Source organism: Ovis aries, chromosome 18 (assembly GCF_016772045.2).
Source record: "Ovis aries strain OAR_USU_Benz2616 breed Rambouillet chromosome 18, ARS-UI_Ramb_v3.0, whole genome shotgun sequence".
Taxonomy (NCBI): Eukaryota; Metazoa; Chordata; class Mammalia; order Artiodactyla; family Bovidae; genus Ovis; species Ovis aries.
The window spans coordinates 25,440,188-25,510,519 of NC_056071.1; the positions used below are offsets into that span (position 1 = coordinate 25,440,188).

The 70,332-nt window shown below is 53.0% G+C and overlaps 2 protein-coding genes across 2 annotated transcripts; both read left to right on the forward strand.

The window, feature by feature from the left end:
- The first annotated feature begins 3,223 nt into the window (after window positions 1-3,223).
- KLF13 (KLF transcription factor 13) lies at window positions 3,224-46,254 on the forward strand. Its single transcript, XM_004018077.4, has 2 exons — window positions 3,224-4,204; window positions 40,538-46,254. Exons 1-2 carry the CDS (start codon window positions 3,616-3,618, stop codon window positions 40,825-40,827), a joined length of 879 nt encoding a protein of 292 aa, XP_004018126.2. The 5' UTR covers window positions 3,224-3,615; the 3' UTR covers window positions 40,828-46,254.
- On the forward strand, window positions 33,354-35,145 carry LOC105603125 (ATP synthase subunit ATP5MJ, mitochondrial). The gene is given in 2 exon segments (XM_027957137.3): window positions 33,354-33,543; window positions 33,545-35,145. Coding segments are annotated over 2 exon segments (183 nt in total). The 5' UTR covers window positions 33,354-33,390; the 3' UTR covers window positions 33,575-35,145.
- Window positions 46,255-70,332: the final 24,078 nt, after the last annotated feature.

Genomic DNA, 70,332 nt, shown 5'->3' on the forward strand with positions numbered 1-70,332 from the left:
CCTTCTTTAGATGACAGACATCCCATCTTTGGTCAGGATGGAGAAGGCAGCACAGATCTGCTGAGACAGTCTGGGTGCTTCTTAAGCAATTCAGTTCAGTCACTCAGTCGTGTCCGACTCATTGCGACCCCATGAACCGCATCACAGCAGGCCTTCCTGTCCATAACCAACTCCCGCAGACTTTCAGCCAGTTATTATCTTAGCCCCCATTCAAACCCCCATCCAGAGGTGCCTAGTGCCATCCATTGGTGGACCTTTTGGGGACTCCAGAGTTTTTTTCTTGGCTCCCCACACCCTATCCCACTCCGCTACCATTTCAAGACTTCATTGTCTCAGATCTGTATAGTATTTCAGCTTCAACAACTGTGTTGCAGTTACTTGTTCCCTTGCTTGCCCTATTCTTGCCAGTTTTTTTCTGACAACAGGCAAACACTGCTGTGAAAGGAGGTTCCACAAGTCAGAGTCAACACACACCATCCATCTGCCATCTCCAGTGGAAACCTCAGCCCCCTTTCCAGTCCAGCCTCTCCACTCTCCAGACACATCCCCATTCACTTGCTCTGGGCTGATCTTTCCCACCCTGAATTGTGTGCTCAGTAGTGTCTGACTCTTTGCGACCCCACGGACCATATGCCCCACCAGGCTCCTCTGTCCATGAGATTTTCCAGGCAAGAATACTGGAGTGGGTTGCCATTTCCTCCTCCAGGGGATCTTCCCACCCAGAGACTGAACCTGGGTCTCCTGCAGCTTCTGTTTTTGTTTCCATTCCTTCCACCTGACACTTGATCCCCACCCACCCTCAGACATAGAGAAGCCACATCTGTCAAAATCTGATGAAGCAAGAATAACACAGGCCAGCGGTTATGGTGAGATTTTCCCCTGAGGAAGAGAATGTATGTATCTGAAAGACACTCCCATGTGGGGCTGGGATGAGGGTTACTGGGCCCCAGGACCTCCTATGAACAACCATTAAAGGCCGGAGAAGCAGGCCTAGGGTGTGAGTTTTGCCCCCCAGGATGCTCTGAGAGTGCAGCCAAAACACTCAGGGAGGCTGCATCCATGCAGAGACCTGGGACTGTTCTGGGCTGTGGATGGGGGTGGGGGTGTGTGTGCCTGCGGAGGACCCTTGACCCAGGCCTATGTCTCTCACCCAGAACAGAGGATGGTCACTTGTAGCCCAACGCCTAGAAGGGCGCCTACTCCTAAGAGGCCTGCCAGGGTGTGCCCAGGCTGGAGTGTGTCAAGGGCTGGGGAGGGGTGGGTCATGGAGCTAGTGGTACCTTGGAGATTGAGCAGAATCCTGCTTGCTGGAGAGAGTGGGGGGGGGGGGGGGGGGGTGGATGGCTGGTAAGTCAGCACAGGGCCAGCTCCATCCTTAATGAAGTGACTGATTGTGACATGTGGTGAGACTGCAGGAACAGTCTGAATCATTATTTGGTCAGAACACAAATCTCTTAAATGTCATCAATACAAGTTGCCTGGGAAAAGAGAGATTACTTCCTGCCAGTAGGAGACCCTCTTAGAGGAGGAGTCTGACCCAGTGGCCCAGTACAGAGCCCCACCGCTGCAGAGCACACTGTGTGGTCTTCGCAGGGGGCGCCCACCAGTGAGCTGGAACTTTAGGGTTTTAGTCACAGATTCCCAGGGAGCCCAGACGTCCACACCAGTTTACAGGTCACCACAACATGCAACCCAAAACGCGTTTGTCCTTGGTGACCTGGAAAGTTTTTTCTACCCAAGCCCCAAGATAATTTGGTGTGAAATGGCTGCTCTTAATTTTGTGCGCCGAACGACTCTGTCCCACCCACCCCTCTTCTCTGGTCCGAGGGATCCAGTGCCTGGGCTGCCCTCCTTCCACTCTCCCCGCGCGGGCAGCTAACACGTTTGAATGTCCATTAAGGGCTGCAGACCCCGGCCGGTCTCTCCAGCCAGGGGCTTGCTGCGCTCGGCTTCAAGCCTCTAGCCTCTAAGCTGATGGCCTAGGCCTGGAGAAGGGCGGTGGGGTGATCTCGGAGACAGCGAGGGTGAGGGCGCCGGCGAGAGCCAAGGGCAAGTGGGCGGGGCAGGGCAGGGAGCATTTCCTCTGCGGGGCCAGGCAGCGGGCGGGCGGGGCGCTGTGGGCGGGGCCCGCGCAGTCGGTGGTGTCGGAAGCCTCCCCGGCGGCGAAAGAGAGGGGCAGCCGGGAGAAGTTGGCAGCGGGCCTGGGGAGGGGAGGCAGCGGAAGGGGCCCCGCGTTCCATGAGCAGCGGCGCCAGCGCCCCGGCACGTAGTTCACTCCTGCGAGCATGGGACGCGATGGGCACGTCACCCACGCCGCCAGGCTAACCACCAGCCTGGTGCCAGTCCGCCTCCGGTTGACCCAGGCTCAAGGGCGGTGCGGCCGTTCCCAGTTCCCGGCTGCCCGGGACGATCGGGAGCTCCAGGTCCCTCCCGTCAGTGCATCCCCTGCCCCACCCGAGACCCCGCTCCCTGCTGGGCCGCGCCGAACACCGGGCTCGGCAGGGGAGGAGCTTGCAGCGGGCGAGCGGCCCGAATCTTGGGGCGCGGCCGCCCAGGAACCCAGCTTCGGCGGGGTGCGGCGGGGTTGTTCCGAGCTGGCCAGAGCGGACACGCCTCCGAGCTGGGCACCTCGCTCGGGAGGGGAAAGGGAGAAGCGGAGGCGAGCCCCGCAGGGCGCGCCCACCCGGCGCACGGCAGAGGCGGGGCGGGAGGGACAAAGGGGCGCCCTCCTGAGCGCTCGCCTCCGCGCCGGGGTTCAAGGCTGTCACCGTACAAAAGCTCCAGCAGGAAAATACCCCGCGGGGTCCCAGCCGCTGAGGGGTGGGGGAGCGACCCGCGCGGCCACGCCCCAGCCTGCCGCCCTCGGACGTGGTGCGTCAGCGTGCCCGGCTCACGGCTCTAATTTCCGCCCCTCCTCCCGCCGCCAAGGGGGCACGCCCATTGGCACGCGCAGGCCCCTAGGCCGAGTGGGAGTCTCTCACTGTGAGGATTGGCCGGGCCGCGTACCCGCGAACCAATGGCGCCAGTCCTTGTCCTCGACCACGCCCCTTCCCCAGAGGCGGGCGCGCGACCGCTCCATCCCGCCGGTGCGCGCTCCAGGATCCCCGCCCCCTCCGCGTGCGCGGCTCCCCGCGGCCGCCGCCGCCGCCTGTAACCTGCGCCGCCAGGATGTGGCTGGGGGCTGACGTCGGGTCCAGATGTGGCCCCGGCCCCGCCCACCCCCGGAGCCGGGCCGCCCACACCGAGCCGCGGCGCGCACGGCTGCTGTCCCGCCTGCCACAATGCGCGGCGAGGCTGCGGCCGCGACTTGGCGCGGTCGTCCCTAACGTCGCCGCTCGGCATCCTTAGGACAGGCCGCCCCTGACGTCGCGTGGGGATCCCACTCGCCCGCGCCCCCCATGCGTTCACTCTTCGGAGCCCAGCCGGGCGGGCGCCTAGTAGACGCGGAGCCGCGCGGGTGACGGCAGAGGCGGCTGCGCGCCCAGCCCAGCCCGCGGAGAGGGCGCGCCTCGCCCCCGCCCCCCGCCCGCTCTCCGGAGGCCGTGGGTGCGGATGCGCCGCTGACGACTCGCAGCAACCAGCAGTGCCGCCCGTCCGCCGGCTGGATCCCGCAGCATGGCAGCAGCCGCCTATGTGGACCACTTCGCCGCCGAGTGCCTCGTGTCCATGTCGAACCGCGCGGTCGTGCACGGGCCGCGGGAGGGGCCGGAGCCCGGACCCGAGGGCGCGGCCACTGTCGCCGCCACGCTGCCCCGCGTCGAAGAACGCCGCGACGGCAAGGACAGTGCCTCGCTCTTCGTAGTGGCGCGGATCCTAGCGGACCTTAACCAGCAAGCGCCGGCGCCCGCCCCGGCGGAGCGCAGAGAAGGCGCCGCGGCCCGGAAGGCGAGGACCCCCTGCCGCCTACCACCGGCGCCGCCACCCGCCCCCGAGCCCGCCTTCCCCGGCGCCAGTGGCGCGGCGGCCGCGCCCCTCAGCCCGGCGTGGAGCGAGCCCGAGCCCGAACCCGAGGCGGGGCTGGAGCCCGAGCGAGAGCCGGGGCCCGCGGGGAGCGGCGAGCCCGGCCTCAGACAAAGGGGCCGGCGGGGCCGAAGTCGCACCGACCTCGAGTCCCCGCAGAGAAAGCACAAGTGCCACTACGCGGGCTGCGAGAAAGTTTACGGGAAATCCTCGCACCTCAAGGCGCACCTGAGAACTCACACAGGTCAGTGGGGCGGCCCGGGAGCCCCGAGCAAGCGATCCGGGGCCAGTGCTAGTCGCCCAGCCACGCCCCCGGAGCCACCAGCTGGGTGCGAGGGCGATCGGGCCGGGAACGGTCGGGGCCTCGCCCCTTTCCCCGTGGCTCTGGGCTGCGGGCGACACTGCGCGCCGCGCGAAGCGGGTCTGTGCGCTGGGAGCCGGCACCCGCCCGGCGACCGCGCCCCCGCCGGGCACGCCCCCTCCTCCGGCGCGCTCGGGCGGGGCCGCGGGGGCGAGTGTCGTCATCGGGCCCCGGGGCGGGGACCCCGCCCAGGCCCGGGGGCGCGCGGGCAGGTGCGGGCGAGCTGGATGGGGGTCGCAAGTGGCACCCGGGGAGATTGGCGGCCCGGACGCCCGGGAGCCGCGGGGAGCGGGTGTCCTCTCCTGGCCCCTCCCCCGTCGGTCGGGCGCGCGCTCAGCAGGGGCGGGCCCGGCCCGGGCGCGCGGCGGGCGAAGTTCACGCGGGGACAGGGCTTTCTCCAGCCACTCGGCACATTCTTCGCTCTCCTCTTCCTGTAATTTTTCCAGCGTTCTAAGGTTTAATTTGTCGAAACCGGAGCCAGAGGCTGCCGACGCGGGGGGCGGTCCCGGGTCCTCGTCCGGGGCTCTTTGTGGGAGCCCCGCCCATCCGGCCGGCGGGGGCGCGCCAGACCCAAGGGGCTCCTTGGGGCCGGGGCGCTGTCTCCCGAAAGGAGCGCACTGCCTTCTGGCCGCGGATCTGCGTCGCCTTCCTCCCGGCCTCGCTCTCACCTGCCGGGGCCGGATGCGGGCGGGCAGCACCTGCACGGGGGCGGGTGGCGGGAGCTGACATTCTAGGAGCCCCAGACCGCCGCCCGCCCCCCACCCCAGGGCAACATTTTCCTCTCGCGGGCCCAGGACTTTGTCGTAGATTGCTCTGTGGTTGTTTTTTGTCTTTTAACACAAAAGTGGAAACAACCTTTCAATGGATGGCATGCTTTCTCTCCCAGTTTGGTTTAAAGAATTGTGTATTTCCTCTGAGCCCACGCGAACTCTTCTGGACACAAGTCTTCCACTTTGGGGACCGGTTCAAAACTCTCATACCGTTAACCTTGTTTCAAAAGTTGAGGCGTCTCATTTGTCAAACAGTTCACAAGCTGATTAAATGACTGATTTAAAAGCCGCAGTTTTCAAGAATCTAGAGCTGAAAAGCTTTTTCTCCGGATAAATTTGCAAATGAACTGCCCCACGGGCTGCAGGTGTCAGGAACCGCGTATCTCACGAACTGCACCTCCCACGCCGGCCCCGCATTTCTGGTCCCGCGCTATGACCGCTCAAACAGCTTGGTGGGGTCGCGGGTGAAGGCGGGGCCATTTCTAGGCTGAGTCAGAATTCGGGCTGTGTGGACTCGGAGGTGGGGACGTTGTTGCAAGAGTGGGTGTGGTCGTGGGGGAGGGGCCACGCTGTATTCTGAGCGAGGTGGACCCCGTCACCTGGTAGCCGGGCCGCGTTTGATTTGTGGCTGGAGTTGAGCACTCGGTTGAGAGCCAGGCCAGTACCGAACAGAGGAGTGTATTGGAAAAGCTTTCTGAATCCTGTGTTACTGTGGCTTCCCAACCCGGTAAAGAGTCTGCCTGCAGTGCGGGAGACCCGGGTTCGATCCCTGGATCGGGAAGATCCCCTGGAGAAGGAAATACTCCAGTATTCTTGTCTGGAAAATCCCATGGACAGAGGAGCCTGGTCAGTTACAGTCCATGGGTTCGCAAACAGTCGGATACGACTGAGCGACTTCTCTTTCTTTCCCAACCCGGCAGCACCCGGTAGCCAGATTCGCGAATTGCGGAGGGATCGGCCCCGGGGCGGGGCTCGCCCGGGCCTCCGGCTGGGGCTGCCTTCCGGATTGCCTCAGCCCCCTGGTCCAGGCTGCCTGTGCCCTGCGCGGCACGGGGCAAGATGGCTAGATGTTTAGGGCAGGGGCGCTAGGAACCCGCGCCTTCGCAGTGGGGCGGAAGCCGGCCTCTCCGGGGTGCCTGGAAGCCAGAACAGGATGAATCCATTCTTTGGCCTGCAGTGTGCTAGTCTGTTCATTTTTAGAGCAGGGAGCCGGCTCCGCCTTCCAGGTGTGCAGAAACTCGAATCTCTGCCTCCAGAGCAGATCTCCAAGTCAGGAGTGCACAGGGTCCCTTGGGGCCTTTGGAAATGTAGGTTCCTAGGTCCCAGATGCTGACTGAAGTTTAAGGGGTCCCTCCAGGTGCATCTGCTTATGAACTAAGGACCTACCTATGGCTCAGGGCACCTTCAGGAAGCCTGAGCCCAGGTGTGCAGAGCATAAGTAACTGGTGATCATAGAGGGCATAGGGGCAGCCCACAGAAGGGAGAGGCTAGGCAAGCTAGCTGCAGGGGCTGACCCAGAGGCGATTTGGGAAGACCCAGGAGGCAGACCCTGGTTTGTGGGCTCCCAGAGTGTTCTGGTAGGGAGTGTCTCTGCAGGCAGTGACTCAGGTCACGCTAGGCCTTTCAAACTGTTAGGGACCCCCTAACAATAGTGATTGTATGGTGGGGGGGGGAGCATGAATACTAATATGACTTTAGCCAAGGAGGCAGTTGGAAGCTTGCTTTGCCTAGCTCTGTAACCAGGGACTGATTCCCATTACTCCCTTGACCACCTGGAAGGTCTGCAGGAAACGGGTGTGCATATGTGAAAATCCTCTGGGAGGTCCTAAGGTCAGCTTTGACTTCGATCTCCCACCACCACCCAGACCAACTACATGCAAAGAGCCACCTGTCCTGGTTAGCTGTGTGGCAGTGTGGTCCCCTGTTACATCCCCCACTGGTCATCCTCAGGACTGATGACCCTCTGTCACCTTTAGGTAACTGGTGTTAGAGCATGCGCATGCTAGAACAAAACACACGATCATCTTTGCAACTGAATCCCCTTACTGTTTGGTTGATCATAACTTCCCAGCTCAGACCTGGGAAGTTTGCTTAACCTCACTCTGGGGACTCCCTAAACCAGGAGCAGATTTTCTTGGAGTCTGAAGGGCTTTGATTTGAAAATTTAAGGACTTGGAGAAGGAAAGCACTGGATCCCTCTGAGGACACCCCCAAGCCCTCCTACCTGGCAACGTCACACATGTGAGGGTTCCTGCCTGCTGGGCTTAGTGGAGCTCAGGCAGAGTGGGCCCGGGTTTTCTTGCCAGACACATCCTGGATCCATTCTTCCCTGTGGGTTCTCACAAACGATTGTTTTCAGATAACCTTTGTACCCTATTTGCCCTCCAGCTCCAGCAGCCAGAACCTCTCCTTGCACCCTGGACTGGGCCGTCTCAGCAGATCTGGGGGCCTGGCTAGAAAGGTGGATCTAGCCCCGCCTCCTATGGTCCCAGAGTTAGTTGCTCCTGCTCACCTGGCCTGTGTGGGATGGAAAGTAGAGAAGGTTGCATTGTCTCAGCCATTTCCTGTGATCACTTGGGGCAGGGTTTGTTTAAAATTTATCTTGACCCCCTGAACAGGGGATTTGATTCCCAGGGCCATGACGGGGGCCAGGATTTATTCCTAACTCTCCCCTGACTTGAGCTCTGGCGTTAGAACGTGGTATTCCAAGCACACTGCCAGCCTAGACCCCTGGCAGGTGCTCCCCAGGCAGCTGTGTTGGGAAGGCAGCCCATCAGCGTGGAGGGTGGCTGCCAGGATCTCCTTCACCCAGAGCAAGCCACGCTGGCAGAGGGCCAGCACTTTGTCTGGGCCACAGCCAGGCCAGTATCTCCCGCCCCTGCTCCCCCACAGTCCTAGCCTGCCAGTCGGCCTGGTTGTGAAACTCTTCAAACAATGCAGAAGTGTGCAGGCAGAATTCACGAGCTCTCCCCTCCCCCAGCTAGCCACTGTTTCTCTATGTTATAGATACATCTCTTTCCAGACTCTTTTAATGCATTTTTGTGTATATACACATGCATGTTTATCCATGGAGTAGGTGATTTAAAAACACACATGTAGGATCCACAGAACACATCCAGTCAAGGCTTTTGTCCTGTGTGTTTGCTTAGGGAGGCAGCTTCATTCTTTTTCCTGGCTGCCTCATACTCCAGGGTGCAGCTCTGTGGCGGTACTGTCAGTCACCCAGCCTCTTACCTGCTGCAGGCACAGCTGTGCTGCTTTTCTCATTTGTTTGCTGTTGGAAACGATTTAGCAGGGCACTCTTGTGTGTGTCTTGGTGTCCACTTGGCATTTGTGGGGGATCGAGACCTAGCGGTATTAGTGACAGCATAGGTGGCGCGTGCGTGGTGCAGCTAGTCTGTTGACTTAAAGGACAGGTTATGTTTTGGAAGGAAACAGACCAAAAGATATTGGTCTCCCCAGGGCTAAGGGTCCTGCTATATTGCTGGCTGCCCTTTCTTTTTTTCCAAAAAAAAAAAAAAAAAATTCTTCCATTTCTCCTTTTGTACATGTGAAAGCACCACATCGAGAACATTTTTTGAAGCAACCTCAACAAAGCCATGTTAGCCATGCCTCACGACCAGCCATCCTGCTATCCTGACATGGCTTACCCGCTGGAGCTCAGCCACCGCTGCAGTGAGGTATGCCCCGTGGGCCACCCGGCACAGCCTGCACTAGTGGAGGAGTGTCATGTGAGCTATTTGCTCCCCATTCCCCTGCCTGAAAGCAGACTGGAACCCCCCCCACCACACACACACACACATACACACATACCTGCTTCCATGTGAGCGGCTGGTAGGACCAGGTTTCGCTTAATCAGAGGCCCTGTCTGTGTGTGGCCTCTGGAACCAACAGGGTTGGGGGAGTCCCCTCTTCAGAGCCGGTGCTGCTGCCAAGTCCACTCATTGAAGGGGGCTCGTGGGGACTCCTGGCTCTCAGGGCCTGTCTGCCCCAACATGACTTTGAATGTCGGTGGTTGTCTAACTCCTGGATGTAGTGCATCAGAAGGGCAAGGGTGAGATGCACTGCTGGTGGCTAAAAGCCTGGGAGAAAGGAAACCAAAGGCTTATTCACATGTGGTAGTAATGTGTTTAAATGCATAACTTGAGAAACCCCACAAACCCCACAGCACTAGAGCAGACAGACCTGGGGTGTCTGCAGAAGCCATACCATCCTCCCCACCATCCCCAGGGCCTGTGCCCCGTGACACCTGATCTTCCCAACAGAGGTCTGGAGCTTTCAGGGCATAGTTAAGGTGTGTCTGGTTTGGGCTGAAAGAAGGCAGTGAAAAGAGTTTTCAAAATAAAAAACCTGTAGAATGACACACTCAGCTCTTAGGTTGTGTCCAGCATATCCACACTGCTCGCCAGGGGCCAGGGCTTCCATTTGCAATAGGACCCTATGGAACAGGCATTGCTATTGCTACTCCTTTTTAAAGGACAGCCAGACTCAGACTGGTTAAGAAATATGCCGGAGGTTGCAGAGCAGGTGAGGGTGGGGCTGGGACCTATACCAGGCAGCCCCGCTCCAGAGTATGTCTGTGTGTGTGACAGCTGTGCCCATGTGAACCTGGGGTGACGGGTGAGCAGGGCCTCAGGGTGTCAGAAGCCCATGTGCCCCTCACACACTGCTTCCCCCGCAAGTCCTTATTACTTCTGAAACATTAAGAGATGGTACAGTGTACTTGCATATATTCTCCTAGTCGGTAGTTAATATTCTCTCCCAGTTTAAAAAAAAGTCTTTCTTCCCTCCTTCCTGCCTCCTCTCTCTAAATATTATATTTTCTGCCTTCTTTACCTCTCAAAATACTATTTACTATGTAACATACAGTCCATATTCAGTTTCCCTGATAACCGTCCCCCACCCCCAGGTGGCCCACACAAGAGCCAGGATGTGGTTAATCACACATTGCATTTGGTTGTCCTCATTCTTTAGCATCCCTGGGTCTGAAAGCACCCCGCCTCTCTGCATCACTGGGTCTTTGGTTCATTGGCATTTTAGGACCCAGGCCAGTTGCCTTGCAGAAAAATCCCTCCATCTGCACTTGTCTCATCGTTTTTCTCATGATCAGATACCATGTAAACCATCTTTGGTCAAAACTACAGCGCAGGTAGTGCTGGTGCCCCAGAGGGGGACATGTGGTGCTGTATTGCAAATGAAGGGGTGTTTGCCAGGCTGCCCCACTCTACAGGAGTGTCCTGCTCTCAACAATAAATACCACTCTGAGACCGTGGCTTGCCAGAGGGTCCCGCTGCTCCTGTGTGGAGCCAGGTGCCATGCTGGGGTGCCGTCTGCTCACCTGCACTCAGCCCCTGCTGCCCAGTCCACCTGCCTGGCTTCTGTGCATCCCCCAGCCTCCTTGCCTGGACCAGTGCTGGTTTTTCAGGTTTGTTGTTGGAAGTCTTTTTTAAAGTCAGAGGACAACTCGGGAGTCCCCTAATGTTAGGTTGAATCAGATGTTTCTAGATAGTCTTCGTCACGGTTTAGGAGGTGGTCGTGGGTGTGTTCTTCACAGTTAGCGCACCCACACCCGGCTCTGTGCCCAAAGTGACCCGTCTCCCAGACCTGGGTGGGCAGGTCTTGCAGCCCATGGCACCCTTAATGTCCTAGTGGATCTCAACATACTATCCAGAAAAAAACCAAATCTGAATCTAAGTCCACACTCCTGAGCCTGCTTTCCGTTCCTTTCACAGCCCCAAGTTGGAAGTCAGTGTCCTGTCAAGATGGGAATAAACTTGTTAATTAAGTCAGGAGCACTTGCTCCTGTGTGACTGGAAGCGGTTGGAGAGGACAGAGTCCCTTGGAGCCAAGCCCTGGGCTCAGAGGCCTCGGTCCCTGCCCTGGGCCAAGACAATGGAGGCTGAACCTCTGAGTTTTTACTCTGAGGGCAGTGATCTAACATGAGGTACTTAGTGTAGGACAGGAGAACCCCTCACCTAACCCCGAGTTCTGCCATTTATAAGGTATTCTGTCCCTTGTAGCTGGCCTGAGTATCTCAGCCTGCAGTGTGTTTCCATGGAACCTGTTTCTATGGAACCCATGACTTCTGGTCCCGGTTGTCTGTTTCACACGTCGGGGCCCACACCCACCCCCAGCCCTTTTCCAGCAAGGAGGCTCTGCAGTGGGCGAGTGGGCCCTGGAGGGGAGACAACACTCCTTGGTCCTCCAGTGGCCTGGCTGTCCCGTGTCCTCCACCTGCTCCCTGTCCCCACTGAGTCAGGTGGGGCAGGGCATCCTCCCCATTCACCATGGGCCTTTTGTGTGCAGTGTCGGGGAGGCCTGGCCCAGTGCGGCAGATGGGGTGGGTGTCCTCCCTGTTCACCATGGGCCTTGTGTGTACAGTGAGGGCAGCCTGGCCCAGTGTGGCATCTGCATGACATCATTCTGAACCTGCAGCATGGAGCCACACTCCAGGTTTTTACTGTATGCAGAGGGGGTGGGGGTGGGAGTGATCTGTTGATTGTTCTCCTTTTCTCAAGTTCATCATGCAAAAACACTTGCTAACCAGGAACTTGGCCGCCCTCCGTGGCCATCAGCCAGTCTGTCCCAAGGTGACCTGTTTGGAAAAGTGCTGAGACTTGAGGCCTTGGATTAAGCGTCCCTGTGCCGTGGCCTGTCCTGCACAGGTGGGTGGCCCATGGTCCCTGAGCACAGGCCTGCCTCCTGGAGCCGGAGAAAGAGCTTTGCAAGAAATAGTTTGGGGCCCAAATTGGTGGTCACTCACCGGGGGGTATGAGGCTTGGCCTGTGCCAGGTCCTGTCTCGGAAGGAGCTTCTGGCAAGGCCCGTGTCCTGCAGACACGGCCAGCTGGAAGGAAGCACAGCTGTGGGAGAGGGAGGGGGCTTAGGAGTTGGAGGGGCTTCCTGGCCCCCACCTGGGGCCCCAGCAGGGTGACAGCTAGGCAGCCTGGCAGGGGGTCTAGGGCCCAGGACGGGGCTCCTTATACCCTTGGGTTAAGTTGGATGTCATCCTCCTCCGATGGGAGCAGGACAGGAACTTCTTTCTCTTATATTCCTTCTCTGAGCTCATTTGTTTTTAACTCTGTTAGTATATTAACACTCACTTTAAAAAATGGAGAAGGAAATGGCATCCTACTGTAGTATTCTCGCCTGGGAAATATCATGGACAGACGAGCCTGGTGGGCTACAGTCCATGGGGTCGCAGGGTCGGACACAACTGAGCAACTAACACACTTCCACTAAATAAAAAAGATAAAGTGTTTGGGGGCTAGAGGAAGAAGCTAAAGTTAATGACAGATCAAGAGTGGAGGTTTTTGCAAGAAAGTGTTGGGAAACAGAGAGGAACCATAAAAGGCACACACAAACCTCAGCACTCAGCCGCCAGGAGGGACTGACCAGGGCCTGGGAGGCACAGGCATGTCCTTGGCGGACAGTGGTGTTTTGCCTGGGCCTTTGGCCGGCTGAGCTGTTCGTCTGAGATGGGGGAGGGTCTGGAAGCTAGGGGGTTAGCATCTTATAGTAACAAACCTTACAGGTTTTCACTAGAGGGAGAGATAGTAAGTGTGGATTCATTACACAGTTGCCACTGATACTAATCTAAGCTGTATGGTGAGTGATAGGTAGTCTGGCCACTTAGGGGCCCTGCCTGCTTCCCTGACTTCTGCCCTTTGTCCTCCTTCCTACTTCAGGCCACTCTGGTTTGCCCACTGGTCGTGGGTGATCCTCTCCCACTGGGGGTGAGCACGGTGGGGCAGGTAGGTGGGCCTCAGGCAGATCTCCATCCATCACTGAGGTCTCGCCCAGTTCCCATTCTGGAAGGACTTCCCCATGTTTGTTCATCAGTTGTCATTTTTGTCCCCGAGGACAGGGAGTGTAGGGTCAGGAGGACCACTCAAGACTCCCGCTTCTGCAGCCCTGGGTGCTCAGGGCTGTTACTCAGGTTTCCTTGTCTTTTCTAGAGAACCCCTTTGGGCCGCTTGCCTGAAAATCCTGTGGCCTTTGAGATTCCCTGGCAGCCCAGTGGTTATGGCTGTGCACTTCCACTAGAGGGGTTGCAGGTTCAATCCCAGATCAGGGAACTAAGATCCTACAAGCTTCACGGAGCAGCTAAAAAATAAAAAGTAATAACGTTGCCTCGTTGTTTGGCCTAAGGCACCAGGGTATTCCCTGGGATAGTCTGAGGGACTTTGCAGGATGCCATCTTTTATGATCATGAAATGTCGTTCAGTGTTTCCTCTGAGCCCTCTTCTGGGTGGGGCCTGAGCATTCACTGCACAGGCATCATGCTGTTGTGTTGGTGATAGCTGTTGTGTTGGTGATAGCTGTTGTGTTGGTGATCGAGGTGGTTGCCCTGAGTTACCATCAGGCCTCTGGGGTTTGCAGGAAATTCAGCCTTGTCTTCTTTGTTGTTGTTCAGTTGCTAAGTCATGTTTTACTCTCTGCGACCCCATGGACTGCAGCACACCAGGCTTCCCTGTCCTACACCATCTCCCAGAGTTTGCTTAAACTCATGTTCATTGAATTGATGATTCCATCCAGCCGTCTCATCCTCTCATCCCCTTCTCCTTCTGCCTTCAGTCTTTCCCAGCATCAGGGTCGCTCTTCGCATCAGGTGGCCGAAGTATTGGAGCTTCAGCTTTCAGCATCAGTCCTTCCAGTGAATATTCAGGGTTGATTTCTTTGATAGGCTTTCCTTCCTGAACACTGGACTGGGTGTTACCTGCTCTCATCCTGCTTTGGACAGGTGGCATCAGCCTTCAGTTCACTCAATTGAGCCTTTGAGAACCATCAGTATTGATCTCCCTTCCCCTGATCATCTCCCTAACTTGTGAGCCAGTTGTTTTAACTTCTTCCATGTTCAGCTTCTCCCATCATGTGTTCAGCTCTGCGCAGGGCCTTGGGAGATAGACACTGACACGCATGTGTGCACGTGCTGTGCATGCTTATGTGTGTGAATGTGGCCAGCCTCCTGCCAAAGCTCAGGGCAGTTGTTTCTCTGGAAGGAGGCCTGTCAGGAGGCCTCTGGCCAGGTGGCTCCAGCTGCAGCAGGTGTGTCACCACGCCCAGCATCACCCTGCAGGAGCCTGGGGAAGGCACAGTGTGTCCAGAGTGGCTGCAGGGGCAGCAGGGATCCTGGAGCCGTGCTGGAGGGTATGACTCCCTGGGTGCCAGTAGGTCACTTGTTCTGGGCTGTTCTGCCCTGATCTGGGCTGGCAGCCTGGTATGGGGTCTGGTTGTGGCTGACCTGAGCTAAGCAGCAAGTCCAACCTGGTCCTCACATTTCCTCCTTTTTCTCCTCCCTTTCCTTCACCTCCTCCTTCCTTTCCTCTCCCCCAACCTGGGATCTACGCATACTGCCAAGCTGTCCTGAAGGGTTTCCAGTCCTGGGCAGAGGCGGTGGGTGCCCTGGGGAGCAGGCCCAGGATGCTGGAGAAGCCCTTCCTTTGTGCTGTGGCCTGGCTCAGCCTGGGAGAGTGGTAGAGGGCTGGGGTGGGGCTGTAGCTTCCTCTTCAGTCTTCTGGGCCCCTGGGGACACCCAGGCGGCCTTTCCTATGAGGTGTTGGAGGTGGCAGCCTAGCTGTTCCCAGTCAATGGTCAGCATCCTCCTACACAGTGGAGGGAGAGGTAAACACTGGGTTGCCTTGGCAACTGGCTGAGCCAGGGCTCAGAGTGCTTGTGGTGAGAGAAGCTCTCATTGTCTCAAGTTTCTGGGATGAGCTTCTGTTTTGATTTTTTTTTTTCCTTTAATTAGCTGGAGTGACTAAGATACCAAGATGCCTGACCTGGTTCCTAGAATTTCTTAATAAACATTTATATTCCTTTTATAGGAGGCATGTTTCTTTCCATGATTCATAGGCTTTTTGTTTTAAACTGTGGAGAGGCCCTGGCATGGCTGGGGAAGGGGCAGAGGGTGCGATGGCAGGGTCCTGGCCCGCGAGTGCTTACTTCAGCACCGCCCAAGGACTGTGTTGACTTTGAGGTTGATGAAGCTCTCTGGAGAGATTTGGGGAGATACCTCTCTCATCTCAGGGTGTTCAGAGCCCCAAAACATGCATCCAGAAGTCTGTCTAAGCCCAAACAGTGCCTTTCCCCCCACCCCCCAGATGCCAGACTCTCCTGGGAGGCCAAGATAGGAGCTTGTGTACATCTTGATACAAGGTGTACTTTGGTGTTTGCTCTTAAACCTTGCTGCTCTCAGAGGTGGCTGGGCTGGGTATCCCTGGATTCGACAGGGTCTAGCCAGGAGGGGGCACCTCGCTGGGTGACACCCAGTGACAGGCTATCCTACAGGCCTCTCCCTTTACCTGGCACTGCCCTGCTCCATCCGCCCCCACTGAGGAGGTGCCAGGTGAGTCTGCAAGGAAGCTGACCTTGTTGGTTTTATCATGCATAGAGCAGACCCACATGGCCATCTACAGAGTTGGGCCAGGCCTGTGTCTTTGTAGTGGGTATGTAGGCCTCTTGGCTCCCTTCCCTCAGCACAAGACAGGGCTGCCTTGTGGGCCCCCCACCCCTGGTTTTCCTGAATGAGAAGCAGCTCCCTGAGGAGGCGGCTGTTGGGGTTGCAGGGACAGTGTGTTGGGGGTCCTGCCATCTGTAAGTCCTGACCATCTGGGCTGTGGACTTGGAGCCATGTTGTTGCTGTATCTCTGGTCCCAGCCCCACATAAGCTTGACTGCACATGCCCTGTGTCTTAGTAACCTCAGTCAAGAGCCTCTCAATGCTTTGTTTTCATCAGAGGAAGGGCTTTTTGTCTGATTATGTGCTGTTATTTTAACGGACGCAAAGTGCGGTATGGTGTTGGCCTGGGAGGGAGAACAGATGGAGCCTGGCTCCACGTTCTCAACTGGGCAGCAGGTTGGGCCGTGAGAGCAGCCCTGAGAGCATGCACAAGGCATGTGGTGTTGGGAGTATGTGTGTGTCTGTGAGTTTGTGTGTGTCTGCAAGTGTGTGTACTAGTGCGTGTGTGTCTATGAGTGTCTACTAGTGTGTGTGTGTCTACAAGTGCATTTGTGTCCACGAGTGCATGTGTCTGTACATGTGTGTGTGTGTGTCTACCCCATGAGAGCAGGATTCCCCCCACTGTTGCTTTGCTCTTGGGCACCTGAATTAACAGACATTTTTGCTGACTTCTCTTTTGGGGAGAAACAGATGACTTAGAATGACTTTTTGAAGTAGGTTCCAGCTCGTGCATCAGGGCCTCCCAGAACCACCCCGGGGCTCATTATGTGGGTGAGCTGTGTCCCAACCTCAGCTCAGGTCTGTCAAGGGCCCCTCCATCCATTTTCTCTACCGCAGAAAGGCGGTAGAGATCCTATTGCTATGGAGATGCGCTGCCCAGAGTCTGTGCTCAGGCTGGGGAGTGGCACCCTCAGAGGTGAGCCTCACTGGTTACTGGTTACCAGGCACTCAGCCCTGACCACACACTGTAAGACAGGAGCTGCCGAACTGGAGACTTGAGGTAGAAGCCCAGGCCCCTGTCCCCAGAGCAGCTCTGAACATGCCCAGGCCAGGGGTAGGAGCAGGGGTGGCATCCTCCACCTCCTCACCACTGGGTATCACTGGTCTTGACCATCTCATGGTGATGAGCAGCAGTGCCAGTCCTGCCAGGGCACTCCACCTGGATGGATGGGCCCTCTGGGTGGGGCTTCCAGAAGCAGGCCATGTTGGGAGAGAGGCTCACCTCGGGGAGGCCCCTTTGTAAACTGCAGCCTCTTCAGTCGGAAGGACAGAGGTCTCGTTGGCAGTGTCTGTGGCCCCTTCAGGTGAGGGGCTCTGTCCCCATGGCCAGGGGAGCGCCCTTAGGACCATGGGCTTCCTGAGCCCTGGGTCTGAGCAGCACCCGGGGTGTTTTCCAGGGTGACTGTTCTCATGGACTCCGGGCCATCTAGGGATTTTCTCCACTTTCTTCTCTCTCTTTTGGGGCTGCAGTTCTCTGTTTGCAGATTCGAGAGTTGTGTCCTAGAGGGAAGTGTGGGAGCCTTGTTGAGGCCAGCTCATCAGCTGCGGAACCACAGTTCTGTCCTTCTCCTCGAGGCTCTCACCCTTGCATCAGTGCATTTGGCATCGAGGTGCTTCCTGTGCAGTCTGAGGGGCCACGTGGAAGGAGCACCTCTGTGCTGAGTGACACCTGGGCAGCTGTGTGGCCTTCCTTCCTCTGTCCTGCATCTGGTTGTTTCAGGGGACATTTGTGGGCATCCAGGTGGGGCAGGGGCTGTTCCATGGGGTCGCTGGACAGAGGAGGACGCTGAGTGACCAGGGCGTCGGTGTGTGAGGTCTCCGAGCCAGATGCCTCCAGCAGCCCTGTACCTGCTCAGCCCTGCCCCTGTCTCCACCCTCGGGATGCTCACCTGCTTGGAGATGGTGAGGAGGCCAAGTGGGGTCCAGCCTTCTGCGGGGCGCACAATGGGACGCTCCTTGCGTCAGCAGCACCCTGGGCCACAGTGATGCCAACTAGGTTTCTTGTGTTAGGGTACAATTTCTCAGCACAGGAAATGACTGAGAACTGTTTACTGCTCACACAGTCCAGAGCTTTTGGGAGCTGGTCAGCTGGGTCCTGGGACACACTCTGGTTTGCAGGCTCAGATGGTGGCCCTGTGAACCCCATGGAGGATGGAGTCTTGCAAACCCTGGGTCAGGTGGCCAGAGGGCACCTTGTCTCCCAGGCCGGGCCTGCTGTCTCCTGGTCCCAGTTCCTGAATCACTTGGGGACGGGGGAGGTGTCTGCTTCCCCGTCTCACTGGAGGCTGGAGTCATTCATCCCTGGGGGGGGCGGGGCGGGGGGGGCCAGCCCACTGTGGCCTGGATGAAGTGATGCCTGGAGCCTATCACTTCTGTCCGGAGGCTGGTCTCACTCCCTCCCTCCTCTGCATACGGGACCAGACTGTGCTGACCTCTGGTCCCCACTCTCACACCTGCGGCAGGGCTGGGGGGTCAGCAAAATGGTCTCCTGAGCATCTTCATCACCACCCTCACCCCTGTTATCAGGCCAGGGTCAAAACGTGTCCCTGAGTCGAGCCAGGGGTGCCGGGGCGCTGGGAACTGACAACAGCCGGGTGCTCGGCTGTTGGGGTAGCCTACCCCTGCCCCGCCGATATGGGCCTAGCTTGTGGGGAGTCACCCCGCACTCGGGGGCCTAGGCTGAGAGACTTGTTTCCAGAGGTCGGCAGGGAGAGCTCAGGGAGGCCTGGAATGTCCTTCCAACCCTCCCTGGGGCCAAACCCGGTCATCACAGGATCTGTCCTAAGACTGTGGAGAATGAATTCTGGTTCAGAGGTTTATGGATTTTTTTTCCCCTAAAAGCAGTAGAACCTTTCTGTCAACAATATTTCAGTGGATTACAGGACAGAAAAGAGCCTGAAGGACGGCTGGCAGGGCAGGGGTTGGGGTGGTGAGGGCGCTGTGGCCAGGAGCGCTCCGCACCCCTGGAGGACAGTGCCAGCCTCCCCAAGGCTGGGCAGGCTCCTGCCCCCACACGGCGGCGGGCACCAAATGACAGGCTCCAACACCCGAGGCCATGATTGGGGTGCACTGATCCTTGGGGCCAGCCCGGGGACTGGGGCCTGTGGTCTTGGGAAGATGCTTCTGTGCTGGGGATCTGCGTCCTCCCAGGCCTTCACAGACTTGGCTAGGGTGATGGGTCTGGAGGAGGCAGCACTGAGAACCTAACCACACTGAGGAGCAGAGTGGGCCGGCCAGGAGTCATGTGAGGTGCCACGTCCTCGGGCAGTGGGGTCCTAGCCACACTGTAGCCAAGATCAAGGCACCAGGGCTGAAGCTAGGGGCTGGACCCGAGTGTAAAGCCACATGTGTGGGGTTGCCCCACAGGACGGTGCCAGGGCCGGGGGGTCTTTGCTGTCCTGAGTGCCTTGAAGGCCCCGGCTCTCACTGGTGAGGGAGGCCTGCACCTCCCCCAACTTTCTCTCTCCTGGACTGTGGGGCCCTGTGCAGATGTGTGGTGACGGGACCCTTGGGAGTGAAAGGAGGCACTGGGGAGGGAGAGGAGCGGATGGAGTCTGGAAAGTGGGGAAGCTGAGTGGGGCTGATGTCCCTGCTGGGCAGCACCTGCCTGCCTGAGGGTGTCACCGCCACGAGGCCACACTGAGACCCCGGGCGGGGGTGGGTTGGTGCCTCCCGTCACGAACACCGCTGACCTGGGGCATCTGTGACAGGCACCGTGCTCAGTAGGTATGATAACTTGGAGGCTGAGAAACCTGCCAGGGAGGCATAGAGCTGGGGTTTGGTGTCTCCCTTCCCCAGTATCCCAGGCACCCCCCTGGGGCTCCACTATTGGCACCAAGGCTCCTGGGGAGAAGGCTCCTGTGGCCCACCCTGGGAACCACCTGGGAGACCAAGGTCATGGGCACTGGCCCCTGTGCCTAGACCTTGCTGGGCTGACAGCGGTTTGGGAAGTGCACTTCCTGACGCTTGTGGGTGGAGAGAGGGGAAAGGCAGGTCTTTCCAAAGCTGTGAACCAGTTTCCAGTAAGGCGTGGGTAGGGGGATTGAGTTTGGACTGTGGGGGTGTGGGAGCAGAGAGGCACTGCCCCGTCTCTGGGGGGTAGTCCAGAGGCAAGTCTGGGCCAGAGGGCTGTTACCTTGGTGATGAGAGCCAGGCTCAGGGTGTGGGCATCCAGGAGCCAAGAAGAGGTGGTGGGAAGGGGGAGTCTTGTGGGGGTATTCATCAGCAGAGTGGATGGGGGCCCTGAGGGAAGGGGTTGGTGACTCTGGAGGCCAGGGAAGGAAAAAGGAAAAGTGCGTGTCACCGATGCCCTTCGTGTCCGCCAGGGCTGCATGCATACCCCTCCCCTCCAAGGGTATCTTTGAAAGAATGCACAGGAGGAGGGAAGGCTCTGGCAGCTTCTTCCTGCTCTTTCTGGGTGCCCCTCATCTATTTCTGAACACAGGACCCGAACCCTAGGTTTCCTGCTGATGGAGGAAAGTGGAAAATGCACAGGACGTGGCGGGATGTCAGGCTACCCACGGAAGAGTCCGGTCTAGAGAAGAGACAAGGACACGATGAACATATACGGGAGCAGCCGGCAGCCCCTTCTGTCACTTCTGGCTTGGCTTTGTGCTCAAGTGCCAGCAGAGCCCAAGGTCTGGCTGTGTCAGCCCAGCCTGGTGCTCTCCGAGAAGAGGAGGGCCACGTGTGGCATGCGCACATGCATGTGCAGACACACGTTTTTATTGAAAATGATATTAACTGCAACCAATTTTGGAAAATTTAGAAAAACTCAAAAAAGAGATTATGTGACACCCAGTTTTACCTCTTCAGAGCAGTTGTCTGGCTCTGTCCTCACCTTTAGGTCTCTTCTCCAAAACTGGGGATGCTGGACAGCCAAGTGGAGAACTCCACAGCATCTCCCGGAAAGACGTGTCTTTTCAGATGACCCAGATCCACCATCCATGGACCTGAGGGCAGTTTCTGAGTCGGGTCCCATCGACAGTTGGAGAATGTGTGCTCCACCCATTTATGACTTGCTGGTAGTGCTCTGGGACCGGGTCAGATGTGTTCCTGTTTCTTGTAAGAAGTAGGTTTACTGGAAACTGTGATTTTAGCGCATTGCACTTGTTTTTATTTCTGATTATAAAAGCCAAGTGTGTTCATGAAAGAGAATTTAGGAAATGGAAAAGCATTAAAAGAAAAAGAGGAAAAGCAGTAACTTTAATCCCACCTCCCACGAGACACTGTGTTAACACGTCTGCCTGTATCTATTTTAACATGAAATGTGGGATCATCCCACACAGTCATTTTACGTTTGGCCCTTTCCCACTGTGACATTCTGTGGTGGTCACATCTCCAAAGTGCCAGCAGGCCCCTGGACCTGGCTTCTCATGGTTGCCCTGCGCATCCTCGTCTGTTCGTCCCTGGTGTCCTTAATAGGCTCTGGGTTGGGGCCTGTGATACCTCCAGTGACTTGCTTTCCTGGAAACCTGTGACTGACTGTCACCCATGGTGGGCTTGTCCTGGTTATCACCCTGGGAGCAAGCACAGGAATGCTCACTTAGGGGCAGATTGCCTTCTAGAAAGAAGGAATTAGTGATACTACCAGTGATGCATGGGAGTACCAGCCCAGCACCCTGGCAGGAAGAAGGGTGCTCTTAAATGTCCAAGGTCTTCACAGTGAGCTGAGCTGGCTGGTAGGGAAGGCCTCAGACTTGCTCTTTACCCCAGGCCCCTCAGACTGCTCTGCTGTACCTCTGGGCCCTCAGGGCTAGAGGGCGTGAGGCCTCGGATGCCGAGATCTCCTGGCCCTGGGAAGCGGCCACGGAAGCTGTGTTCATCATTGGCTCAGGCCACACCCACAGCTCTCCATCTCTTCTCAACATTGGTCTCCACAGGAGACCCTCCACCTGGACTCCAGTTCCAGTCCTCAAATTGCCCGGGCTCCCTGCTCTGTACACATGGACCTGGTGGCCCGGGTGGCGGCCAGCCGAGCCCTGGTCAGAGTTTCTGGAGATGTAAATGGCACTGAGGTCAGTGCTGGGCGACTGTGGGTCTAGGCCAGCCTGGCTAGGTGTGGGCCAGCGCTCGCCCTGTGGCGGCTTCGAGGACTGAAATGTGCACACGTGTGGTGGTGGAGTCACTTGCGGTGCCTCAAGCTCATGGCCCTGGGCTGGCCCTGGGGAAGGGCCTCCAGCAGCTGCTCTGACTTGGGAATGGGCACCCCATCCTTGGGGCCACAGCCACCCCATGGCCTCTGTGTTCCAGGCCAAGCCGAGCACCCTTAGGAGCAAACGGGGGCTTTGTTTCCCCCTTCCCAGGAGCACTGAGTGTGACCTCTAGGGGAGCAGAGCTCCCTGACCGCCAGGCAGCAACAAGACCTGGCCCCCTCCCTTCTCTGTCTGCAGCCACTGTGCAGCCAGCCCCTCTCAGGGCAGTCAGGAGTCACAGCGCCCACCTCCCAGCCATGCCTGTGTGCTCAGGGCCTCTGCCCGCCCAACCGTGTGACCCAGCATGTCACAGACCCTTGGGCCTGGTTTCCTGGTGTGTCACCGCCACTCCCCATGGAACCAGGGCAGGGGCTCGTAGGCCTGGCTTCAGGGCACAGTCACGGGGGTTTATACCAGCCCTCCCTGGAGCAGAAGTCAGCGAGGCTAGTGCCAGGGAGGCCGTCCCTGCAGCCGTGGGAGAGAAGGCCAGCTCGCAGGGCAGCAGCAGCAGGAAGTCCCCGTGGGCGGGAGGAGGGGAGCCCCAGGAGGGGCCAGGCTGGTCCCTGCCATCTGGCCGCCCACCCCCGGGTGCCCCCTGTCTGGCTGGTCCCAGCAGGGCTTGGGTGGCGTCCAGATTTATTTTCATTTTCAATTCCCTTTATTGCTCAAACCACCTCAGGGCCACAGAAAACAAACTGTTATCCTCAGCCGACCTCAGTTCCCTGGCCTCAATTGTTTGCCATTTGCTAATTTTAGCTTCTGATCATTTCCACCCTCATCCTCCCCCCAAAGGGAGACACACACCAAGAATAGCGCCTAGAAGGGGGGCGGTGTCTGCGGCCAGAGTTCCCACAGCCATCTGGCCACAAGCGGGGGTGGCTGGGGTCTGCAGCAGGACCCCCAGGTCCTCTTGGTGGGGATCCTGCACCCACAGGGCTTGGATGTGAGGAAGAGGAGGACTCTTCTGAGTCTGTTTCTCCTTTTAAACAGAAACCAGGCTCTTTCTGGGAAGTCCCCCTCCCCCATGGCCCGACCTGGCTCTTGGACCCTTGGAGACAGCAACTCCATAGCACTCCCCAAAGCACTCCCCATTTCCGGGCTGAGGGGACTCGCACAGTCCAGGGGCCTATGTGGCGCTTGGCAGGGAAGGCTCAGCCCCCGCCCCAGCGCCAGGGCTCCTGCCCAGCCTACAGGCCGCCACCCTGGCCTCCATAGGGCGGACCTGGAGCCGCTAACCAAAGCCCAAGCCTAGGGTGCGGCAAGTGGGCTGCAGGCATTGGAGGAGGGACGAGGTCCAGTGAGCAGGTTGGCCTCTGAGCCGGGCCTGCTGGAGGAGAGAGCAGAGCCTTCAGCCCTTGATTCTCTGCAGGGTCTCCAGGTGCCCCTAACATATCAGGGTCCCGATTTGGAGACCAGAGTCTGGCGTGTCTTGGCCTAGAGTAGTGTTCAGTAAGATGGAATAAAGACACAGAAGCCGAAAGCCCCCATCCTCCGGTGGCCGCAGAGCTGGGGAGTGGGGAACCCCCCACACCGCACCCATTGACAGAGCTGCGTGAGGGGAGCAAGCAGCTCCCAAGACAAGCACACTGTCAGAGCTGCTCTGGACACAGAGTTTTACAGAAATCAGGAGCAATGACTGAAACAGCCTAGAGCTCGTGGGGTGATGCAGGCTGGTGGGGATATTCTATGGTGGGGTGGGGCAGGCACCGCGTCCACCCACCTGGTGCCCTCCATGGCTTTTGCAGACGGGTGATGAGGCTAGTACAGCAACTCTCCGAGGAAAAGGCTGGGCTGCCAAGAATGCTGGACCTGTCCCTCCAGTATTATCAGAGTCACTCGGGAGGGGTGGTGGCAGCGGGCAGGACCCAAGGCCCACATCCACGTTCTGGCTATGACCCATCCAAAGGCAGCCATGTGGCCTCTTTGGTGGTGACCACTTTGCCCCCTGCCCAGTCGCAGTTTGGGGTGTTATCCCACTCACCTTCAGAGGTGCTCAGGAGTAAGAGATGCTGCAGGCATCCCAGGTGTTGCTCACATTTCTTTCTTTTCCTGAGAACTAAAAGTTGCCCTTCTGCCTGGTTTTCTCAGCGCTGATATTACTGCTTCGAACCCTTGCCCCCAGCCACATGGCCCCCCACACAGGGTGGGACATGCAGCCTGTCCTCTAGGGGACTCCTCTCCAGCTCCTTGAGGCCCTGGACTGGTGGTGCTGCTGTCCTGGGACCTGCCGCCATCTAGGCCCTGTTTCTTGGAGCCTCTGCTCCTCAGTGGAGCCTAGAAAGGCACAGGAAGCTGTTTCTGGAGACTCGTGTATCTGCAGTGTTTTGCTCCTGGCCTCGCACCTGAGTCCTCTGGGCTGGATGTCTGGTCCTGGGTCTCCTAGTCAGCTTGGAGTTCGGGGGGCCTTGCTTTGCAGTCTTGAGCCTTTGCTGTGGTTGCTGGCAAGGCTGCGGCCACTCAACTCCTGGCACCTGACACGCTCCCCTGTCCTTGGAACTGTGGGTGTGGTTTCTGTCAGGGGTCTCTATGGGGGTGGTGCACCTGGTTCACCCTCCTCCCCACCGCCCCCCCAGTAGGCTCTGTTCCTGAACTTGGCCTCACTCTTGCCCACCCTGGGTGACAACCCACCCATTTGTCCTCCTGCTCTCTGGGCTCCGTACCTGGATCCTTTCATTTTCTTACCTTTGCCCTCTCGTCATCCATTTTCTCATTTTTTGCTGTTTCTCTGTGGTGCTGTCTCCATGTTTTCTGACAACTCTGAGACTGGATTTTAATCTCTGCCATATCCCCGTATTGTGTGTCTTTGCTTTCAGACTCAGTTTCTGGGTCCCTTCTCTTTAAGGAGCATCCTGTTTTTGCTTCATAGATGTCGTATCTTACCTCTGAGCACCAGTGACAGCTCTGGGAGTTGCTTCTTCTCACCTCTGCATCCCCCAGGCTGCCTTTTTCCTCTGGCCTGCCACGCACATCAGAGGCTCTTCTCATGTGTCTGGTGGCCAGTGGTGATTCTGCCCAGAGGCTGGGAGCTGCCTGGGGGTGTACCTGCCACACCACTGGGCAGGACAACCCCTTCATCTCACAGGTGCCACTGCTGCCTTGGGCCATAATGTCCAGCTGGTCAGCTAGGGCCCTCCTTTTACTCTTGTCCAGAGATGTTATCCAGGAGGGACAGCTAGAGCCCCAGCCAGAAGTCTTCTCAGGGTGCACAAGGAGGCAGTCATTCAGGAAGAGGAGAGTGCTGTCCCTGAGGCCAGTGATGGTATAACCCTGGTGGTCCTCCAGCACTGGAACCCACATTGTGGGTGGGGAGGACTCGGTCCATGTAGGGAGGACATGGTCCAGGCAAGTATGAAAGGCAGAGTGCATATACCCCCCTCTATCATGAAAATGCACCCAGTGGTTTATCTAGAACTCAGTCACCAGAAATCAGCCCTGAATATTCATTGGAAGGACTGATGCTGAAGCTGAAGCTCCAATACTTTGGCCACATGATGCAAGCAGCCAACTCACTGGAAAAGACCCTGATGCTAGGAAAGATTGAGGGCAGGAGGAGAAGGAGGTGACAGAAAATGAGATGGTTGGATGGCATAACTAACTCAATGGACATGAGTTTGAGCAAACTCAGGGAGATAGTGAAGGACAGGGAAGCCTGGCCTGCTGCAGTCGATGGGGTCGCAAAGAGTTGGACATGACTTAGTGACTGAACAACTACAACAAACTGGGCAGAATCAGTTCCCAAAGCCCATTGTAGCTGCAAGGGAGTCAGGCTGGAAGCATTTTCCCCTGGTGCATTGTTGCTGCAGAAGCGAAAGTTATGTCATCTAGAGAAAAGAAGACCCAGATAGCAGGTGCTGGGATATTGGGCACTTGGCTGTTTCTGCCACAGTCACCACTGGGCAGTTCCTGCACATTCATCCTTGGAATGGGCAAGCATTCAGCAGGGAAGTATCTGGCTGGCAAAGGTAGCCACTGTGTGAGCCAGTCCTCCTGACACATCTGAGGAACCTTGGAAATCTCTCACTTTCACCAGCATTTACTTTATTCCTCAACAAGTGGGGCTGTATTAACCCTTCGCACTATCTAAGAAGTACTGACTGACTTCTCAGAAATAAGCCAGGTAGCCTGGATGAGAGGGGAATTTGGGGGTGAGAATGGATACATGTATATGTATGGCTGAGTCCCTTTGCTGTCCACCTGAAACTATCATAACGTTGTTAATCGCCATAGTCTAACCCAGAATAAAAAGTTAGAAGTCACTGCTGTCATGATCCCACAATGTGACTGTAGTTTTCTGTAATTCACTGTCTAACTACTATAGTAGTCAGCTCTCCTGGGCTTCTCTCAACTGGGACAGGTTCCCAGACTTCCCTTGTTTTCCTTGACCTTGACCATTGTGAGGGGTGGTGGCCAGGGATTGTGTCGAATGTCTCTCAGTTTGCATTTGTCTGATATTTTCCTTGGAGTGAGACTGGGTTTATGGCTTTGGGGGAAAAACACCATAGAGGAGGAGTGCTCTTCTGTGCTCAGTCACTCATGTCTGACTGTTTGCAACCCCATGTACTATAGCCCACCAAGCTCAGACTCTGTCCAAGGGATTTCCCAGGCAAGAATACCGGAGTGGGCTGTCGTTTCCTAGAAGGGTTCTTCTAATCACTTTATATTGGTAGGAGAGCGACAGCTGGTATGTACTTTGTTACTCAAACATTCCAGCCTTGGCCAGGGCCAGGTCAGGTTGGCTTCTGGGTCCCTTGCCCCTGTCATGCTGACTTCCGTGCACTTCTTCACTGTCTGGCATTACAAGCTGCTTCTGGCTCATCTTGTATGTTTATCACTCCAGTCCCAGAGTGAGCCATGTCTCCAAGGATCCCCATTTATGTTTGTTGTAAAGTGGTATTTAGAGACCAAGATCTAGGTGCCATGGGTGTTCCTTGTTCCTGGGGGTGTCACTGCTTCTTGCTCTTCCTGGTGGACAGAGCCAGGATGTGTCCTCGCCCACAGTCTTCACTCACTTAGCTCTCTGTGTGAACACAGGACTGAGCATGAGTTCACACCATCTCAGATTTGGGGGTATCCCTCCCCCATCTCCCAGGAAGGACTCACTGCCTCCCCTGGTCTGGAGGCGGTTGCCTCTCTGACAGCAAGACCCAGGCTCCCTCCCCCTGCCTTGCATCCACCTGTTTGTTCAGCCCTGGAGCACATGTGAAGCACTTTGGGATGGTCTGCCCTGGATTCTCCTCTAAGAGACTGGAGCTCTGTTGAAGTGCGGCCTCCTTCCTCGTCCCTGTCTCCCCACCCACCCAGACACCATGTGTTTGTTAATATGGCTGGTGTCTATTGTCCCAGCCAGCCCCCATCCTGGGATCTCCAGCCTTCTCTCCAGGCTAAACATTTACAAACATTCCAGTACATTCTTGTTGAAGTCCAGTCTATAGGTTTTGGCAAAGCAGAGAGTCTATAGCCACCCTCCCAGTACCAGGCAGAAAAGTCCCATCGCCCTAAAAATTCCGCTCTGTGGTCGGCCACAGCCCTCCAACCCCTGGTACATTTTCTGTCCTTACAGTTTTGCCTTTGGTGGAATGTCATATGAGTAATCATACAATGTATAGACTTAGGGGTCTAGCTTCTTCTTCGTAGCAAGCTGCATTTCAGCTGCATCCACTTAACCAGTAGTTCCTTCTGTTTTGTGACTGAATTGTGCTCCACTGTGTGGATGCAGCTTATGTTAACCCCCTCACCCACTGAAAGTGCTGACTGCCAGTGTTGGCTGATGGTGAATTCCCTTGATGAATGCCTAGGAGTGGGACTGCTGCCTTGTCTAGTGAGTCTATGTTTAACTTCTTAAGAAACTTCCCAGCCATCTTGTAAAATGACCATCCCACGTTGCATTGTCACCAGTAGCAAACAAGTTTCAGCTGCTCCACCAGCAGGGTCAGCTTTTTTGGATTTTAGCTGCTCTCATTTGTGTATGGGCTTCCCAGGTGGGGCTAGTGGTAAAGAACCTACCTACCAATGCAGGAGACATAAGAGATGCGGGAAGATCCCCTGGAGAAGGGTATGGCAACCCACTCCAGTATTCTTGCGTGGAGAATCACCATGGACAGAGGAGCCTGGAGGGCTACAGACCATAGGGGTTGCAAAGAGTAGGACACGACTGAACACACACACTTGTGTAGGGAGCCATCCTCTTGTTTTCCTTTGGTTTCCTTGATGACAGATGATATGGAGTACTTTTCACATAGCATTTGCCATTTGTGCATCTTTGATAGTTGAGTTTGGGTCTCTCATCAGTATTATTATACAATCAAGTGTTCACTTATTGTTGAGATTTTAACATTCTTTATATATTTTGGATATGAGTTCCCTTTACTTACTTTTTATTTACTTTCAGGGGGTGCACTGGGTCTTCATTGCTGCGAGTGGGTTTTCTCTAGTTGCAGCAAGCGGAAGCTTCTTTTGTTGTGGAGCACAGGCTATAGGCACACGGGCTCAGCAGTAGTGACTCACCAGCTTAGTTGCACCACAGCATGTGGGATCTTCCTGGACCCAGGATTGAGCACGTGTCCCCTGTATCGGCAGGCAGACTCTTAACCACTGGACTACCAGGGAAGCCTCAGTCCCACTTTACTTTTGATTAGCCTTACATGAAGAATATTTTTATCAAGTGAGTAAAGCTGGGTCTTTACTTGTGGATCCTAAACACATGTCCTCACCTTTCTGGGATGTTTGAGAAGATCTCCAATGAAACTGACTGAAATGTGATTCCTGGGCTCGGGCTGGGGTGCCACCAATCACAGACTCCCAGACAGGCTGTTGACGGCACACTGCTCCTAAGGCGGGAGGATTCTCCTTCTGAGACGGCAGGGAGAGGGCTGGGCCTTGACGGAGCTGCTCCCCTCAGCTCAGGGAAGACACTGGTGGGTTCCCTTTGGAGGCAGTTAGTGACATGACCACCAGAACGGAGAGGAAAGAGATGGAATCATCTGTTCTTGGGGTTCAGCTCACATGAGTTGTTCATGGCATTACGTCCCCTGGAGGAGATCCCCTGTGTGGAGCAGGCTGGGCTCTGGAAGCATTTGGGGGAGCGGGGGAGGTGACACACCTCACCCAGCCTGCCCCTTCAGGAAAAGTACAGGGATGTGAGTCGAGTATGTGTGTGACACACAGAGATGGACTCAAGCCCTTGTCTGGAGTGGCTGCTGGCTGCCTGCTGGTAGGAACCATTGGTATTTTATTCTCGCTGTTAGAAAGGGGACCTTGGGTACAGAAATTTTCAAATGTGTTTTGTAACCCTTAGCAAAAGCAGGAAAAAGACTTTTCTGAAATGCCTGGTGTGTAGTCCTTCTGACCTTCACAGGCATGTGCACCCACGTGTGTCGGTGAGTACTACTCCCTCGGCAGAGGCCTGGGTGCTGGCTTCCACAGAGACAGGCCCAAGTCTGAAATATCTGTTAAGTTTGTTGACCCCCCATGGTTCAGTGGGTTAAGAATCTGCCTGCAATACAGGAAATGCAGAAGACCTGGGTTGGATCCCTGGGTCAGGAAGATCCCCTGGAGGAGGAAATGGCAACCCACTCCAGTATTCTAGCCTGGAGAATTTCATGGACAGAGGAGCCTGGCTGGCTACAGTCCATAGAGTGGCAAAGAGTCAGACACGACTGAGCGGCTGAGCATACACACACGTAGATAAGTGTAAATGTGTGTGTACATCACCATTGTGTTGCATTCTGACTGTAGAAAGCAGTGTAGCTGAAAACCGTAGTGATGGCAGGATGAGGTCACCCCAGATAGCAGTGGGTCCTCCATGCAGTGACAGCTCTGGGGCATGTACGTCTTCCCCCTGCACAGGACAGTGGGGCTTGACTGCTCGGGTCTGTGTTCCTGGTTAGCCAGTGGGGACAGAAGTGTTTGAGTTGATCCCTGTCTAGGGAGGGTCCAGAGAGATAACTGGGCTGGCTCCATACCTACCCACCCCACCCAACACATGAATCCTGGCTGTGGTGACCTTGGGGGGTGACTCCAAGGAGCGCCACCTTGGGGCAGCTTTCACTGGCCATCCTCAGCGTCAGTCCCTTGCCAAGCCATAGAGGAAGGGGGCACCCCAGCCCAAGGCTTCTGAGGACACTGCCGGGAGTGGGGGCTGCAGAGTGGCTTCTGCTCTCCTTCCTGGCCCAGGTCCCTTGGAAACCTGCTCCAGGATGGGCCAGAGAAAGGCAGAGGGCCAGGCAGGGTGTGCGGAGAAGGGCCAACCTTTCTCCCTGGATCTGGTAGGCTCCCAGGAGGGCACTTCTCCCCAGACAGCATGTATATCTTCAGGAAGGGAGAAGACCAGGAGAGTTGGGGGGGCGGGCAACGGGTGGCCTCCCACTCCGTGTGTGCAGCCTGATGTGCTGACTAGCACCCAGGCTTGCGGCAGGGCAATGCCCCTGAATTCCTGCTATGGCTTCTGCTCCAGCAAACAGAATCGGGTGTAACTACCCCATGTGACCGAGGCTGGCCAGACACTGGCAAGTCCGGTGACCTGGGCTCCTTCCTGAGCATCTTGGGTAGGTCCTCTGAGTCTCCTAACTGTCGTAGCAGAAGTAGGTCAGTGACAGGATTTTTTTTTTTGCATCTGCTCCCTCAAAAACCAAAAGCATTTTCAGATGATAGTAAAATGGCTTACTTGTTTTTATTCTGATTTACTTGTTTTATGAAGTCAGCTCTGAAAAGTCCACCGTTTGGCTCTGTTCTGTTCGAGCCTCGTGACTGTTTTTCTCTAAGGGAAACGGCCTACTTCTTGTCCCTGGAATAGGCTGGCTGTAGGCACCAGGCCTGGAGGCATAGCCCAGGCTCAGGTTTTGAGGGTGCAGCTTCTGGGCGCTCAGGCCTTGCAGACAGACAGGCCAGCCTCTCAGGGAAGAGAGCAGCCTGACTCCTTCCACATGGTGGGTGCCAACAGGGACGCCCTTGCCCAGGATTGGGGGTCTGCCGGCCCTATCCTGAGGAGCCAAAGGGGAGCTTTGTGGCTCTGTGGGAAAGGTGGTTGTGCTGGGTCAGGTGTGGCTCCCCAGGCTGTCTGGATGATGGGCGGTGGCTTCCAGGGTTCCTCTTCTGCTGTCACCCCGGATGTTAGTGGCCAGGGTCAGCATGGGCGGCTGGCCATAGCCAAGCCTGGTCCATGGTGGGGAGGGAGGCAATCCTGACATGCCATCCCCTCCTGTGAGTTGGGTGAGGCCATTCTGACATTTGACCTCAGGCCCCATTTTACAGATGGTTCATCCTGACCCTCCACCTGCCTCTTGGGGTGGGTGCGGTCCTGAATGGTGTACCGACGCCCATGCACCTTAGGGACTGGTTCTCTGCCTGCGAGGCCCACTTAGGAGGCACACGGGGAGGAACCTGAGGGCTGAGGGCTGGGGGAGGGGACACAGGAAGAGGAAGTAGGGCCAGAGTGCTTGCATAGCCTCTGCCTGAGAGAAGGGTGTGGTGTGCCCCGCCCCCTGGGGCCCTGGTGGGTAGTGTGGGGCCCCAGGTTGGCTCATCTGTATCAAGGAGCAGTCTGGTCCCCGTGGGAGTCTCCGAGGACTTCTCTGCAGCTACTGCTGACCGTTGTCACCCCAAGGTCTCCCCCACCTCAGAGGTTTTTCCATTGCTATTCCTGCTCACCCATCCCGCACACGCCTTGCCCTCATCCTGTCTTTTTTGGTCCAAGAGGAAAACCTTTCCCAGGAGCCTGCACAGGACACCCAGTCCCTCCCTCTTTCCTGCCCTGGCAAAGGACTCCCATTCTCCTGCCTTGAACTTGGGGTTTTCATCCTGGCAGTGGGATGAACTCTCCTGGGTTGCAAGAGGAGGATGGGTGGCAGCTGGTGTCTGCCCCATCCACCCAGGCTCATGCTAAATGGTCAGCTGTGGGAGAGTGGACAGAGCGACTTCTATGGCAGGAACCTGGGGGGCCTCCAGGCATGATTACAACCCCGGGTCTGCTGCTGTTGGAATGCGTCTCTGCTGTCTTTTAAGCCATACCAGGTCTGTCACACTGTTTATCAGGGAGAGTTCTCCATCCAGCCGGGCTGTGGAGTCTGGGTGGAGTCCCAGTCCTGCCCTGGGAACTTGTAGAAAGGTAGAATTTGTGGCTGCCATTTCTGAGTTTGCTACGGATTTCTGTTTTTATTTTTAGGTAAACACGCCGGATGTTTCAAAATCCAGGGCATTTAAGTCCCTTTCCAAGGAAAGTTCTCCGAGTCCTTGCCCTCCAGGCGCCCAGCTTTCTGCCCCCACAGAATGCTGGTCCTGCATCTTCAGGTGCCCACCCAGAGCATCTGAGATCCAGGCAGACCTACACGCACGTGAAACTTGGCCTCCAGACTGAGTGTCCTGCTTGGGAGCTTGCTTTTCTCACTCAGTGCCATCCCCCAGAGATTTCCATCTCAGTTCAGAAAGAACCCATTCAGCTCCTTCTTCATAGGAGTCTGTGGTGTGAGGGTCTGTTAAGTGTATGTAACAAAGCCTAGAAGAGCATGAGTTGTTTTGAGGCATTCGCCACACTGCATGAGCAAGTTCACATCCCATTTTGTAGGTGTGCGGGTGTAGTCTGCAGGATAGTTCCCCCAAGTTGCATTGTGAGTTCAAAGGATACACAGGTCTGTCATTTGAGTAGTCATTGCCAGGCTGTCCTCTGCAGAGCTGGTGGCAGTATGTACTTCTATCAATAAAGAGTGGGCGTGCCAGCTCCCACCATCTCAGCACCCTGATAGGTAAGAAGGGGAGTGTCTGGGGTTTCGCTTGTATCTGTCTCCTGATGGGCAGTATTGAGCATCTTTTTGGATGATCAGATCGAGTCATTGTACCTCCTGTTGATGAACTGTCAGTTAGTGCCCTCCTCATTTTTCTATTGGGTGTTATGTTTTCCTTTTAATTTCTGTCATCTCTTCCAGTATTGGAAATTAGTCCTTTGTAACAAGAGCTGCAGATACATTTTTCTCAGTTACTTATTTTTTGCCTTTCCTTGTGACTTTGTTTATGGAGATGTATTTTATACTTTTGTAGTCAAATTTATCTGTCTTTTCATTTATGGCATTTAAATTTTGATTCATAGAAAGAACTTCTAGCATTTAAAAGGAATGTTCTCTCATGTTTTCCCCTAAAACATCTGTGGTTTTACTTTTCCCATTTAAATCTTTGACCCTTTCAGAGTTTATCCTGGTTTAAGGTATGAAGCAAGAGGTAATTGTTACTTAGTTAATCTGAGTAAGACATTTTTGGACCCTATCCCTTGAACCCTGCCTTAGATGTCATTTTCTGCTCCATAATTTCCATGGTCCTAGAATCTGGTCCAGGCATTTCTGCTGTGCTCTACTGCCAGTCAGCAGCCTGTACAACGAATGGCATGGTAGATGTGGTGGTCATTCCCCCCACTTCAATATTATTTTTCAGAGGTTTTTTTGTTTTTGTTTTTCTATTTCTATTTTTCTACATGAATTTTAGGACCAAGTTACCCTATTCCAAAACAAAGCAAGGCAAACAACAACCCAGAATGCCTACTTTAAAAGTACACCTGCATCGGGAGTTCCTTGGGAGTCTAGTGGTTAAGAATCCACTGTCCAGACCTTTCCGAGTCTGCAGTTCTGAGTTGGGGCTTCCTGAGCCTCTGGTCCTTGGCCGAGATGCTTCAGAGTCTTATTAAGAAAGTTTGGATACCCATGAAACCCTACTATACCCAAGTTTACCAGGAGATTTGGGTAGGAACGGGGTTGATGGTCTATATTGTTTATAAAATCAGGAGTGCTGATAAAAGAAGTAAAGCCTTGAAAGCTTCCCAGCCCTGCGCCAACTCATGGTCATCATTAACCAGCTTTCTGTGGACAGGACATCGCCCTGGCTGTGCTCTGGGAACGTGGGACCCCGTGTTGACGTGCCGTGGTGCCATTGCCCTCGGTCCTGAATAAACATACCTGTGAGACCACCCCCCCCCCAAAAAAAAGAATCCACTCTCCAATGCAGGGGACACAGGTTTGATTCCTGGTCAGGGAACTAAGATCCCACATGCCAAGCCCTTGAGCTGCAGCTAAGACCCAACGCAGCCAAATACATATTTTTTAAAAATACACCTGCACCCACTGTACAAACATGGAGACACACGGGTCTGCAGAAGGCAGATTTGCTTAACTCGAGCCCCCAGGCTGTGTGTAGCAGTCTCCAGCCAGGTACCACCTCCCTTCATGTCCTGCCAGCCCTGGCATGTGCAAGAGTGCACAGGAGCGTGTGATGAGCCACATGCATGCACCACAGCATTGCTGAAGGAGAGCAGCACCCCAGGCAGGGCCAGGCAGTTTCGGCAGAAATGAGCACTGGCTGGTTGTCTAGCCAGGGACGCTCCCAGGAGCTCCGCCCGTAACCGCCTATCTTCTCAGAATACATGTGTGTTCTCACACTAAACCTTCACAGTTACTGTGAGATGCAGCCCAGACAAATGAGCAGGAGTGCAGGTGCTGGAGAGGCGCAGGCGCTGACCTCTGCAGGGGCAGCTTCCAGGCAGAAATCACTGCTTCTGCCTGCTGAGTCCCAGAGCAAGGGGGATCCCACCAGGTGGCAGTTCTCTCTCCTGGGCCTCACCTCCCTCACCTGTACATTGGTGGGTAAGAGCTTCCAGCCTGGACTCCCCAGGACACAGGCATCCAAGTGTCAGCTCCATGTGGGTTTGTAAGATACCAGCAGAGGAGCCGAATGGTCTCCTAAAGAAGACAGAAGTGAGCTCCCCCCTCAGAGAACAGGCCTTTCTGTTGACCCTGAGGCTGCCGGTCTGGCTTTCTTCGGAGGCTGGCAATTGATCGGCCCCAGTGGTCAGCCATCTGCCGAGATGCCCAGAGTGGGAGGGAAAGCAGGCCTCCCAGGAGTGAAGAACGTGGCCGTTTTGAGGTTAGGAACTGGAAGCGGACACATGCCGGAGACCACAGATTGGAGCGATCTATTGATGAATGACAGGCCGCTTGCTGGCAGCCAGTAACTGGAGCCTGGGAGCAGCTGTTTCTCTATGGAGGCCTCTGCCCCTGCCTCCCTTTGGCTGGACCAGCCCTGCCCCTCCCCCCATCATCCTCCACATACCCGCACAGATGCCGTGTGCTCACCGAGGTGTGCTCTTGTGGATCTAGGCACCCCTGGACCACCTGCTTTTCTGTCCCGGGGCCCCAGGTCAGACTTCTCTTCCCTTCTCCCTTCCCCAGGCTCCCCGAAGCTGGGGCCGGTAGAGCCCAGCACTCACTGCCCAGAAGGGGCCCTGGTCTGCAGGCGCGGCGCTGGTCCTGGCTCAGGGCACCACCACTGCCTCGACTGCCCACCAGGGGCTCACACACAGAAAAGAACCACGACGTAGTTGCTCTTGGAGCCAGCACCTCCCTCACTCTGTGGAGGCTGGCAAGTTTGGCCGAGGTAGGATGGGCCGAGTGAGGTCACGGGACGCACACGCCCTTGACGGAGGGCAAACGGGAGGCGGTCTCTGGACCCATCCGAGCTGAGCATGCGCACTAGTGAGCGCGGCTGCACCTGCGCAAGACGGGCCCCGGGGCGGGGCGCCGTTGCGGGGGTTGGGCGAGGAGAGCCCTGGGCTCCCGCCCGGCCTCTTGTGGCTTCTCAGAAAGAACACGCTGTCCCCGCCCAGGCCTGCGGCTTGGGCAAGAGTGTGGGACGCCCTGTTCCCTGATAAGATGAGGCAACCGCTTTCGGCTGCCTCGCAGGGCGCCAGGGAACATTTATGTAACCCCCGCCCTGCGTGCCCCTACCCCACCCCCACGACCCACTCACTGCGGGACCGTGTTCCCCGCAACTGCACACCGCCAGGCCCGGCCCCCCACCTCGTCCCCACACTACATCCCCAAGGATCAGCACCCGCAGGTCCTCAACCTGCCTCCACCGTTACCCTCGTCCCTCAGTCCTGGCTCCTTGGGGCCTAGCATTCACTGGCGGGTACCCACCCCTCTATCGTGGTAGGCCTCTACCCCAGTCCGTGGATCTCGAAGGCCCTTCACTATCACTCTGGCCCTCCTCCAGTTTACCTCTCTCCTCCCTGAGCATCCAGTCCCTTTGCTGTCCCTGCCTCTCTTCACAAGGTCTCTCGTCCTCCTGTCCTATGGCCCCCTCGGCCCACATACCTGCCGCCCTCCTGGCTTCTGAAGTTGGGGGTGGTGGGCAGAGAGGCTGCAGGAGACCTGGACTCCCTTCAGGGGTCTGGGGTCTGAGTCCTCTCTGCGCTGGGCCGAGCGCCCTCCGGTGGTAGCTCGCGGTACCGCTCCTGTGTCCTGATTACATCCTAGGAAGAGGCAGGTGCAGAACTTGAGCTTGGTTTCCTCTCGGCTTTACTTAGTGCATGGGTGGACCGTCCCCCTCCCCGGTCCGACCTGAGTCTGCTGGCCTCCCGCCCGACTCTGAGTACACCCCTCACATACACACACATTCAGTTCAGCCACCATGCCACCTGGGGCCAGTCTCCGGAGCCCCACCCTCCAGAGGTTTTCAAAGTGAGGCCCAGAGACACCTGCAGGTACTGCAGACCCTTCCAGGGAGCTGTAAGGTCAGAACTATTTTCATAACAGTAACATTATTTGTTCTTTATTCTCTCAAAAGAATACAGTGGAATATCCCAGAGGCTGTGTGATGTATGGTGACATCACCCCTCTGACAGCTACTGGAATGTGTGCTTGAGTTTAAATATTTTGTTTTAATTTCTGTGATAAATGTCGATGGACATAACCCGGGTGAACAAAAGCTCCCTCCCTGAGAGGGAAGCTCCCTCTCACCCTTCCTAAAAGGGTGAGCAGCGCTGTTGGGGAGGACTCCTGTCCGTGCTGCCTTTGCCCCACGCTTCTGGTCCACCTTCTGGGTGCCGCTTGAATGTCACCACTCAGAGGCCAGCTGAGCCAGACCCAGTGCCGCTCGAAGCCAGCATGAATCATAACTTCTGAATGGTTTATTTGTCTGTCTATGGACCGGCTTATTGGCCTCTGGGAACAGGCTGCTGGAGGAATAGAGAAGGGAGCAGGGAGAGCTGTGTCTGTGGGCATCACACCCACATCCCCAGGGCCAGGCATTATGTTTGTACTCCATCGTGCTGCTGATACCTGGGCAGGCTGAGGGCTACTGGCTGGCTGAGTGGTGATGCTGGACCCTCCCACCTGCTGCCACCAGGCTGCCAGGCACCAGCACTCTGTCCTGCTGAATGTCGCCCCTCCCTGCTGCCCTGGGATCATGAAACCCTCTCTAATTATATTCACCTAAGGAGCCTCTCCGAGTTGTAAGCAGAAGGACCCTGAAAAGGACAAGGTCCCAACGAGGACAGAGGGGCTTATTAGGAAGCAAGGCTGAGTGTGACTTTGGGTTGGTTCTGTGCCCCCAACCCCTGGCTCCTCCAAGCAGGCCCAAATCTGAGAAGACTAGTTGATAAAAATAATAGATAAAAGTGACAATAGCATCTCAGGAGTCATCACTGGGCATGTACCAAGCCCAGTGCCAAGGGCTGCTTGAGTTCAGTCCTGTAGAATCACCACCTCACTATGAAGATGGGGCACTGTGTTCATTTCCTGTGGCTGTTGTAACCAGTTACCACAAGCTGGTTAGCTTGAACACCCACAACAGAAGTGTGCTCTCTCATTGTGGAGGGCAGCAGTCTGAAATCAAGGTGTCAGCAGTGTCAGTTCTCTCCCCCAGTGTCTGGTGGCCACCCCAGATACCGAGTCCCTTGGCTTACGGGCCCATCATTCTTTGGAGTCCTTTTCCTTCTCTTCTGGTCTTTGTGATCTCTTCCCATGATCTGTACCTTATCGTATCTGGAAAGACATTTTTCCCAAAGAAGGTCACATTGCCATCTTCCAGGGGTAAGCACTTGGATATATTTTTGGTGGGGGCACTCTTTACTCCATGGCGGGCAGTGAGGGACTTGTCTGAGGCCTTAAGACAGTACATAGTGGAGAGAGGGGCCGAGCCTCACCTTGAGGCTCAGCACTGGTCATGTGAAGGACACCACCATATCCTGTGCTGGACCTTTCCAAGTACTTTATAACAACTGTGTGCTGTAATTCTGCTAGGATGGAATTTGATTTTTTTTTTAAGTTAAAAATGTTTTCATCATGTGGGATTTTAGTTCCCTGACCAGGGATCGAACCTGTGTTCCCTGCAGTGGAAGCACTGAGTCTTAACCATTAGATCACCAGGGAAGTCACCTCATTTGGCATTTTAGTTTACTTCTAATTTAGACAATTTTCTTGTATGCCTTCTCTTTTTCTTGGAGTTTCTAATTGCCTCTTTTTTCTTTTAACCAAAGAATACTATGTGCTTTCACTGCATCCTGAAATTCATTCAGCCTCTTAACTATACTCTCTGGTGTGTGGAACTCCCTTTCTTGTAAACTTCCTTATGTGATTCCTGGCCCACAGCTCCAGTGCCCCATCAGGTCTCTTCCTTCACTCCTGTCCGGAGATGACCCTTCATTGTTCACTCACTTCCCTGGCTTCTCCTTTTCTTCTTATTTTTGCTAGTGTGTGAGAGGTACTCGGGAGGATCTGTTGGTCTGTCATCTAGTGCGGCTTATAAGACGGCTGCTGTCTGTCCCAGCCTCTTTCCCTCTCAGATGACCTGCTTCTCCCCTTTCTCTCAAGTAAGTTCTGCAGTCTCTTCTAGTGTTCTAACATTGCAGATACTCTTGGCAGGAGCCTTTGTTCACTATTCCGCCCACCTCTATGATAACCCTTTCCATGTTAGTTTCCTGTCTCCTTCTTTTACTGTAAGATTGCTGTGGTTGTTCAGTCACTCATTAGTGTCCGACTCTTTACAACCCCATGAACTGGAGCACAGTAGGCTTCCCTGTCCTTCACCATCTCCCGGAGTTTGCTCAAACTCATGTCCGTTGAGTTGATGATGCCATCCAACCATCTCATCCTCTGTTGCCCCGTTTTCCTCCTGCCCTCAGTCTTTCCCAGCATCAGGGTCTTTTCCAGTGAGTTGTCTCTTCGCAACAGCTGACAGATCCTATTCTATTGTTTCTTTGGTAATTTCCTTTCCTCCATTTTTTTCTGTTCTTTTACTCAATAATGTCTTCTGTTAGATGTTGCACCCACCCACAGGATCAATTCCCTGTGACTCTGAACTGTGACCTCCTGCTGTTTGTAACTATCAGATGGGAAGTGGTTTGCTTGCTTGCTTGATTGTGAACCCCCTGCCCACACACCCTTCTACCCAAAACAAAGTCAGTAAGGAGAGCATACAGAGCCATACAGAGCTTAGCTTCAGCACTGCTAGGAGACAGAGAACACCGCAACATTCCCATATTTTCTAGAGCTGTTTCTGTTTTTTTGTTTGTTTGTTTTTTTTTTTTCTATTTTCCTGGGATATTTCCTTGAGTATGTTTCTAGTTTTCCTATGGGATTTTTGTTTGGGCAACAATACTCTCAATTTTTAAACACTTATTCTCTGTACTCTGAACTTCCTTTTTATGGTATCCTGTTTACGCATAAAATTTTGTCTGAAATATCTTGAGAATGCTAGTCAGAATTTTTAGGTTAATATTCTCTTCTGTTTCCTGGCTTCACTCTTTTTCCTCTGGAGTCAGTGGTTTTGTTGCTCTTGGCCTTGCCCTTTCATGCCACTGGTTTTCCTTGGCTGCCTGGACATCTTTGGGTGTCTGTTTGTATTTAAGGTTGATGGCCTCATTGGGGGTGGGCAGTGTCAATTTCTTCCGTTGAGCCCTGATGGAAGGGCTTCAAAGACCAGCTCTCAGCTTGAGGGCCAGAGTCTGGGAAGCAGGGGGAGAAATACAGCAGGAAGGGGAATTCTGTGGCCACCACCAGTGCCAGAGGCTGCCCTCTAGGGTGCAGAACTCCCTGCTGGTTCTCCCTGTGCAACTAATGCCTATTTTGTGTGTGGTTCAGAGTTTGCCTGGGTGAAGGCTGGCCTGCCTCTTGCTCTAAGCTGTCCTCCCCTTCCTCTCTTGGGTGTCACCCCCAGTCTCCTCTGCTGACTGTTAGCCAGGTTGGAACTTCTCAGAGAGGAACAACAGCAGACTCTAGCTGGAGCTGCAGTCAGTCTCTTGGCCAGTGCCTGCATGCTCAGCCATGTCCAACTCTTTGCAACCTCATGGACTGTAGCCCACCAGGCTCCTCTGTCCATGGAATGTTCCAGGCAAGAATACTGGAGTGGGTTGTCATTTCCTCCTTCAAGGGATCCTCCTGACCCAGGGATCCAACCTGCATCTCTTGCATCTCCTGCATTGGCAGGCAGACTCTTTTTACCACTGCACCACCTGGGAAGCCCATAAACAGACTCTTAGTCCCAGAAAATTGTCTGTCCTGACCTGTTCATAATACAGATGAGATTGCAGAGGGTCTGAATGGCTGGGTGCTGAGGTCGGCAAACTGTCTGCAGATCCTGCAGGATTTGAGGCTCTGGAGTTAGGGCTTCCGTGGGGTTAGGGTGATCTTTGGGGTCAGGGTGATGTGGCCAAACTTGCTGGCTTGCGAGCTCTCCCGGAGCCTTCCCCGATCCCAGCTCCCATTCTTAGAGCCCAGGGACCAGCCTGTGCTTCCCGCCGCTCAGGCACAGCTGACCCAACACAGGCTGCTGGGTAGCACGCACTTGAGGGGGCCGCAGCACCTGGGATCCTGTCATTTACTCCCGGGAGGGGTCGGATGGAAGCAGATGGGACGGGACAGGAGGGTGCTGGCGCCCACATGGAGGTTGGCGGAGATGGGGCGCCAAGGAAGGGGCGCAGGGAGGGCGGAGCAACCTAGGGTGTGCGCTGAGACTGACCCTAAGCCCTCTCGCCCGCAGGAGAGCGCCCCTTCGCCTGCAGCTGGCAGGACTGCAACAAGAAGTTCGCGCGCTCCGACGAGCTGGCGCGGCACTACCGCACACACACAGGGGAAAAGAAGTTCAGCTGCCCCATCTGCGACAAGCGCTTCATGCGCAGCGACCACCTGACCAAGCATGCGCGCCGCCACGCCAACTTCCACCCGGGGATGCTGCAGCGGCGCGGCGGGGGCTCGCGAACCGGCTCGCTTAGCGACTACAGCCGCTCGGACGCCAGCAGCCCCACCATCAGCCCAGCCAGCTCGCCCTGAGCGCTTGCGTGCGGGGCGGGGCCCGTGGCAAGCCACGCCCCCACCAGGCCACGCCCTGAGGCCCCGCCTCCTTACCACAGCCATGAGCAGATGCTCTCACTTCTCGTGATTCCGTGTCTTTTCCTTTTGTAATAAGAAGAGAGGGAAAAAAAGAGAACTTTATGAAGTCGACGACAACAACAACAAGAAAAAAAAAACAATTTTCTTCACCTCAGGTGTCAAATTTGTAAAAAAAAAAAACCCAGAATGAAAAAAATTCCAAAAAACACCATCCACAATTGCACAAGAGACATACCCACGCAGGTGAGATTCAGCGGTGTTGAGCCCGCCCCCCCCCCCGACTTTCTCAGGGATGGACATGTTCCATGAGGTCAGTGAGGACGCCCCCTTCCTGCCGCCTTATTCTGTACATAGATTTCCACTCTGGAGTTTCCTTTAAGGTGTGGGCACACACTGGGGGCGGAGCAGTGCAGGTGGAGCTCCCCACGGGCGGCAGATGGAGCAGTGGTCACCAGCCTTGTGCTTTCAGGGCAGACCCCTGAGCAGGGCCCACGACTCCCTCTTCCTGCCCCCTGCCCAGCCTCAGGCTTGCCCCAGCGGCAGTGGGCTAAGAATGCAGAGGTCTCCAAGGGACACCTCAAGCCGTGATGGGCAAGGGGAGCAGTTCTCACCTCGGGGACCCTGCCCAGGTCCCTCTCAAGCGCTGGAAGCAGAGATGCAATCCTGGGTTGGGCAGACCGATGCACCGTCTGATGTCCACACGGCTTTGTGATGCTGTGTCCCCGCAGAAGGTGCCAGGACCTTCCACTATTATACCACGTCCTCTGACTGGCCTCCTACAAGGATGTCCAAAGGTGTCACCAGTGCATCCAGTTCCTACATTTTTCCCGACTGACCCTGCTCGTGAGACGCCTTTGTTTGACACGGTGGGTAAAGCGGGGCTCTGTGCGTGTGGCCTGTGGTGGCCTTGCGTAGCACTCCACGGAGACTGTTCGGTAGCAAGAGACCGGAACATTGTGACTTGGAACTTTGGGGGGTAGCGAGGCGGACGCTATGGGAAAGGCAGTCGGAGAACATACATTCTCTTTCCTCCCTGGGGAGCACCGGACAGAAATTGTGGGAAGTACTTTTTTTCAGACCCACCGTGTCCCCAGCTGAGACTCAGTGAACACTCACCTTCTCCGTGAGCTGTGTCCCCTGGACTCCTCCCTCCCTGGTCTCCCCCTCCCACCTGGGAGGCCCCAGCCCTCCCCCAGCCTTGGGGCACTGGGGTATAGGGTCCCCATTGCCAGCCTTCCCGAGCAGAGAGCTGGGGACATCTCTCTGGGAGCCCCGACCCGGGCAGGTGGGTCAGGCAGGCTCCATCATGCTCCCCTGTGGAGGGCTGGGGCAGCCCCCGCCCAGGCACCTCCCTGGCCTTCCTCCAGGGTGTCAGGGCCTGTAAATACAAGTCCCCAGGATAGTGTGTGTATGTGTGTGTGTGTATGTGTGTGTGTGTTGGGGCAGGAGTGTGGGTTTGGGAAGGACTTGGGGTATCTTGCAGAGACCTCTGTTCATTTCAATGAGGAGGAATGACCCTTGGGACCTCAGAGGGCCGTAGCAGGGCTTCCCTGAGCCCAGAGTGCCTTGGTTGTGGCCATCTTGCTTCTGCCCCCACCCGATCACAATGAGGGGTACAGCATGGAGGAGCCCCGGAGACCCAGCCCCAGCTGGTGCTCATGGGCCCTGGGCGGCTCCAGAGTACATGGGCGCCCCATGTCTTTAGCAACTGCCGTCCTCTGCACTCCAGGTGCCCATTTCTAACTCTGCTATGTCAGCTGGGGTCAGCCAGTGGTGTGATAGGGGCTTCTGAGAGCATGGCAGGTACGAGGTGGGCAGGTGTATCGCTCTTGCTGTGCATGGGAGTCGGGCAGAAGCGGCATGGGGGTGAGGCCCCACCCTGGCCTCTGTTGGGGCTGGGTGACAGCCCTGCTCGCATTTGGTCCAGGACAGAGAACAGAATGTGCTGGACACCTGAACAGAGCAGTGCCCTGAGCACCAGGGGTGAGAGCTTTTCACGCCCAGTCCCCAAGTGAGGCCGGCAGGGCCCTTGGAGGTCCCTCCCAAAGCCGTTTCTGTGTGGGGCCGAGAAAGCCACACTCCGAATACATTTCATGTCTCAGGAACTCACATTCCAGGTTCAGGAATTTTATTCCAAAGTTCTTTGGTGCGCTCACTGCCCACGCGGTCCCCAAAGTCAGGGAGGGGGGCCACGTGCCCTGCGGGAGCCTGGTGTCTTCTCGCGACCTGGCTGTGGCATTGCCGAGGAAAGAGGGTTTCAGAGCCCACGTCTCTCTGCACATAGGAAGAGGGGAAAGGACTCTAAACCCAGTCATCTTGGAATAAAAGAAGAGCTGGTTTGTTTTGGAGGGGGGAGGGGGGGGGGGAGGGAGGGAAAGTGGGCGTTTGCTGTTCCCAAAGAGAGCACTTAATTTAATTTTTCCTCTAAGTGACCCAGGGCTGTTCCGTCTGCTAGATGGAAGGGTAACATTGCCTTAAAACAGAAATATGCAGGCACGGGCTATTTTTGGCAGATGAGTGTGTCCTCGTTCCCAAAGCAGTTTTGGTCTAATGGCAGGGTGCGGACCTTCCAAAGTGGGCCTGGCTCAGGACACGGGCTGCTGCTTCTCTGCCTTCGGGCATCTGGAGAGAACTGGCTGGCACTTGGAGCACTTGGCCTGGAGCTCCAGCCAGCAGGCCATACTGGCTCATCTGAGGCTAAAATTCATCTCACTTGAAGGGTGGGGAAAATCCATGCATCTCAGGCTAGGTTCAGTTGGGCTTTTGCTAGCATCTCATCATCACGTGTGGAAGGAGGGAGTGCGGGGCCTCCTTCCCTCAGACCCCCGTGGGAAGTGGTTGCACCGTGGTAGGGGTGGGTGGAGGACCCTGCTGAACAGCCTGCATTTTTTTTCTAAGAAGTAGAATGTCTTCCCGGCCCAGGTCTGTTTCAGGGTGTTTCGTTTTTCTGGTTTATGGCCATGCTTACTGGCTTCAGTGTGACAACTCCTAGAAAACAGTAGTGAAAACTCCAACCTTTGTGTGCTGACTCTTGTAGGCCAAGGGGGCAGAGATCTCAAAATGAAGGTTTCCCGAGGTTCCCCTCCAAGAAGGCCTACAAGTGACCTTGGGCTCAACCTGGGGGCTGGTGTTTGGCCCTTGTCCCAAACAAGGAAGCCCTCAGTATCAGCCATATTAGGGTTGTCAGCACCCCAAATGCCTACCCTGTACTATAGCCATGAAGAAAGATGAGCCCCTTCCACAGTAGGCCATGGGGTGCTGTGTGGGGATGGGTAGTGGTGCCCTTGATGGGAATGTGATCCTGCAGGTGTCTGCCTTGCACCCTGCTGCAGCCCATGCACCGCACTTGAGGTGCAGGGCGACCCCTTTACTCTGAGGCTAGGCATCCAGGCAGGTGCAGGATTCGCCAGGGTGCGGCCTCCAGGTGCACACTTCAGCAGCAGCACTGGGGTCCCCAGATCTCCCCACGCTCTTGGTCACAGCTTAGACCGGGGTGGCAGGGTGGGAGGCAACTTAGAGGCAGGGACAGACAGCAGGCCACCAGTGGCCCCCAGCCTGTTTGTTGGGACATACGGACAAGGCTGGTGGCTTTCTGGGGTCCAAGTGAAGTGTGGCAGAAGCAGGGTCTCCATTCAAGTCTCCTGCCCCCCAGCCCACTGTCCCCAGAAGATCAGGCCGCTTTTCTTGCCAGAAGCAGGACTAAGGTGGCTGCAGGGTCAGAGCACCCCAAGGGACTCAACTCCTTGAGTTCAGCAAGCGAAGGACCACCCAGCAGGGAAGCATGACCTGAGCAATAGCATCCCCTTGATGCTCAGCTCTTGGTTTCGGCTGTGTTTACAAGGCTACCTGATATTTTTTTCCCCAACAGCTGTCACTTTCTCTTCTTTTTAATTTTCTTAACCCTTTTACAAAGTCATTCAAAGACTCAGTGCTGAAGGGTTTGAAGATTGATGGGTTGGTCACACTGCAGCCTGTAAGAAATGCTCTGCAGGTCACCCATATCTTTGCTGTCCAAAGATCCCACATTCAATTCTGGTGACCGTATATCTTCCAAAGCTAAAACCAAGGGTATGGGCCGAGACTTTTCTTGAATTCAGGATTGCCCTGGGGAAAGCCAGGTCCTGTAACTGATTATCCTGACTCCAAGACTTGAGCTTCAAAGGTTTGTCCCAGACACATTCCAGAGAATTGTATCAGAACTCAGATGCACCGTCCAGCTTACTACTGATAAATGCCTGAACACAGTTCAGGGAGAAGACCTTCCTCCTGCCCGCTACTCTGTCTCATCAGTTAGAAGAGTTGGATGTGGTGGGAGGCAGGAGCCCAGGGCTGTGCTTGGTTTCTACTGAACCCTTCTTGCCATATGGGGCTTGCAGTGTGCCCCCTGGCCCCGCCCAGCCTCTCCCCTTCTCGTGCAGCTTTAAAACCTTACTACTTTTATGAGGGACAGATGAGAGCAAATTGCTTCCCCTGCCCTGAACACCTTGCATTCCCTGTGGGGGACACAGGAGACATGGGGGGTGGGGGAGGGGTGCAAGAACAGCCTTCTCCCAGGGCTCCAGGATGTCTTCCTGGTGATATGATGACAGGCTGCTGCACATATTTGTTTGGAAACCAAGCCGAATGCCTGCCAGGCAACCAGAGGTCTGGGTGAAGGCTGTCTCCCCTACTCAGCCCAGGACCGCCTGTCCCAGGCCATCTTGCCATCCCTGGAGCAGGGGGCCACCTCCCAGGGTCCATTCCTGGGTCAGGGTGCCTGTCTCTGGGCCTGTGGGCAGGAGGCTCACCTTGGAGAGTCCCTGTGCCAAGCACCGAGGACCGTGAGGGCTGGAGGGTAGCTTAGCAGCTGTGCATTGTTGGGGGCAGGGCCGTTATGGCTCCCACAGGCCAGGAATCCGCCCGGGAATCTCTGTGTGCTGGGTGCACTAGGGGTCTCAGCCACCCTAGACTTCACAGACGGCCCCTCCTCTTCCCAAAGCCATTGATGGAGCTTCTCTGGGATTGTTTGCCAAACCCCATGGTAGACTCCAAGGGTCCAAGACCATTTCCATCGAGCACACTTTTCTGTAGGAACTTTTGGTTTTGTTTGGTTTTGTTTTTTTAACCAGCACCACACCATGCTTCCGAAGGCCACGTCTCGTCTTTCCCGGATCACTACAGTGAAGTATTACAGTTGTACAGTTCCCAATCTGGCCTTGGCTTGCTCGGATAAAACTTTGTATGTATTTTGTAAGGCATAGATTCTATATTGTAATGATGTCCTATGCAAAAAGAAAAAAAAATTAACGAAACTGTAAATTTTATTGTTTTAACGTGTATGCATGTTTAGTGACGTTTACATTTTGAAATAAAATTTATGATTCATTATTTGCCAGAACTGCTTCTCTGATGGGCGAGGCCCTGGAAGGGGAGGGAACTGAAATGGCCCAGTTTAAGAAGTTGGATATAACTGGCCCAAGGGGTAGACACCAGCTCAGAACTGGCAGGCCTTACATGGGGGAGAGGGAGAAGGCTTTGCAGGGGACGAGTACTTTGGCTACCTGATGCGAAGAGCCAACTCATTGGAAAAGACTCTAACGCTGGGAAAGATTGAAGCCAAGAGGAGAAGAGGGCAACAGAGGATGAGATGGTTGGATGGCATCACCAACTCAATGGACATTAATTTGAGCAAACTCTGGGAGATGGTCAAGGACAGGGAAGCCTGGTGTGCTGCAATCCATGGCGTCACAAAGAGTCAGACATGACTGAGTGACTGAACAACAAGCACAGATTGTTCTGGTGGCCCACTACCCTGATGCCCTTGGCTCATCACTTTCCCCACACCCCAGAAAGCTCAGCCTTACCAATCCAGTCCCCAGGAGCTCTGAGAAGGCAGGTTCCTGTGCAGGGTGCAGTGCTTGTTCCAGAAAATGCTCTGTATGCAGCCAGCTCAGCCCCTAGTTCAGCCTGGAAGCCAACCCTGAAGTACACCGAGGGAGCCAACCTAGGACCATGGGGACAGGGACAGGGATCCCAGAATATGGGGTGCAGGGTGATGTCTGTTGATGCCAGTGAAAGTTGCTTAGTCATGTCCGACTCTTGGTGACCCCATGGAATTTTCCATGCCAGTGTACTGGAGGGGGGAGCCTATCCCTTCTCCAGCGGATCTTCCTGACCCAGGAATTGAACCAGGGTCTCCTGCATTGTAGACGAATTATTTACTAACTGAGCTATCAGGGAAGCCCTGATGTCCAGTTGATGCCAGAGCCCACTTGAATTTTCGGTCATGAACTGACCAGCTGCTCCCTGCAGCAGGCCTGGTCTGTGCCAGGCAGGGGTGGGGGAGGGTCCTGGACTGCAGTTGGTGCTTCCAACCCACGGTCACAGCCCACCAGGTGCAGACGCAGAACGGGTTTTTCCGTGATAACCTCTTGTTCTCCATAGGCTACATGCAAACTGTGAACAAACGTAAAGTAGCAATAACAAAGGAAGGCCTTGCAGGTGACCAAAGATGCCTTTTCCTAAAGCTCCATCCACACTCTCCAGGCATTTCCTGATGAGAGCTTGTTTTCTGTGTCATAAAGGAGGAGGAGGGGTGGGGAGGGAAGCCCCCTGCATACACTGAACTGTCAGGAAAACATGCGTGCATTTTCAAACAAGTCTTTCTGGAGCCCAGTCTCGGTGGGAAGGAACATGTTCCCTAGACAACTGTGGTTGTGCCTTACAGAGATAGTTCCTGGTTGCTCACAACTCCCTAGACAGCAGCAAGCAAGATGGAGCCACTTCCATACACAATCGTGTGCTAAGAGCCTGAAAGCTTCAAAAATATCGATGGGAAAAAAGCAGCCATAGGTTGTGACATCGGTCCTTTCCAAGCAGGGCCTGGCATTCAGATAGCCCCCGTCTCAGGAACCTGGGATCCCTGGAGACCCTCAAGAGGTCTCCAGTGGTGAAGAAGGCGGGGGGGTGGTGGGGGGGGGAACCAATAGGTTTTCCCAGTTGCTTGAAAAGCAAATGTACTAGCCTGTGTCCACAAACACAGCACATCAACCATGGGGAAAGGGGCTGTACAGATGGGGCCTCAGCACCGGGTCCCGCTCCCTCTGCATTTTTATCAGGTAAAAAGCTCAAACTGAAGGCAGTCAGGTGCAGTGCTGAGGGTGTGGGGAAAGTGCATATAGGTGTGCACTGGGAAAATGACTTGGTTACCAAGAGTGAGAATTCTAGCACCAGCAGGCTAACAGGATGTCAACGAGAATGTGACCGCAGCGGAGCCACCAGCATGTGCCACTCCAGACTGGGACAGACCCATCTTAGCCAACCAAATACTGAGGGGATACAGCCTGGACAGCCTGGCCTGCAGCGGGTCTCTGGTGCAGGGAGTTGACCAGAGAGCTGTCTTTGAGTGGGTTGGGGGTGGGGGATGTGTCTGGTGGAGGGAGTGTTGACTGGGAGGACAGAGGCTGGCCAAGCATTTCCATCTCCTAGCACTGGCCTGCCAGTGGCCCACTGTCGGGGGGAGGGGTTCCCAGCACAGGCAGAGCCTGCCAGGACTGCCAGATAGGGATCTGGATTCTGCAGGGGAGCCTGACCGGGAGGCAAAATGAGGACACTGTATTTCGGAGAAAATCCAAAACTATCTCCTCGTGGCCTTGGCAATCCTGATGGGATGTAGACTGGCCTTTGCTGAGCTGGGCTCAAGGCAGAGGGCCTTGAGATGCAGGCTAGACTGTGCAACTTATTCCAGGCACATGAGTGGCTCAAGCAGCTCCCCAGTCAAGCCTCTTCTGTCCTCTGGGGAACTTTCTGCCATTAGCACCACTCCTAGGACCTTCCAGGAGGAAAGCATATTGACCTGGTGACAGCCAGGGTCAGAGATCCTGCAGTAGTGGCCCCGAGAACAGCAGGTGTTGACTGAGAAGCATGGGGACCATTGTAGTTTAACATCGTGGTCACCCTCATTTAGGAACGCAGCTCCACAGGGGTGAGTGGCCCCTGAGGTGAGTCCTTTACCCCTGCCCCCTTCAGGGTGTCTTCCATTCCCGACACCTATTAATACAACGTGGCAACGAGCTATCTGTGAATTCCACAGGCGTCCTGCGTGAGTACCAGCAATAATTATCAATATGGTTTACACAGTCAATAGGCTTCTCCTTGGACCTCCCAGGAAGAGTCATCAGCACACACACCAGCCACACAAGGGCTGCCGCTTGGTGATCCATTATTGCTCTGGGAAAATGAGTATCAAACTCTGGCCCTGATAGATATAAGCTACTCCCCTCTCTGTCTGTCTCCTGCTCTTCCTTTCTTTCCTTTTTATTAATTTTTTATTGATGTATGGTTATTTTACAATGTTGTTAGTTTCTGCTATACAGCAAAGTGATTCAGTTATACATATACATATATCCACTCTGTTTTAGATTCTTTTCCATATAGGTCATTACAAAGTATTGAGTATAGTTCCCTGTGCTATGCAGTGTGTCCTTGTTGGTTATCTGTTTTATATATAATGCATGAGTCTTCAGTCGTGTCTGACTCTGCAACCCCATGGACTGTAGCCCTCCGGGGTCTTCTGTCCATGGAATTCTCCAGGCAAGAAGAGTGAAGTGGGTTGTCATTTCGTATTCCAGGGGATCTTCCTGACCCAGGGATCGAACCCGAGTGTCCTGCATCTTCTGCATTGGCAGGCATATTTACCTGCTGAACCACCTGGGAAGCCCCATCTTATGGATAGTACTATATATATGTCAATCCCAATCTCCTAATTTATCCCTCCCCCCTTTAATAACCATGTTTGTTTTTTACATCTGTGACTCTAATTCTATTTTATAAATAAGTTCATTTGATCTACTTTTTAAGAGTCCACATACGAATGATAGCATATATTTGTCTTTCTCTGTCTGACTTAACATTTGATGACAGTCTCTAGGTCCATCCATGATGCTGCAAATGGCATTATTTAATCATTTTTTATGGCTGAGTAATAGTCCACTGTATGTAATAGCCACTCTCTCCAAGCCACGGTCTGGGGGATTTCTTCTGTGAACTTTCCATTTGGGAACACAGCTGCTAGTGTTCCACTTTGACTGCAGTGGAAGCACACACCCCAAATCCTCTGTGGCGGGGGACACGGGGTAGGGAGGCACACCCAGCAAGTGTCAGAGATGAGATCTCGCTGGGGTGGGGGGGTCGAAACTTCCATTATATATATATATATATATATTCCTTTTTTGTTTTTTTTTGGCTGTGATAAATCTTCACTGCTACACGGGCTTTCTCTAGTTGTGGTGAGCAGGAGCTACTCTCCAGCAGTGGTGCTCAGGCTTCTCATTGCCGTGGCTCCTCTTCTCTTCTCTTGTGGAGGATGGGATCTAGAGCACAGGCTCAGTAGTTGTGGTGCACAGGCTTAGTTGTTCCAAGATGTGTGGGATCTTCCCGGACTAGGGATCACGCTGATATCCCCTGCTTGGTGGGCAGATTCTTAACCACTGGACTGCCAGGAAAGCCCCTTCTACTACACATACTCTTATGAATGCAGCAAATGTTAAATAATTTAAAAAGTTATTTGTTAAAATTACCAAAACGTTTTAAATAGCATAAATAGGAATAGGGGTAGTTAAACAAACCATGTAACATCCAGTAGGTTCCATATCCACTATATTATTAAGTCAAAAGGCAGGTTATAAAGCAACATGCAACGTATAATCGCATTTTTCTTTTTGGCCATGCCATGTAGCTTGTGGGATCTTAGTTCCCCAACCAGAGACTGAACCTAGACCCCAACAGTGAAAGTAGAGTCTTAGCTCTTGGACCATCAGGGAAGTACCCACATTTTATTTTTTTTTAATGTTTTTTATAGCTATGTAATTGTGATTAAATATTTATAATCACAGAAAAAAAAAACTTGTAAAAGAAAAAGCTCAAGCATTTGCTATCTTTAGTGGAAAGCATAGGTTACTTTTGCTTACTTATTTGGCTAATTCTCTAAATTTCGAAACTACTCAGGTATAATGTTTGGAGAGATCTCTAGTCTTTCCAATTCTGTTGTTTTCCTCTATTTCTTTGCATTGATCACTGAGGATGGCTTTCTTATCTCCTTGCTATTCTCCGGAACTCTGCATTCAGATGGAAATATCTTTCCTTTTCTCCTTTGCTTTTCCTTTCTCTTCTTTTCACAGCTGTTTGTAAGGCCTCCTCAGACAGCCATTTTGCTTTTTTGAATTTCTTTTCCATGGGGATGGTCTTAATCCCTGTCTCCTGTACAACGTCATGAACCTCCGTCCATAGTTCACCAGGCACTCTGTCTATCAGATCTAGTCCCTTAAATCTATTTCTCACTTCCACTGTATAATCATAAGGGATTTGATTTAGGTCCTACCTGAATGGTCTAGTGGTTTTCCCTACTTTCTTCAATTTAAGTCTGAATTTGGCAATAAGGAGTTCATGATCTGAGCCACAGTCAGCTCCCTTTCTTGTTTTTGCTGACTGTATAGACCTTCTCCCTCTTTGGCTGCAAAGAATATAATCAATCTGATTTCAGTGTTGACCATTTGGTGATGTCCATGTGTAGAGTCTTCTCTTGTGTTGGAAGAGGGTGTTTGCTATGACCAGTGCATTCTCTTGGCAAAACTCTATTACCCTTTGTCCTGCTTCATTCTATGTTCCAAGGCCAAATTTGCCTGTTATTCCAGGTGTTTCCTGACTACCTACTTTTGCATTCCAGTCCCCTATAATGAAAAGGACATCTTTTTTTATGTGTTAGTTCTAAAAGGTCTTGTAGGTCTTCATAGAACAGTTCAACTTCAGCTTCTTCAGTGTTACTGGTTGGGGCATAGGCTTGGATTACCATGATATTGAATGGTTTGCCTTGGAAACAAACAGAGATCATTCTGTCATTTTTGAGATTGCATCCAGTACTGCATTTCAGACTCTTTTGTTGACCATGAGGGCTACTCCATTTCTTCTAAGGGATTCCAGCCTACAGTAGTAGATATAATGGTCATCTTTGTTAAATTCACCCATTCCAGTCCATCTTAGTTCGCTGATTCCTAGAATGTCGAAGTTCACTCTTGCCATCTTGTTTGACCACTTCCAATTTGCCTTGATTCATGGACCTAACATTCCAGGTTCCTATGCAATACTGCTCTTTATAGCATCGGACCTTGCTTCTATCACCAGTCACATCCACAACTGGGTATTGTTTTTGCTTTGGCTCCAGCCCTTCATTCTTTCTGGAGTTATTTCTCCACTGATCTCTAGTAGTATATTGGGCTACCAACCTGGGGAGTTCATCTTTCAGTGTCCTATCTTTTGCCTTTTCACACTGTTCATGCGGTTCTCAAGGCAAGAATACTGAAGTGGTTTGCCATTCCCTTCTCCAGTGGACCATATTCTGTCAGAAAATTTTCTTTTCTTCAAGAAAATTAGAGATACCAAGGGAACATTTCATGCAAAGATTGGCTCAATAAAGGATAGAAATGGTATGGACCTAACAGAAGCAGAAGATATTAAGAAGAGGTGGCAAGAATACACAGAAGAACTGTACAAAAAAGATCTTCACAACCCAGATAATCACGATGGTGTGATCACTCACCTGGAGCCAGACATCCTGGAATGTGAAGTCAAGAGGGCCTTAGAAAGCATCACTACAAACAAAGCTAGTGGAGGTGATGGAATTCCAGTTGAGCTATTTCAAATCCTGAAAGATGATGCTGTGAAAGTGCTGCACTCAATATGCCAGCAAATTTGGAAAACTCAGCAGTGGCCACAGGACTGGAAAAGGTCAGTTTTCATTCCAATCCCAAAGAAAGGCAATGCCAAAGAAGGCTCAAACTACTACACAATTGCACTTATCTCACATGCTAGTAAAGTAATGCTCAAAATTCTCCAAACCAGGCTTCAGCAATACGTGAACTATGAACTTCCAGATGTTCAAGCTGGTTTTAGAAAAGGCAAAGGAACCAGAGATCAAATTGCGAACATCTGCTGGATCATCAAATAAGCAAGAGAGTTCCAGAAAAACATCTATTGCTGCTTTATTGACTGCCAAAACCTTTGACTGTGTGGATCACAAGAAACTGTGGAAAATTCTGAAAGAGATGGGCATACCAGGCCATCTGACCTGTCTCTTGAGAAACCTATATGCAAGTCAGGAAGCAACAGTTAGAACTGGACATGGAACAACAGACTGGTTCCAAATAGGAAAAGGAGTATGTCAAGGATGTATATTGTCACCCTGCTTATTTAGCTTACATGCAGAGTACATCATGAGAAACGCTGGGCTGGAAGAAGCACAAGCTGGAATCAAGATTGCCAGGAGAAATATCAATAACCTCAGATATGCAGGTGACACCACCCTTATGGCAGAAAGTGAAGAGGAACTAAAAAGCCTCTTGATGAAAGTGAAAGAGGAGAGTGAAAAAGTTGACTTAAGCTCAACATTCAGAAAACTAAGATCATGGCATCCAGTCCCATCACTTCATGGCAAATAGATGGAGAAACAGTGGAAATGGTGTCAGACTTTATTTTTGGGGGCTCCAAAATCACTGCAGATGGTGATTGCAGCCATGAAATTAAAAGACGCTTACTCCTTGGAAGAAAAGTTATGACCAACCTAGATAGCATATTCCAAAGCAGAGACATTACTTAGCCGACTAAGGTCCGTCTAGTCAAGGCTATGGTTTTTCTTGTGGTCATGTATGAATGTGAGAGTTGGATGGTGAAGAAAGCTGAGTGCCAAAGAATTGATGCTTTTGAACTGTGGTGTTGGAGAAGACTCTTGGGAGTCCCTTTGACTGCAAGGAGATCCAACCAGTCCATCCTAAAGGAGATCAGTCCTGGGTGTTCATTGGAAGGACTGATGTTGAAGCTGAAACTCCAGTACTTTGGCCACCTCATGTGAAGAGTTGACTCATTGGAAAAGACTCTGATGCTGGGAGGGATTGGGGGCAGGAGGAGAAGGGGATGCCAGAGGATGAGATGGCTGGATGGCATCACTGACTCGATGGACATGGGTTTGGATAGACTCCGGGAGTTGGTGATGGACAGGGAGGCCTGGTGTGCTGCGATTCATGGGGTCTCAAAGAGTCTGACACGACTGAGCGACTGAACTGAACTGAACTGATGTTTAGAATGAAAGACATATAAATACCGATGGCTGATTCGTGTTGATGTATGGCAGAAACTAATAGGATATTATAAAGCAATTATCCTCCAATTAAAACCATAATTAAAAATATTTCAATAGCAGTTTTGTGTGGCTAAAAACTTGCCCAAGCTAACTTGGGAGCACCTACTCCACCACCAGGAGATGTCCACCAGCTTTCATAGCAGTGCCTTCCAGGAGAGCAAAATTTGGACACACCCAAAGGCCCCCTCGTGCATCCACATAAGGAGGGACACGTCCACTGGCTGTCTGCGCATCTGTGCTGTGACCAATGCAGAATCGAGGACATTAACCTTATGATATCCGAAAACACTGCTGCACAAAGAAGGCGAGCTGCAAACTGGAAGACTGCTGTAGCGGCCAGCTTGTGAAATCTGGAGAGCACCTGAAGCCATGACCCTGCTCCTCTAGCATCAGCATTGGTACCCATATCCTGGAATCCAGAGGACGAGGGGAGGGCAGGCTCAGGTGGCTTAGAAGGGCCCAAGGGCTTTCACAGGTACCTTCAACACAGCATGTATTTAGGAGCTGAGCTGGGTGGTGGGAGCTCTGGGGTTGTCAGCTTCTCCATATTTGCTTCAGGTGTGAAATGTTGGACAATTTTACATTGTCCACGGATGGGGCCCGTGTGTGTCATTTGGGCTCCTCCAGCAGGTCAACAGGCTGTGCCTGTTCCAGGAGGAGCTCTGCTCCTGAAATATGGGTGCTACCAGGGGGTCTGGCACCGGGAGCATAGCCACTGGCTGGGACACAAGCCATGAGCAGTGACCAAAAATAAAAATAAAACTGTGAGAAGAGGAGGCAGGCACTGGGATCCTCAGAAACAAAAGAAAGATTCATTGATATGAAACTATGGAGGATGCGGCCCTGAGGTCAGGAAGGGGTCCTGTTACCTGCTCTGGTACCTTGAAGCATCCACCTGGGGGGTGGGGGGAGCTGTTATACTTATCGTTATTCTTCTTCTTCACCCACCCCACCCCCAGCCCCTCTGGCACTGTGCTGTTAGGTAAATATTTGAAACTGGTCTTTTTTCCCCTTCTCGTATACAATAGGGTATACAGGATGCATGCTCCTTACACATGGGCTATAAAACTAATTGCAAAAGTGCCAGTGAAATGCTTTACAAAGTAAAACAGCAAAATGTATTTACTCTGTGGATCATGGCATAGTGAACTTTGGGAGTCATGTGATCATAGCTTTCCTGTTTAACAGTTATGAATTTTAATCAAAGTAATACATATGAACAAGATTAAATAACCAAATGTGCATGTGTGTGTGCATGCACTCACGCGTGTGCATGAATGCTGTCACGTCTGACACTTTGTGAGCCCATGGACTCTACCCCTCCAGGTTCCTCTGTCCATGTGATTCCCCAGGCAAGAATGCTGGAGTGGGTTGCCATTCCCTTTTCCAGGGGATCTTCTCAACCAATCAAATCTAACATCTCCTGTGTCTCCTGCATTGGCAGGCAGATTCTTAACCACTGAGCCACCTAAACAACCAAAGAATACCCTCCCAAAACGTAGTGATAAAATGTTTCTCTCTTCCCCACTCACCCCTGACCCTCCCCCGGAAAGTTCACCACTCCAGGGATAAGCCTTTTATATCATTTCTGTTTTTAAATATCTTGTTGGTTATTCCCTAAAGCCTCAGGGGAACATTTATCTATCCTCAGGTTTTTGTGATTAACGGGCTTCCTGATATGAAGGCAGAATCTTCTCTGTGAACCTACAGTCATCCTCATCTTGGACCATTCCAGGAAGATATTTTTAGCATCCAGGGCAAATTGGGTGAGCACATTTTACACACCAACAGTAGTTAAAAATCATATCTCATTTTAGTTTGCCTTGTATCTGGAACTTAATTTTGTAGTATACCTGTTTTTCTCTGTAGTTTTTATTTTTTAAAATTAACTTATTTACTTAATTTTGGGCTGTGCTGGGTCTTTGTTGCTCATGCAGTCTCACTCTCTGAGAGTGGGAGCTACTGTTCGTGGCAGTGCTCAGACTCTAGAGTGTGGGCTCAGTAGTTATGGTGCACAGGCTTAGTTGCTCTGTGGCTTGTGGAATCTTCCTGAACCAAGGATCAAACTCATATCCCCTGCATTGGCAGGCAGATTCTTAACCACTGGACCACCAGGGTAGTCCCTCTCTGTAGTGTTTAATGCCTTTCTTCCTTCTTGTTAGCAAACTAATAAGGTGCCTTGGCCTGAGCCTCAGTTTTAAGACCTCCTCCCCAGCCCTTTTCCTACTCTCACCCCTACCTGGCTGTGCTGAGCTGTCAACTCCGGGACTTTCTTTCCTGCCCCAGGACAGTAATTTTGGAGTCCAAATACCATGTTTTTCTGTTTTCTTTATCACTTTGCTGAAAAACATCCTCTAGTAACTGTCCAATAAAGGATGTGTGGGAGGCTTGTATGTTTTTGAATCCTTGAAGGTGTGACAATACCGACATTCTGCCGCATACGTGACTGGTAATTTGGCCGAGTACAAGCAGACCTCGTTTTATTGCATCTCAAAGATATTTTGATTTTCACAAGTTGAAGGTCTGTGGCAATGCTGCATTGTCAGATGACAGCATTTTTTTTTAGCAATAAAGTATTTTTAATTATGGAAGAGGAAATGTCAACCCACTGCAGTATTCTTACTGGGAAAATCCCATGGACAGAGGATCCTGGCAGGCTACAGTCTGTCTGGAGGGTTGCACAGAGTTGGACACGATTGAGCAACTAAACAACAAACAGTTTTTAATTGTGTGTGTACAATGTTAGACAATGCTATTGCACACTTCCTAAAGTATAAATATAAATTTTATATACACTGGGAAATCCACAAATTCATGTGACTCGCTTTATTGCAGTATTTACTGTGGTGGTTGGATCTGAACACTCAGTCTTTCTGAAATCTGCCTATATGGGAAACTGGGTTCAAAATACTATCTTCTTACACCCAGTGCTTTTGATGGGAAGTCTGGTCCCACTGTGATTCTTGCTCCTTTGCAGTGAACATTTTACTTTTACCCTCTGGAATCCCACTTGAATCATGTTCATTATGTCCCAGACACTGTTCTACACCCCTGACCTGTGCCAACAAGCTTGATTCCCACAATAGCCGGTTTACAGATGAGAAGATAGAGTTGTCTTTGGACAAACACCATCTGCATGGCTGAAAGAAGAGCAAGCCTGTTCCATGGCCACAGTGGGGAGAGTACACTCTCAGATCAGGGCACCTTCCCTGGGGAATCAAGCCACAGGCAAGACTGGGTGTTTGCCCCACCAGGGAGTATGTGCACTCATCAAAAAGCAGGGCACAGGGACTTCCCCAGTGGTCCAGTGGTTAAGATGCTGCCTTCCAATGCAGGGGGGCGAAGGTTCAATCCCTGGTCAGGGAACTAAGACCCCATATGCCTTGCAGTGTGGCCAAAAAAATAAATAATTAAAAAAAAAAAAACAGGGCACAGATGGGAATAGCTAGCCTTAGAGGGTCTAAGTTTTGTGTGTGTATTTTTTTTTAAGGTAAAATGTCAAATAGTACCTATAAGATACTACCACTTGTGTAAGAAAGTAGAGGATATTAAAAAATTTTTTGTATATCAGTTTTTGCAAAAACAAGTCATGTGACTGTGGGCAGAGGGGATTTGAGTGGTAGCAAGATTTCTCTAGGTGTACTTTTTTTCCTATAACAACTTTATTGAGATATAATCTATATATCATACAATTCACCTATTTGATGTACACAGTTCACTGGATTTTAGTATATTCCCAGACACATGTAACCATCACTACAAGGTTAGATCATTTTCATCCAGTCTGAAGGTGTCCCCTGCATCTACTTTTCCTTCTCTCCTCACTGCCATCGCCCTTCTCTTGTCTCTCTTTGATGTTCCCTGCCTCCCCCATTGTGCTTCCCTGGTAGCTCAGCTGGTAAAGAATCCTGCTGCAATGCAGGAGACTCTGGTTCGATTACTGGGTCGGGAAGATCCCCTGGAAAAGGGATAGGCTACCCACTCCAGTATTCTTGGGCTTCCCTCAGGCTCAGACAGTAAAGAATCCTCCCACAATCCAGGAGATCAAACTCTCTGGGCTGGGAAGATCCCCTGGAGGAGGGCATGGCAACCCACTCCAGTATTCTTGCCTGGAAAACCACAGAGGAGCCTGGTGTGCTACAGTCCACGGAGTCTCAAAGACACGATGGAGTGACTAAGCGCAGCCCAGCCTCCTGCCAAGTGTCTGCAGATGGCTTCTAGGTGCCTGGGGCAGCGTCTGATACAGGAGTAAGTTGTTATTGTTGCTCAGTCGACAAGTCAAGTTCGACTCTTTGCAACCCCATGGATTGCAGAATGCCAGGCTTCCCTGTTCTTCACCATCTCCCGGAATTTGCTGAAACTGTGGGAGTAAGTGCCTAATACATATTCACCCAAGTTCACCGAGTGCAGGTATGAATAAAGGACCGTGTTGAAAGCATCGCTTGGCAGGTGAGAAAACAGGCTCCTGAGCTTATTTAGCCAGTGTCATCCTTCCTCCAACCCCCCCCCTACCTTGTGAACCCCCTGGGCCTCCTCCTTCCTCCAGTCCATGTCTTGCCTTTGACTCTGCGCCCAGACAGCCCGAGGTCATTTCCCACAGAGTCGAAATTGAGAAGGTGCCTGGGGTGGGGGAGAGTGTTGAGGGAGGCCAGGGCCTGGAGGTCAGGTTAGGGCAGTGGTGTGCTTGGCAGACAGGTAGGTCACCTGGCGCTGGGCCCAGGCCACGCCCGACGTAATTACCTAATTACCGTAATTACCAGACAGGAGCCAAGCTTGCTGCTGTAAGGCGCCCATGGGGACTCCATGAGCAAGGCCTGGGGCGCGGCGCCTCCGCCCCCCTCGGGACTCCAAGTTGGCTTCTGAGCTGAGAAGTCCAGCAGGCCGCAAGCCTGGGGGCCCGGCCCTTCAGGGAGGGGCACTGGGGCGGCTCTGAGGCCACATCCCACATCCCACTCGTTTGTCTGTTCTGGTTCTGGCAGCTTCTTGGGCCTGGCTCCCCTTCCTGGCAGGCGCTGCTTCTGGGTTCCCGGCTCTGACAGCTAGCTAGGCAGTCACTCGACCTCGCCAGGCCTCGGACTCCTCATCTTTATGGGTTCGTTACCAGGATTAAATGAACTGACCTGTGTACAGCTGGAAGCCAGTTTTCTTAATAACATTATTAGGGACCAAACCCGGTTCTTGGCACCTCATACATGCAGAGGGATGAACTTGACAGATGAGGAAGGGGGGGCAGAGTTTGGGGACCAGTGTGGGGTCTGCAGACCCCTCCTGGGGTCCCCACCCCCTCTTCTATCTGTCTCCCTCCTGCCTTTGGCAAGACTGCTCCCAAGGCTAACACCACCTTAAATCTGCCATCCTGGCTAGCACCAAGATTGTCTTCGTTTCTTGCCGTATGGGGCCGCAGAGCCGTAATTAGCCTAATAAGGAGCCTGCTGCACGCACGTCTGCGCTTGGGCTCCGCTCCGACAACTACCCGGTAATTTGCCAGACCGCTTGACTAAGGCCTTTGCCTGGACAGGTCCCACTACTAACCAGGCCAGGTTCGGGCAGGGCTGTAATGATGTTATTTTTCAGGCTTCCCGCCCCCACGCGTGTGAGAGCCCAGCCCCAGGGAATAAGCTTCAGGGCACCGGGCTGCGAGGACCTATGACAATCGGAGGGTAACTCAGAGCCAGCTTCTGGCTCTGGTCTGCTCAGGTGGGGAGGTGGGATGGATAGTGGGGAGCCGCCCAGTGTGGGGGCCAGCCCTTCAGCCAGCACCTGGACTCCCATCCAGTGCCTGTTCTGGGCAGGTGTTCAGGGTGGCTTCCCCTCTTCCCACAATGGTGCAGTAATGGCCTTGGAGGAAGTGGCCAGTGCCCACGGGCTGTGCAGCAAGTGGCCAGTGCCTCTGGGGGCTGCTCACATCCCCAGGGCCCACCCAGGACCCTCTGAGCCACCTTTGCCCTGGGGTCACAGTGTCAGGTACGTTGCCCGCAGTCTTCAGACACTGGAGAGACCAAGCAGAAAGCCCAAGTTTTAGAAGCCACAAGTCAGGAGGTAGAGACCTCACCATGGCGCCTGTCTCCCCGCCTGCCCAGGGCAGCCACACATGCCCCCGTGGGCAGAAGGGCCCTGTAGCCAGGCCTGGGAAGCACAGGGCCAGCCCAGATGCCTACAAAATGCTCACTCACTGGGCTCTTTGATCCGCCCCACTGGCAGGCCTGCATCAGCAAAGAGGTTTCCATGGAGACGGTGCTGAGGGAGACAGCCCCACCCCCAGTCCTACCCTGAGCATCTTGTGTGTTCCGGGCAGAGCCCTGCTCGTTCCCCTTCCCAGCCTTCCTGGAGGAAGTGGCGCCAAGCCCCGCCCCCCTCTCCCTGGGCTCCTGGCTTACCCAATCCCCCTCTGACGGAACAGGGCTCCCTTTGGAAATGGAAGGGGTCCCTCAGCCCAGCCCCTCCTGAGAAGGAAAGCTCACCAGGCTAGGTATCTGCTCCCCTGGATTTTCTGGAGTCCATGTGCCAAACCACCAGAGAAGCGGCCCACGCTGGTGCCGGGCTGGCCCCAGGAGGTCCCGGCTGCTCCGGGTCCAGGCCCAGGCCTGCTGCCTGTATACCCAGACCTGGCCCAAGGTGCTGAAGACTAACTGCCATCCACGGGCTGGGTGCCAGACAGGGGTGAGCTCTGAGTCAGAGAGGCTCACCTGTGTGCATGTGCGGGGTGTGCCTGCTGCACAGCCCAGGGGCGCCAGCCACTGGAAGGGAGGGTCCTGTGGCCCAGGGAATCGTCGGGCCTCAGGCCTGGCCTGTCCTGGCACACCAGGCAGGGAGGAGCTGAGAGCCTGGCTCTGAGCCCCATACCTCCCTGCCTGGTCCTCTCAAGGGGCCTTTTCCTGGATGACCTTCACAGCTTTCATGATCCCTTTGTTCTACTGTGCTACCCATGGAGAGGGTGGTTCAGACCACCAAGCATCCATCAGTGTGGCCTGGACCCACAGGCCGCTTAAGTGGTTCTCAGTACCTATCAGGGGTGGTCCTACTCCCAGGCCACCCTCCCCTCCCTATGCCTGGGGTTTCTCACTGGGAAAGGGATGTCTTCACAGTCATTCTCTCCCAGCATCGCTGGAGTGAGGGCCACCTTCACTATTTTTTTTTAAATTCCTCCCATACTTTTTTTAATTTTAAGATTAAAAAAAATATGAACCATTTTTAAAGGTTTTATTGAATTCATTACAGTATTGCTTCTGTTTTATGGTTTTTTTGGGTTTTTTTTTTGGTCACAAGGCATATAGGATCTTAGCTCCCACCAGGGATTGAAACCCCACCCCCTGCCTTGGAAGGTAAAAAGTCTTAACCACTAGACCACTGGGAAAGTCCCCCACCTCCACTTTCATGCTTGTATTTTAATTGGGGAAGGGGCAGTAAACCTCTAAGCCGGCATGTCAGGTGGTGATTAGGATGAAAAGAAAACAATAATGAAGAGAAGGAGACCTGAGTGGAGGGGGCTCAGCAGCCATAAAGGGGTTGATCAGGATAGGCCTCCCTCAACAGGTGATGTTTAAATAAGGACCTGGATCAGGTGAGCTAAGGAGCCTATCAGATACCTGGGCAGAGTTTCCAAATAGAGAAGGGCAAAAGCAAGCTGCAGAGGTTGATGAAGCTGGTGAGAGGAGGGCAGAGGGTGACGAGGCCCATGGGCTAGGAAGAAATGTATCTGGTCTTAGGGTTCAGTTCAGTTCAGTCACTCAGTTGTGTCCGAATCTTTGCAACCCCATGAATTGCAGCACACCAGGCCTCCCTGTCCATCACCAACTCCCAGAGTTCACTCAAACTCATGTCCATCAAGTTGGTGATGACATCCAGCCATCTCATCCTCTGTCATCCCTTTCTCCTCCTGCCTCCAATCCCTCCCAGCATCAGAGTCTTTTCCAGTGAGTCAACTCTTCACATGAGGTGGCCAAAATATTGGAGTTTCAGCTTCAGCATTTCCTTCCAATGAACACCCAGGACTGATCTCCTTTAGGATGGAATAGTTGGATCTCCTTGTAGTCAAAGGGACTCCCAAGAGTCTTCTTCAACACCACAGTTCAAAAGCATCAATTCTTCAGTGCTCAGCTTTCTTCACAGTCCAACTCTCACATCCATACATAACCACTGGAAAAACCATAGCCTTGACTAGACGGACCTTAGTCAGCAAAGTAATGTCTCTGCTTTTGAATATGCTATCTAGGTTGGTCATAACTTTTCTTCCAAGGAGTAAGCGTCTTTTAATTTCATGGCTGCAATCACCATCTGCAGTGATTTTGGAGCCCCCCAAAATAAGGTCTGACACTGTTTCCACTATTTCCCCATCTATTTGCCATGAAGTGATGGGACCGGATGCCATGATCTTAGTTTTCTGAATGTTGAGCTTTAAGTCAACTTTTTCACTCTCCTCTTTCGCTTTCATCAAGAGACTTTTTAGTTCCTCTTCACTTCCTGCCATAAGGGTGGTGTCATCTGCATATCTGAGGTTATTGATATTTCTCCCAGCAATCTTGATTCCAGCTTGTGCTTCTTCCAGCCCAGCGTTTCTCATGATGTATTCTGCATGTAAGTTAAATAAGCAGGGTGACAATATACATCCTTGACATACTCCTTTTCCTATTTGGAACCAGTCTGTTGTTCCATGTCCATCCAGTTCTAACTGTTGCTCCCTGACCTGCATATAGGTTTCTCAAGAGGCAGGTCAGGTGATCTGTATTCCCATCTCTTTCAGAATTTTCCACAGTTTAAGATGTGGTGTATACATACAATGGACTATTACTTGACCATAAAAAAGGATCAAAACTGGGTCATTTGTAGAGATTCCTGACTTAGTCTCTGTAGATGGACTTAGAGACTATCATACGGAGGGAAGTTAAGTCAGAAAGAGAAAAACAAATAATGTATGTTTAACCCATATATGTGGAATCTAGAAAAATGGTAGTGATGAACCTATTTGTAAAACAGAAATAGGGATGCAGACATAGAAAATGGACATGTGAACATGGGCAGGGAGGGGACTGTCAGATAAACTTGGAGAATAGCATTGACATATATACACCACCATGTGTAAAATAAGTAGTGGGAAGCTGCTGTATAACACAGAGGGTGGGATGATGGGGGGTGGGGAGTGGGAAGAAGAAAGTTGGAAACAGCATTATCATCTATGTGTGTTATTGTTATTTAGTTACTAAGTCGTATCCGACTCTTTTGTGACCCCATTGACAAAGGCACGCCAGGCTCCTCTGTCCATGGGATTTCCCAGTTAAGAATACTGGAGTGGGTTGCTATTTCCATCTCCAGGGGATCTTCCCGACTCAGGGATCGAACTCACGTCTCCTGCATTGGCAGGCGGATTCTTTACCACTGGGCCACCAGGGAAATGGGAGGGAGGCTCGAGAGGGAGGGCATGTATGTATACATATATCTGACTCATGTTGTTGTACAGCAGAAACTAACACCACATGCTAAAGCAATTTTACTTCAATGATAATAATCATAAGAATAATGAAAAAAGGAGAAGACATGTATGTAATCTCACCCAGGGCCTGGCAGAGCTCCTAAACCTTTGGAATGTCCTGAGTGGTGAGTGTCTTCTGTTCTTCATCAGGAGCCCTTGGAGCCCAGGTGAATTTATGCTAATGGGGTGACTGAGGATGCGGTCAGCATCAAAACCAAGAATAACCTCTTGGTTACTTGGAACTTGCAGCCCCACCCGCTGACCCCTGGGAAGAGGTTTAGTGAAAGTCATTCAGTCATGTCCGACTCTTTGTGACCCCATGGACTATACAATCCATGGAACTGTCCAGGCCAGAATACTGGAGTGGGTAGCTGTTCCCTTCTCCAGGGGATCTTCCCAACCCAGAGATGGAACCCAGGTCTCCCTCATTGCATGCAGATTCTTTATGAGCTGAGCCACAAGGGAAGCCCAAGAATACTGGAGTGGGTAGCCTGTTCCTTCTCCAGGGGATCTTCCCAACCCAGGAATCGAATCGGGGTCTCCTGCACTGCAGGCGGATTCTTTACCAATTGAGCTATCAGGAAAGCCTGGGAAGGGGGTTGGGGCTACAGATTAAGCTCTATAAAAACTCTTTAACGAGGAGATGGGATGAGCTTCAGGGTGAGTGAGCATGTCCACCTGTTGGGGTGTGATGCAGCCCAGCTCCACAGGGACAGAAACACTGGCTTTTGGACCCCTCTAGGCCTCCCCCAATGTACCTCCTCACCTGTGTCCTTTAAACGCCATTTACATTGAACTAGTGCTTGTAAGTCAGTGTTCCTCTGAATTCTGTGAGCAGCTGTAGCAAATTAATTGAACCTGAAAAGCAGGTTTTGAGACCCTCCAATTTATAGCTAGTTGGTCAGAAGCACAGGTGACAACCTGGGCTTGGGACTGTCTGAAGTAGGGGCTGTCTTGCAGTACTGAACCCCTAACCTGTGGCATCCAGTGCTCTCTCCTGGTAGATGATGTCAGGAGGGAATTAAATTTGTTGTAGGAAGGGGGACCCCTTCCAGGGCTCAAGAGTAGGCTGTTGTCTAACACTCGGAAATGAATTGTCCGAGGAGATACACATGCTGAAAAAGCAAGAGACTTTATTGTAAAGAGCTCCTGGGCAGAAAGAAGGAGGTTAAGAGAACCCAGAAGGACTGCTCTGCCATGTGACTCCCAGTCTTACATTTTACGGTGATGGGGTTAGGGTCTGGGTTGTCTCTGGCCAATCATCTTGCTCAGCACATGAGAGGGGACCTTGGGCTTGGGACTGAATCTTCTGAAGAGTTGACTGCCTCACATGCCTCTGGGACAGTCCTGTGCATGCGTGCTAAGTCGTTTCAGCCATGTCCGACTGTTTGTGACCCCATGAACTGTAGCTCTTCAGGCTCCCCTGTTCACAGGATTCTCTATGCGAAAATACTGGAGTGGGTTGTCATTTCCTTCCCCAGGGGATCTTCCCAACCCAGGGATCAAACCTGGGTCTCCTACATTGCAGGCAGATTCTTTACTGTCTGAGCTGCCAGGCAAGTGGTACAGAGATGCTGGGCAGACAACGTGGGCCCAGGTTCCCCTAGGCAGCCACAGATAACAAAGGCCCTGGAAAGGCAGCTTCAGTCAGCAGCGGAAAGGCTCAATGAGGGGGTGGGGGGTAGTGGGTGGTGGAGGGGGCTGAGCTCAAAGCCAGCAGGACCCAGTGCTTTCCTCCCCCAGCCAGCAAGCACATGTTCCAGACAACCAGCCTGGGATGGGAGCTCTACCCCCCACGGCAGGAAGCCCAGGGTGGAGCTGGGGAAGCAGACACTAGACAACTTGTTATCTGGAATTCTCTGCAGGGCAGGCCTCCCAGGGAAGGAAGAAACACTCTGGCCCAGCCCACAGCATTGACAGGGCCTCATCCAAACAAGGGACGGGAAATGTGGGGAAGCTGCTGTGGAAAAATCTTGCACTGAGGGGTCGGGCCAGCATCCCCGTGACCCATCCTTTCTTTCTTGGGGACTCTTGCAAGCCCAGCTCCTTCCACCAGAACCGACGCACAGGGCCCAGGCCCCAAGGAAGGCAGGAAGGGTGGGTGGTTTTCCGTTTACTTTCTCTGCACAGCACTGTCGTCAACTCCACCGGATGGCCTCCCCTGGCCCCCGTGACGTCTCGGGACACAGAAGTCCCTGATTCTCTGAGGGCTTCTTCTGCTGGGAACCACCCTGGGGGAGAACCTCCACTCCAGGCTTGGTAATGTTTTCAAAGCTTCAAAGGCTGCAATGAAACCTGGTGCCTGGCAAGTGATGGCTCATTAACTCTGGCCCCATAATAATTTTTTGTAATTAATTTATGTATTTTGGTTGGGCTGGGTCTTCATTGTTGTGCAGGCTTTTCTCTAATTGCTGAGATCTAGGGCTACTCTCTGGTTGTGGTGCGTGGGCTTCTCTTGTTGCAGAGCGTGGGTTCTAGATCACACGGGCCTCAGTAGTTGTGGTTCCTGGGCTCTAGACCACAGGCTCAGTAGTTATGGCACCCGGGCTTACTTGCTCTGCATTGTGTGTGATCTTCCTGGATCCAGGATTGAACACACCCATGTCTCCTGCATTAGCAGATGGATTCTTTACCACTGAGCCACCAGGGAAGACCCTGGCTGCAGAATTCTTGTCTCTAGATAGAGAATGACAGGCCCAGAAAGGGTGTCATCATGCTTTCCAGCTGCTGCAACAAAGCACAGACTGGGTGGTTTATGAACAACAGAAATACACTTCTCACTGTCTGGAGGCTGGAAGTCTGAGATTGAAGTGCCTATAGGGTTGGGTGAGGGCCTTCTTCTGGGTGGCAGACTTCTCATCGTGTCCTCACAGAGGCAGAAGGGACAGTCTAAGGAGCTCTACATCTCTTATAATCTCTAATGAGTAATCTCTAAACCCACTGATGAGGTCTTCACGACCTAAGCACCCACCAATAAACCATCACACTGAGTGTACAGATTCCAACATGTGAATCTGGGGGGGACAGGATGTTCAGACCATAGCAAAAAGAGGTAGGGAGTGACTGGGCCATCTGAGCTACGGACAGTGGACTGGCTGTCCTCCCAAGTGCCCGGGGCATGCAGGCCACTGGAAGAGTAAACTCAGGGTGGCGATATGTCACCTGCCTGGGCTCCCTCAGTGGGCCCCACTATATCTACTCTTTCCTTAATGGGACCCTTGATTTTGAGAGTGATACATGGCTATCTGAACCAATTCTGACCAATGGGGTATGAGTGGCATCACCAAGAATAACTTCCATCCCAGGAATTGGGTGTTTTTTCTTTTTAATTTAATTCAATTTTATTTTCCAGGAAGTAGTTTTAAAAGGATAGGGCAAGTCCTTCCTCCCTTTTTATCCTTCTGCTGCTAGAATGTCAATATGATGGCTGGAGCTGAAGCAGTCACCTTGGGCCATGAGATAGGAATGAAAAGCTGCACGTAGGTGAGCCTGGGAGGGGTGGAGCCAGAGCCTCAATATGCTGCAGCCTCCTTAACAGACCTTCCTTCTCACACATGGAGAAACTGGTGTCTTGTTTAAGTCACTGTTGTTTTGGGATATCTTTCACTCACAGCTGAAGACAGTCCTAGCTGCTATACCACTCTCAGAGGTTTTAGAGTGAATTATATTTCTTTTTTTTTTTGCATTGGTTGATTGTTTAATGTTAAACCAATTGTGCATTCCTGGAATTAACCCAAATTAGCAGTGACATATTATTCTTTTTATATATAGATGGACTGGCTGATATTCTGTTTAGGGCTTTTTTTTTTTAACTTTACAATATTGTATTGGTTTTGCCATACATCAACATGAATCCACCACGGGTGTACACGTGTTCCCCATCCTGAACCCCCCTCCCTCCTCCCTCCCCGTACCATCCCTCTGGGTCATCCTAGTGCACCAGCCCCAAGCATCCTGTATCCTACATCGAACCGGGACTGGCAATTCGTTTCTTATATTATATTATACATGTTTCAATGCCATTCTCTCAAATCATCCCACTCTCTCCCTCTCCCAGAGTCCAAAAGACTGTCCTATACATCTGTGTCTCTTTTGCTGTCTTGCATACAGGGTTATCATTACCATCTTTCTAAATTCCATATATATGTGTTAGTATACTGTATTGGTGTTTTTCTTTCTAGCTTACTTCACTCTGTATAATAGGCTCCAGTTTCATCCACCTCTTTAGAACTGATTCAAATATATTCTTTTTTAATGGCTGAGTAATATTCCATTGTGTATATGTACCACAGCTTGAATTACATTTCTCATGAAAAAAATCAGCCAGTGATTACAAGTGATCTCACTGCACAGGAGCACCATAGCTAAGCTCAGGCAGTTTACTTAGGGATGACCCTGGTCTTGTCAGGGACGAGGCCTCCTACATGTGGCCATGTTACCATGACTGTGGTGACAATGGTGTGTGTCTGTGACTTGTTCAATCACTCAGTTGTGTCCAGCTCCCTGTGACCCCATGGACTGCAGCACCCCAGGCTTCCCTGTCTTTCACTATCTCCCAGAGTTTGCTCAAACTCTTATCTGTGGAGTTGATGATGCCATCCAATTATCTTGTCCTCTGTCATCTGCTTCTCCTCCTGCCCTCAATCTTTGTCAACATCAGGGTCTATTCCAATGAGTTGGCTCTTTGCATCAGGTGGCCAAAGTATTGGAGCTTCAGCTATAGCATCAGTCCTTCCAATGAATATTCAAGACTGATTTCCTTTAGGATTGACTGGTTTGATCTCCTTGCAGTCCAAGGGACTCTCAAGAGTATCCAGCACCACAGTTCAAAAGCATCAATTCTTTGGCGCTCAGCCTTCTTTATGGTCCAACTCTGGGACTTACAGGCGCACAAGAGAAGGAAACCAGCTCAGGTGTCCAGGGGCAGATGGAGCACCCTTTTACTCTCCTCCCCTCTCCAACCCCCTGGAAATGACAACTGAGCACCATCCCAAGCAGACCTGAGGGATGGGTGAGGGGCACAGGTGAGTAACGGTGGGCTCCTGCCTGACATACTTTCAGAAAATAAAGACAGGCATGACTGTATAGATTTGTAAGCCAAGGTAGAGGAGACTGCAGCTCAGCCCATGTGCAGGAGGCAGCCTGGGTAGAGGTGCTAGGCTCCCCACCACCTGGGGAGGCTGCAAGCTCAGTTTGCAATTGATGAACAGGACTGTCTGGGGGCTTTCCTGCAGGGAAGGGAAATGATGGTGGAGGGACAGACCACAGAGCCTCAGGGTGAGCACTCCACTTGCTTGGAAGCTCCACCAGAAGGCTGGCATTGTCCGGTTTGGGCTTGTAAGTGACCCTGGGGTATCACTGGCCAGGTCTCTGGGGTGAAAAGGCCCAGGCCCCTCCACTGAAGGCTGTGATGAGTCACTCTTTGGACGGAGCCAGAGCCAGCCTTCCCAGGAAGGGGTGAGGCCTGCTGAGGAAACAGCCCTAGACCACAGGGGAAGCCTTGCTGGCTGTCCAAACACCTCAGTCTCGGATGTGCAAACTGGCAACTGAGAGAAATAGTCACCACAAAAGAGAAGGACCCAGACTAACCAAGTAAGAGCCATCCTAGGAAGGCAGATAATAAAGGCGATGAGCAGAACTTAGAAATCATGGTTAATATCTCAGAGATGTTTGAGGAGGTACTGCATTCACAAAACAAGAACAGGTAGCCAGAAAAAGGAAAAGTCAAGGAACAAGAAAAAGTTCAGAGAGATTAAAAATGTGATTGTCATACAAAAAATCAGGAAAAGGACTGGAAAACAGAGTCAAGGAAACTTCCCAGACTAGGGCAAAAAGATGAAAAATATGAGAGACAGTTAAGAGTTGTGTGGTGTCAGTCCAGGATGTCCAAAATATGTCTAATAGCAGTTCAGAAACTAATAGGATTCAGCTTAAGCAGTGCTTAGGGAGAAATTTATAGCTTTAAATGCCTACATTAAGAGAGGGATTTCCCTGGTGGTACAGTGGTTAAGATTCTGTGCTTCCAATGCAGGAAGCACAGATTCTATCCCTGGTTGGAGAATTAGATCCCACATTGCCATGAGGCCAAAAAAAAAAGAAAGAGGAAAAAACCTCCAAATCAATAATCTAACATCTAATCTTCCAGCTAAAAACACTGGGGGAAGAAAGGAGCGAAATAAATCTTAACAAGGCAGAAGGAAAAAAATAATAAAGATTACAACAGAAATTAGTGAAACAGAGAATCTAAAAATAATAGAAAATTCAGTGAAACCAAAAGCTGGTTCTTTGAAAAGTTCAACAAAATTGACAAACCTTTAACTAGATTGACTAAAAAAAAAGAGAGAAGATTTAAATTACTAGAATCAGAAAGGAAAGAGAGGACATTACTACCAACTTTATGGAAATAAAAAGGATCATAAAGGAACACTATGAACAGCTCTATGTCAGCAAGTTAGAAAACTTAGATGAAATCAACCAACTCCTAGAAAGATACTAGGTACCAAAACTGACATAAAAAGAAATAGATGGGCCTTCCCTGAGGGCTCAGTGGTTAAGAATCTGCCTGTCAATGCAGGGTACACAGGTTCAATCACTGGTCTGGGAAGATCTCACATTCCTCAGGGCAACTAAGGTGCGCACAGCTACTGACCCTGTGCTCTAGAGCCCGTGTTCTGAAACAAGGGAAGACACCATAATGAGAAGCCCCAGCACGGCAACAAACAGTAGTCCTGGCTTGCCGCAACTAGAGAAAAGCCCTCGCAGCAACGAAGACCTAGCACAGCCAAAAAATAAAGAAAGAAAATTATTAAAA

Bases quoted from the DNA above. Each gene is read 5' to 3' on its own strand.
- KLF13 (XM_004018077.4), top strand. From the start codon at position 3,616: ATGGCAGCAGCCGCCTATGTGGACCACTTCGCCGCCGAGTGCCTCGTG. The intron at 4,205-40,537 runs GTCAGTGGGGCG...TCTCGCCCGCAG, and splicing joins GCACCTGAGAACTCACACAG to GAGAGCGCCCCTTCGCCTGC.